Source organism: Stenella coeruleoalba, assembly GCF_951394435.1.
Source record: "Stenella coeruleoalba genome assembly, chromosome: 3".
Lineage (NCBI taxonomy): Eukaryota > Metazoa > Chordata > Mammalia > Artiodactyla > Delphinidae > Stenella > Stenella coeruleoalba.
In genome coordinates, this window is record NC_137148.1 from 147,660,237 (window position 1) to 147,731,446 (window position 71,210).

Here is a 71,210-nt window from a genome sequence, read left to right on the forward strand (position 1 = left end):
TCTTTCCACCTGTCTATTCATACAGGGGTCTTCACACTGGGGCCTCACATAGCCCCTAAAAGAATTTTGAAAACTACCTACAGCACACAAACAGTTTTAGTTGGCACCTAAATGTTTTCATCATAGAAGCAAATAATTGCAAAGGATGTAACTTCCAGCATGCTGTATACCCAATAAGTGCTTTAAATAAAATCTCATCACAACTTTGGAGCTGTAGATTCCACTCCTACATTTTCCAAAAAACTTCACCTCGCAAACTGAACAGCTGACCATCTCTGCCAAACAGTGCAGCCAGGTCTGCCTGACTTTCAGTCAGAAAACTATATGCATTTATTTTCCAGTGTGTAAACATGCTAATGCACATCTCTGCATTGGCCCTCTCTCTCTTGAATTCTGTTTCTAATTCTAAGATGGGTAAGGCATTTGATGCCTAGATAAAATAAGGCTTCGATGTCTTCTGTGTTTCTTACTGACAGTATCTTGATCTACTGCCCGAGGGATGCTCCCTCAGGAGCCGGACTCTTTCAAATTGCCTTCCCTCTGGTGCCCTGGAAGTTTTTTTTTCTTTTAAACTTTTTGTTGTGAAATATAACATGCACAGAGAAGCCACATTGTGTGGGGCTAAAGCTTGCATCAAAACTAAAATGTGCAGCTCAATAATTTATCAAAAGGCAAACATCCAGGTCAAGAAATAGGACATTTCTCGCTCCCCAGAGGCCCCTCCTTTGGGCTGCTCCAAACGGTACCCCTCCCTCCTGTTCAAAGTTGACCACTACTCTGAATTTTATGATAGTCACGTCTTGCTTTTCTCTACACTTTTATAACCTACACATACCTGTTTTTCAACATCACATAAATAAAGTCATGTCGTATGTTCTCTCTGGTGCCTGGCTTCTTTCACAGGACATTATGTTGCTGAGTCATCCAGGTTGGTATGTGGACTGTACTTCACTCTCATTACTGAATTATATTCCATTGTATGAGTATATCCCAATTTATTGACCATTCTACTGTTGATGGACACGTGGGTTGTTCTTAGTTTGGGGCTATTTGAATAAAACTGCTAGGAACATTCATGAACAGGTCTCTGTTGGGTCTGTATCTAGGAGGATTTTGCTGGATCACGGGGGTACATGTATGTTTAACTCTAACAGATACCACCAAATAATTTTCCAAAGTGATTGTATGGCTTTACACTCCCATCAACAGTGTATGAGGGTTCCTGTTGCTCCACATCCTTGCCAGTTCTTGGTATTGTCAAAAGATTAATTTAGCCAATCCGGCTGGGGTGCCATGGTTATCTCATTGTGAATTTGATTTTTCATTTCCCTGATTATCGATGAGATTCAGTACTGTTTTATATATTTATTGGCCATTGGAATGTTCTTATTTTGAAATGCCTGTTTTTTCCCCCATTTTTATACAGGCATATCTCGGAGATATTGAGGATTTGGTTCCAGAACATCTCAATAAAGAGAATATTGCAATAAAGCAAGTCACATGAAGTTTTTGGTTTCCCAGTGCATACAATTTTATATTTACACTATACTGTAGTCTGTTAAGTGTGCAATAGGATTATGTCTAAAAATGGTAAACCTTAATTTAAAAAATACTTGATTGCTAAAAAATGCTAAGCATCATCTGAGCCTTCAGGGAGTAGTAATCCTTTTGCTGGTGGAGGGTCTCGCTTCCATGTTGATGGCTGCTGACTGATCAGCATGGTGGTTGCTGAAGGTTGGGATAGTTGTGGAACTTTCTTCAAATAAGACAACAGTGCAGTTTGCCACATCAATTGACTCTTCCTTTCACGAATGACTTCTCTGTAGCATGCAACGCTGTTTGATAACATTTTACCCACTGTAGGACTCCTTTCAAAATTGGAATCAATCCTCTCAAGCCCTGCCACTGCTTTATCAACTAAGTTTATGTCATATTCTAAATCTTTTGCTGTCATTTCAACAATCTTCACAGCATCTTCACCAGGAGTAAAGTCCATGTCAGGAAACCACTTTCTTTCTTCATCCAGAAGAAGCAACTCCTCATCCGTTCAAATTTTAGCATGAGATTGCAACAATCTTCAGGCTCCACTTCTAATTCTAGTTCTCTTGCTATTTCCACCACACCTGCAGTTATTTCCCCCACTGTAATCTTGAACCCCTCAAAGTCAGCCGTGAGGGTTGGAATCAACTTCTTCCAAACTCATATTAATGATGACATTTTGACCTCTTCCCATGAATCATGACTGTTCTTAATGGTATCTAGAATGGTGAACACTTTCCAGAATGTTTTCAACTGACCTTGCCCAGATGCATCAAAAGTATCACTATCTATGGCAACTATAGCCTTATGAAATGTATTTCTTAAATGAGAAGACCTGAATATCGAAATTACTCCTTGATTCACGGTCTGCAGAATGGATATTGTGTTAGCAGGCATGAAAACAACATTAATCTCGTTGTTCATCTCCATCAGAGATCTTGGGTGACCAGGTGTATTGTCAATGAGCAGTAATATTTTTAAACAAATCTTTTTTCTGAGCAGCAGATCTCAGCAGTGGGCTTAAAATATTCAGTAAACCATGTTGTAAACAGATGTGCTGTCATCCAGGTTTTGTTGTTACATTCATAGAGCACAGGCAGAGTAGACTGAACATAGTTCTTAAGGGCCATAGGATTTTCAGAATAGTAAATTAGCATTGGCTTCAACTTAAAGTCACAAGCTGCATTATTTCCCTAAGAAGAAAGTCAGCCTGTCCTTTGAAGCTTCAAAGCCAGGTATTGACTTCTCCTCTGTAGCTATGAAAGTCTTAGATGGAATCTTCTTCCAATATAAGGCTGTTTTGTCCACATGAAAATCTGTTGTTTGGTGTATCCACCTTCATGAATTCTCTTAGCTAGATCTTCTGGATAACTTGCTGCAGCTTCTACATCAGCACTTGTTGCTTCACCTTGCACTTTCATGTTATAGAGACAGTTTCTTTCCTTAAATTTAATGAACCAAACTCTGCTAGCTTCAAACATTTTTCTGCAGCTTCCTCACCTCTCTCAGCTTTCATAGAATTGAATAGAGTTCGGGTCTTGCTCTGGGTTAGGCTTTGCCTTAAGGGAATGTTGTGGCTGGTCTGATCTTCTATCTAGACCTCTAAAATTTTCTCCATATTGGCAAGAAGGCTCTTCCGCTTTCTAATCATTCATGTGTTCACTGGAGTAGCACTTTTTTTTTTTTTTTTTTTTTTGCGGTACGCAGGCCTCTCACTGCTCACTGTTGTGGCCTCTCCCATTGCGGAGCACAGGCTCCGGACGCGCAGGCTCAGCGGCCATGGCTCACGGGCCCAGCTGCTCCGCGGCACGTGGGATCTTCCCGGACCGGGGCACGAACCCATGTCCCCTGCATCGGCAGGCGGACTCTCAACCACTGTGCCACCAGGGAATCCCTGAAGTAGCACTTTTAATTTCCTTCAAGAACTTTTCCTTTGCACTCACAGCTTGGCTGACTGTTTGGCACAAGAGGCTTAGCTTTCAGTCTGTCTTAGTTTTTGACATGCCTTCCTCACTAATCTTAATCATTTCAAGCTTTTGATTTAAAGTGAGACATGTATGACTCTTCCTTTCACTTGAACACTCAGAGGCCATTGTAGGGTCATTAATTGGCCTAATTTCAATATTATTGTGTCTCAGGGAATAGGGAGGTCCGAGGAGAGGGAGAGAGACAGGGGACCAGCTGGTCAGTGGAAGAGTAAGAACACACATGACATTTATCAATTAAGTTCTCTGTCTTATAATGTTAGCAGTTCATGGCACTCCCAAACAATTATAAGAGTAACAAGAAAGACTCTTGATCACAGATCACCATAACACATATAATAATAATGAAAAGTTTGAAATATTGCAAGAATTACCAAAATATGACACAGAGACACAAAGTGAGAAAAAGCGCTGTTGGAAAAATGGTGCCGATAGACTTGCTCAACACAGCGTTGCCACAAAACTTCAAATTGTAAAACATTCAGTATCTGTCAAGCACAGTAAACAAAACTGAATAAAGTGAAGTATTCCTGTATTGAGTTGTTAGTCTTTTTCATATCAATTTGTAGTTGTATTTATTCTGGAAACAAGTCCTTTGTTGGTTATATGTGTATGATATATTTTTCCCACTCTGTAACTTGCCTTTTAATTTCTCATTAATATCTTTTGACAAAAAGAATGTTAACTTTTATTGTAGTCAATTTTATCAATCCATTTTTATGATCAGTACTTTCTGTGTCTTGTTAAAGAATTTTTCTATCACTTTGAGGTCATTGAGACATTCTCTTACATTATTGTCTAGAAGTTTTACTGTTTTGCCTTTAACATGTAGATCTATAATTCCCCTGAAATTGATGTTGTGAGTGGTGTGAGGTAGGGATCAAGTTTCTTTTTTTCCTATATAGGTATCCAATTGGCACAGCACTAGTCATTGAAAAGATGTTCCTTTTCCCCCACTACTTGGTAATGTCACATTTGTCAAAAAACATATGAGTCCATGTATGTCTGGCATCTGTCTCTCTTCCGTTGGTCTATTTGTCTATCCTGTACCCATACCACACTATCTTAGTTACTTAGCTATATAATAGGTATTGGCATCCAGTAGAGCAAATCCTTCTACTTTGTTCCTTTTTATCAAAAAATGTCTTTTTCAAAAAATGGCTATCCTTCACCCTTTGTGTTTCCACACAGGCTTTACAAACTTGTTTTCCAAGTTATAATACATACTACATACACACACACACACGCACGCACACACCTGTTAGGATTTTGATTAGGGTTGTATGCACTGAATCTATAAATTGGTTTGCAGTGCATTGATTTCTTTAAAATACGAGATCTTCAATTCATGAATGTGATATATCATTCCATTTGGTTTTTGGATTCCTCTCAATAATGTTTTACAGTTTTCTGAGTATTTTTTAGGTGAACCAATTTTTTTTAAACTCTGAAGTGAGTGATAGTACAGGCAACATCTGGATATGGCAAAATCATGAAGACAGCAATGTTCCCAGAATATTTTTTGGTACCTCCTGCCAGCTTGGTATCAAGGGGACTTCAAGCTGTGCCTAGGCCCTCCCCCAAGGCCCACTTCCCTTGCACACTTTGCACACTCTGAAGCTGACCCAGGGCTGGGACTTAGTAAATATGCATGAACTAAGCACTACCTGTCACACTCCCATCCCACAGCGTTCAACTCATTGCTTGAAAACTGACAACCCAATCCACACCAAAATGCTAAGGACCGGTCAGGCAGTGGTTCAGCCACTAGATAAAACTCTACCTTTGAAAAGTAGTCTGTTTAGTCCTTTACCATTAGAAAAGTTTTGTACATGCTCATTACAGAACATTTAAAAATTACCCACAGAGGGCTTCCCTGGTGGTGCAGTGGTTGGGAGTCCGCCGGCCGATGCAGGGGACACGGGTTCGTGCCCAGGTCCGGGAAGTCCCACATGCCGCAGAGCGGCTGGGCCCATGAGCCACGGCCGCTGGGCCTGCGCGTCCGGAGCCTGTGCTCCACAACGGGAGAGGTCACAACAGTGAGAGGCCCGCGTACAGAAAAAAAAAAAAATTACCCACAGATAGAAGGGGAAAAAAACACCCATATTCCTTATTACTCAGAGAAAATGACTTGTCATGTTTTGACGCATTTCCTTTCACCTTGTTTTTATACACATTGTTCAGCCTTTCTCACTTAACATTATGACGTAAGCTTTCTCTCCCGTGACTCCAGACTCTTCAGAAGCATCATGGCCAGGAGCTCTGTAAGGTTCTGTGAGCAACAGCTGTTTACTGAACATTACCTGTGGTAGGAGGTGTTTGTGAATTCATACTGGAGTACGCAATGTGTACTGAAGAACTCTGGGCATTTCTTAGCTTAGTCCCTATCCGTCTGGGATTACATCCTCAGGATAGATGCTTAGAAGTGTATTTCAGACTCAAAGAATGCAAACAGAATCTTATGAGGCATTTCAAAGCAGGAGTTAGAACCTGTAACCGTGGCTGCCCGTGGGGCATGTGTTTCTTGAGAACTCACTATTGCCAGACACCCCTGTAAATGCTTCAGGCCTATCAGCTCATTCCTTCCTCACACACCTCTCAGGGAGTTCCTATCATTTGCCTCATTTCACAGAAATAGAACCTGAGGCACAGAGAGTTGGAGTGGCTAGCCCAAGGTCACAGGCAGTGCGTACCCAGGCTGGGATTCGAACCCAGACACTCTGCCCCCAGGTCTCCCACCCTTAACCACCCCTGGGAGGATGGAGGATAATGTGGACTCTTCTCCACGTGCTTGCCTCCTCTCATGGTCTCCTTCCTCTTGGTCTAAGGAGCCTCTTCCCTCTGCAGGTGAGGGGTCAGTGAGAGTGAGGACCCGACTGTAGGGGTCCCACCACAAGCACGAGTCCCCTGAGTCCAGCTGTGTGACACGGGCAAATCCTTCCCCTCTCTGAGCTTCAGTTTCTTCATCAGTGAAAAGGGCGAAAAGGCCACGAAGCGAAATGGCTCGGTGAACTGGACAGCGCTCCTGGGTGCTGGGCTTCCACGGCCAGTGCCTCGGCACCAGCTCTCAGGGCCACCTCCCAGTCACCCACCTCTGCTGGCTCGGGTCCCATCTCCTCCCATCCCACCTGTACTGCCTGATTCTCTCCAGCCAGCGAGGGCGCGACCCTAGGCCTGGCGCAGAACGGGTGCTCCTGCAATGGTTGTGGGACTGAGTTTTAAAGAGCCCTCATGAGATTTCACCCAGTTATGGGACAAGTGGGGGCAGAGCAAGCAGGGACCAGAAATTGTTGGGGGAAGGAGTGGGAGATAAAAGAGGGTATTTATCTTTCTATATCTATCCCTCTGATAGAATTAATGGTCCTTGTTTCACGAGAGTTTAGCCTGTCACTGAGTCCCCATCGCTCTGAGACATAAGGGCAAGTCACAGGGCAAGTAAGAAGGCGAATCACTATTTGAACCCTGGTCTATGGGACCAAATCCTGGACTGCCAACCTGGTCCTGTGCTTCCGACTGCAGTGTTGCAATACACACAGCCTGAATATCACAGTCCAAGACGAATCCCATCTGATCCCCAGTAAACCCAGAAACTGATTTTTCCTGGCCATTTTACAGATGAGGACACTGAGGCCTGCCTGAGGCCCCAGTTGGGTAAGTGCTGCAGCCTCGAGTTGATCCTGGGCTTTCCAAGTCCCAATCGGTACCAGAGCTCCCCCAGCCACACGGCACAGACACCTTCCCTCAGGCTGGGCAGACGATGATGAAGAAACCTCTGAGCGTGAACCAGACCGTGGTGAGAAGCCTCCAGCACGGGCTGGGGTGGCTTTGATGGATTCCCTACATAAACAAGGAATAGCGTCCCTCAGCACAGAGAGCAGACAGAGGCCCCAGCCTTTCTCTTCCTGAGGCAGTAACAGTGGTTGCTGAGATGAAGAACCTGGTCTGAGCCAGTCTCCATGCCAGGCTCTGGGACAACGGAAGGGCCACTGGCCTCATTTACTCTTCCCAGTAGTCAGAGAAACAGACCCTGTCCCCCGTCCTCATTTTTCAGGGGGAGAAACTGAGGCTTAGTGAAGGAAGTTGCTTGTCAGAGGCCACGTGGCCAAGAAAGGGCAAGCCAGGGGTTTTGAAAAAGTCAGCCTGGCCGCAGGGTCCAAACCGTACCCTGCTGCACCTGCTGTGGCCCCTGGTGGCATCCTTCCACCACCTCACCCCCAACCTGTCCCACCAAGGTCTGCCTCTGTTCTCTGGCCTTTACCAGCCTCGTCGGGCTCCTGGCAACGCCTCAAGAAATGCAGCCCAATCGCGTTTTACACTACAGATGTGTTTTGGAGAAAAAGTGTGCTCCACACTGGATCTTATTCCAAACTCGCGGTAATTCTAACCTCAGGCCATTTGGACTGAGCCTCCACTCTGCGCCGATCCCTTCCCAGGCTGCTTCTCATTTCATTCCCACACTGGGAACAACTGTCCTCATTCTACAGATAAGGAACTTGAGGCTCAGAGCAGGCACGTGACCTGCTCAAAGACCCTCAGCTAGGCAGTAGTGGGCTGGGTGTGCACCCAAGCCAGGGGCCCGGGGCTGGACTCTTTCCCTCTGCACCATCTCCCATCAGAGCTGGAGGAGGACCTGGGTCTGCCCCCCAATCCTGGAGCCCACCGAACCCACTGGTGGTGCAAGTGGCCTGGCCTCCTGGACCAACAAGGCCCTGCACATTAAGATACACACATCCCAGCTGTCCCAGATCCTAGTCTGCCTCAAATCCCTGACAACCTGGGATCCTCCACTCAGGTTCCTGCTGCAGCCCACATGGCCCCAGAGCCTCCGTGATTCCCCTGATGCTCTCTAGCCAGTGCAGGGCCAGCTGAGGGAGGTGAAGATTGCCTGAAAGACCCCAGGGTCACAGGAAGCCAAACGTCCCAGGCCTGCCAGGCATAACCCACGCTTCACATGGCCTGCAGTGGCACCACTGGGCCCCAGGCTGGCGTAACCCCTCTGGTCCCCTGCTCAGGCTCCTCAGACCTGGCAGCTCCTGACCCAGCTCTGAGGAGCTGCCCCAGGACATGAGACACCACAGTGTTCAAGGCCAAGAGAAGCAGCTTCTTCTACTGTCCCACCCCATGTCCGCACTCTGTTCCCTTCCTCTAGAAGAAACGTCCTCTTCCCCAAGCAACTGACCCCAGGAATAACAAGAGTTACTAATTAATAATAATGGTGGCTTAGTTTTATTGTGCATTTACCATGTGCCAGGCACTGTTCTAAGCACTTGACGTGTATTATCTCATTTAATCCTCAAAACAATCCCATGAGGCTAGTACCCTTATTAGCCCATTTTACACGAGGGGAGTGAGGCACAGAGAATTTGAGTAACATGCTCAGGGTCACACATCTAGATAGGAGGGAAGCCAGACTATGAAGCCAGGTAGTCTGGTTCCAGAGACTGAGCCCTTAGCCAGCACATCATCTGTGGATGAGATCCAACCCCTGTCCCTGGGGTTTATCTATTGACTCATCAATTCGTTCATTTATTAAACACTTACTGACCACCTATTCTGTGTCAAGCACTTTGCAATCATAATCTCGTTGAAAGTTTATAGCGCCTATCAGGTAGGCGTTATTATCATCCTCATTTTACAAATGAGGCAACTGATGTCCAGAGAGGTTAAATAACTATGCAGAGACACACAGCCAACAAGATTCAAGGTAATCAAGTAAGTAGCCTAGCTAGGATTTGGCCCTTTCCACATTCATTATTCCCGTTTTTCTTTAAAAGTCCATGTCCCCCTGGTGGGTTCTCCACAGCTCTAGGAAGGCAGCAGGGAAGAGTGGGCTCTCCCAGGGCCAGGACAAGCTGTGTGCTGGACCCTGGGATGGATCAGCACAGGCCTGCCCTCAAGTTGCTCTAGGTAGGATGGGCTGGGCTCTTTGCAAACTCTCAGCCACCTGAGGGGCCGACAGGAGGAAGGCACAGACCCTGGGGTCAGAACAGGCTGGGCTCCTGTTCGGGTCCTGCCCTCTTGGCTGCGTAGATTTGGGCAAGTTGCTGTACCTCTCTGAGCCTCCCAGCATGTCATATAGGAGGGAGATGATAATGGCCCCTACCTCTGCTGGAGGGGATGAAGATTTTAAAAGGCAACAAATACAAGCAACTCCTTAACAACCCTTCACTCCTTTTCTCACTCATAGGGTTTTTATGAAGATTAAATAAATCAGAACCTAACATGTTCAGTCATACTGCTCTCTGCCTATGTGACCGGGGCCTTGCTACCTACACTCTCTGGGCTTTGGTTTCCCCATCTGTAAAATGGGCATATTAATAATACTAGGGTTGTTGTTAGCTTAATACATCTAAAGGACTCAAAACAGCATCCAACACTCAATAAATGTTAGCTATTACTGTGTTGTAATTATCATTGTAACTGCACAGTAAGTGCAAGTTATTGGGATCATAAATTGATTCAATTCACCCCCCGCCTCAGGCTTCCATCCCATGGCCATCATGACCATGTGTCTCAGAGCATCTAAGCTCTGTCCTTGTGTTATGAGAAAGCTGAGTCCAGGACACCCATGACCCCAGCCTGTGGCAGAGAGGCCTCCACTGGATTTCAGGAAAATGCCAGTGCTTGGCGTTTTCGGATGGCCACCATGGGACCCATCCATCTGAATGCTGTTGATGTGTCTCTGGGTAGACTCTAGAGGAAGATTCTGTCCATTCAGCCTTCCTGTGCACCAGTGATGAGCTCCCCTTTGGAACTGATGCCAGCACCAAGTATGTATCTGCAAGGGAACAGGACAAGGAAAGCCATGTGCCAGGGCTTCTTTCCCTTTTTGCCTTGGCTGCCAGGTAAACTGTGGCCAGATTTAGTACCACACAAACGTGATTTGCTCATTGTGGGCGGCCCTGCATGAACATAGGTATGGGAGCCAGAAAAACTCAAGACACCTGTCTCCTCTGTTCACGACTGTGCCACACTGGATGAGTGGCTTTGTGGTTCTGAGCCTGTTTCCTCTTCTGTAAAAAGAGAGAGAGAGCTAGAAGTCTCTGAGTTCTGCTTCCTCCTGGATGTGTGAACTTGGCAGTTCCCTCTTCGCCCTTCACTTCCGTTTCCTCTCCTGTCAAACAGGAATTATGTTAATGACCACGCTACTAGGCTGTGAGGAGGATCGCTCAAAGGGCACAGCCTGGTGCCCACTGCATGATTGGCACTTTGTAACCAGGAACTGAAAATATATTGCTTTTGTGGGTGAAGAGCGCTGGGTTTGGAAATCGAGGTTTGATGGGCAGAGTTTGCTGAAAAGTAGAGGCCTCCCGTAGCAATTTTAAAACCAAGCTTTGTGGTTTGACTGTAGCCTGGATTCTCAGTTCTTGAGTTGCAAGGACAAGTCTGTGCAAAGACCCTTGGATTCCCTGGAGGAAGGGGTCTTCTACCCAGGAGTCTGCAGTGGCCATAACCCCCACCAGCTCAGTGCGTGCCCTTTTTACGAGGTGCACTTGACGGCCTGCCATGCATGGGGCAGGATCTGCTAGGGCATGCCCAGAGGGAGCAATGCCAGGGAGCAGAGCCTGGGCCCTCCCTCTACCCACTGCCATGGGAGACTGTGCCAACACTGCACAGTCAAGAGAGGCAGCCCCACCCAGGGGCCCCTGCAACCCAAGCACGGGTCCTGGTGCCAAGGGAGGGTAGCATTGTCTCCACGGTTTTGGATGTGGCTAAGGGTGGGGGGCAGTGTAGAAGACAAAGCCAGGAGAGGTTATGACTAGAGGCTGCTGTCCTGGCCCAAGGATGCCCCGCATCCTCTGCTTCTGTTTGCACACCTCCTGTGACTGGGAGCTCCCTCTCTCCCAAAGCCACCTGCAGCTTTGCCTTCCTTCTCAAGTGTGGTGCCCAGAACCAAAGCAACTTCTCCCAGAATGGTCTAATCATGCACTGGAGCGGCAAGCTCCTCCTTTGCTCTACAGACCATACTTCTGTTAATGCGTCCCTATTTTATTTGTTTCTCCCCACACATATCACTATTGATGACACCCAAGTCCAGGGCTGCTATCAACGAAAACTCATTCCTTCACAACTCTTTTTTACCCCTTCCTTCTTCCATCCCTCCCTCCCTCCCTTCTTCCATCCTTCTTTCCTTTCTTCTCCCGTTTTAGAGCAATGCCCCTCTGCAGTCAGTTTTTTCAAATGTGTATTGAGCATTTGGGCATGCTACTCCTACTCTGGGCACTGGGGATTCATAAGTGAATATGTCCTGGGTCCTGCCCACAGGAGGCTTCCCATCTGCCAATGGAGAGGACAGAGGGGTAACAGCTAAAGCACCTGCCCTGAGGGTATAATTGACAGAAAAGACAAAGTGCAGAGGGACCTCAGAGGGGTGAGCAACTACCATATATGCCCAAATATTAGGTCACCCAAGTAAAGGTTAAGGGCAATCCCTATTCTCCCAATGAGAAGATGCACAGTAAAGTTGAATCATATAAACTTTAAGGTGTGGAGACGAAATAGTCAAACGGCTATTGTAATATTTATTTCTTTACTGAGAGAGATATATTTTAAATCACTTTTATATAGTTAAATTTTTAATATTTCATTTATTTAATAAAATATTAATTTGGAAAGACTGCTTTTGTCCAATCTAAAATTTCAAGAAACTACTTGGTTCAAACTCTTTACACGTGGCTTTGACACTAGTGTCACCATCAGCTGGTGGGAGGGTGGGGGGAAAGAAGTTTTGGTTTCCCAGAGCACATCTTAATCACAGGGACCAAGATGCTAAAACACAGCCCTTTTGGATCCAAGTGTCAGGTGACCACTGGACACTGTGTCCCCTCTGCAGGTACCATCTGCATTGCATTAGGACAGCTGGGGCTTCATTTGCAGGTGTGCATTTGTGATCTGCACAACGCTGCCACTTATTTGGGTGCTCTGAAAGTGACCTTTAAAAGGCCTGTTTACGACAACCTCCCTTGCCGTCACCCTTTGTGACCCTACCTTTGTGACACTTGCAGTTACAAAATCCTATTTGCACTGCACTGCTTTATATGAGTAAAATTTCCTAGACTCCTTTTATAATAATACTGACCTCTATACGCATCCCAAACTCACGTGGATTGAGGGTATATGGAACTACTGCACCTTTCCCGAACAGGACTTTGTGTTTAAAAAATAAGTGACTGAGAGAGTACCCGTAATATGAGAAATTGTGACTCAAACACAAGCCAACCTTATGTTCAGACGTATATGATAAATCAGGGTGTGGTGGGGAATAGAGAAGGCTGCCCAGAGGTGGAGGCTTTGAGCTGACCTTGAAGGACGAGAACCCTTTTGGGATGGGTCAGGCACTCGAGGCAGAAGGCACCAGAGAAACTGAGCTGGGAGGCTGGGGGCGGGCGGGGGCTTGTTCTCCCGGATACCCATCTTTCAATCACATATCTCCAGGCCAGCTTTGCCCCTTACTGGGAAATTTGGAGCACCTGTTTTCCACTCTCTGCGCCTCAATCTGCCTATCTGTGAAGTGGGGGTAATAACACATTTCATAAGGTCATAAAGGTTACAAGAGCATGGAAAGTAAAGCCGGAAAAAAAAAAAACTGGTTTGGAATTGGGTCTTCTTGGGCAAATCATTTCACCTCCTAAGCCTCAGTGTTCTGATCTGAAAAATGGAGCCCAATGAAGGCAGGGGTTAGCAGGCTTCATGCCCCACTGAGTGTGGTCTGGGTTCCTGCACAGGAGAGGTACCGAGATCTGTGGGGTGAATGAATGAATAAGGAATGCCTGTTACTCCCTCTGCCAGAGACACTGTCTCCAGCTCTTCCCCTGCCGATTCTTTGCTGTGCATCGGATGGAGCTGACACGCCCCCAGGTTCTCCCTGAGCCCCGCAGAGTTACCCCATCAGTCTTGTTTTATTTTCCTCCTGGCTTTGATCATTATATTATGTGATCTTAATTGCTTGCTATTTCTGTCTTCACCACTAGACTAGCATGGCTTGTCTGTATCTACAGTGCCCGGCACAGCCTGTGGCACAGAGGATGTGCTCAATAAATATTTTAATGAATGAGCGAGTGAGTGAATTGATGAATGTATGTTCCCTCCTCCCAACCTTTGGACACTGTCTAGGTTTCTCCTACTTGTAGGCACGAGATCCCACCCCAACCCATCACCCTGGTTGAACTGTTTTCAAGCCCTTTACACTGTCCGAGTTGACCTTGTGCTTGTGTTTCCGTCCCGGACCTCCTCATCCCCCACCCCTACCCCCGCACCTTCAACATCCCGCATAGAAGCTCCGCAGGGCGAGGGCTTGGCCCCCCTGTGGCCCAGCGCCTGGCACACGTAGGCCTTCTTACAGTGTTGCAATTAATGACAGAAAGGCCAGCAGGCTAACGAGTCTGGCATCCTGAGGGCACCTAGCTGCCCAGCGCGCCTTCCTGCTCCGGGCGCGGGAGCCGCGAGGGCGGGAGGCTCGGCCGTTCCCCTCCCGCCTCCCGGTGCAAACTTTCAAAAGATGCTGCGGCCGCGGCCCCGCCCCTCTCCGCGTGGTTGGAGGCAGCGGGAGGCGGGGGCGGAGCCGGCAGGCCCCGGCCGGTGGCTCCGCCTCCTCCTCCCGCCGCTGCTTTCCTCACCGCACCCTCCCCAGCTGCAGCCCGCCGGCTCGCCAGTGCAGCCGCGATGCCCCGGAGCCCGAGCCCGACCCCGGCCCGGGTTCCCGGCCCACCGCGTATTTAGCCTCCGTGCGTCCCGAGCGCGCCACCGCCAACGCCGCGCCCCGACGCAGCTATGGGCAACACTGTGCACAGGACCCTGCCAGGTACGCCGGGGAGCCCCTCCCGGGAGTCGGGCGCTGGGGTTCTTCTCTCCTCGGGGGACCCTCTGGGTGACTTCCGGAGAGCCACCCCACCTACCCTTGGAGCCCTCGGCGGGCGCGGCGGGCTGGAATCTCTGGTGCTTCCCGACTCCCGGCTCAGCGCGCGCGGAGCGGCTGAGCTTTGCGCTCTGGGAGGGCGGGTACCGCGTCCTGGTTACCTTGGGGACCCCGGTGCTCTTTCTCCCGGCTTCGGCCAGATGCGCGAAGGGGCCGTTGGGACGATGCTGCGCGACCCCTTGCCTTTGTTCCAGCCCAAGGGCGCTGATGAAGGAGCCCGGGGCGCTCCAGGGGGGTGAATGGAACCAGGCTCCACAGGGCTTCCGACGGCCAAAAGCCGCCCGATGTGCCGAGACTGCAGCGGCTGAGAGTTGGGGGGGGGTGCTCGCAGGGGTACCTCAGTTACCAGCCGCTCAGCGCCCCCGCGGTACATGCTGCCTTGGTTTGGCCACGTTCCCACGCGCACCCTGGCTGCGCCCCCCTCTGGTGTCTGCTCAGCTGGGAGCTCTCTAGCCCCTTGCAGTCGCCGCTGTCGAGCGCATCGCCCCCTAGTTAACACCGCCCCAGAATTTCCGGAGCCAGAGTAAGGGGATCCAGAGCTGGAAGGAGGTGGGGGTGTGAAGACAGAGAGGCCTTGATAGAAAATACCTGATAATTGTGGGAATAGATCAGCGCTGCTCAAAGGCTTGGAGGCTCAGTGTCTGGCACTTTGCCTACCCCAGCGCGATATGCAAAGAAGCTTCACAGTAAAGGTGTGTATTCCAATTTTATAATGAAGAAATTGAGTTTCAGTGGAGGCGAAATGACACACCCAAGGCCATGTTGCTAGTGGGGAGGGGGTCTGGATTGGGACCTATGTCTGTCTGCCCACCCTCCTCCCTGCCAAGTCTTTAGAATAAATCTTTATTTTGCCTTAAGGCTGGGCATTTGTAGCAGCCTTTAGGCAGAAGGTGAGAGACACATATGTGAGGTTTTAGGAGGAGAGGGAGGTATCACCTCCTCTATGCTCTAACAGTCCCATATAGCTCTCTCCTTCATAATTATATATCAAAAAAATAATTATTTCTTCCTCTGGAAGGGATTAAAATGGACGGAGCTGAGCCCCACATTCCCAAGGCCTGCTTATGGGAGAGGAGCCCCTCCTTCTGCTTTATAAGCCCCTGGGCAGCTTTCAGGCCACTGCACACAGAATTTACCAAATCCTCTGAGAGGTGAAGTCACCAGCAGAGCGTCACCAGTTAATCAGTGGCAGAGATGGGATTCGAATCCAGGTCCTCTTACCTGAGAGTGGCCACGCCTCCTATGGCCAGGGCTATTGACGGCATGGGGATGGGAATGGGTTGGGGAGAACCCGCCACCCAGTCTGGAGGTGTCCAGGAATATTGGTAAATAGAGCAGCAGATGTCCTCCCAGCCACAAAGACATGAGCCCCTTTGTGGGATTTCTTAATTAAGAAATGTTTATGCTGTTCTAGTAGAAAAGCCATTCTGCCACCTGTGGGTCAGCCTTGGGGTAGATGAAGGGACAGAGGCACGCCAGGCGGGCTAAATATAGCTGGATATTTATGTAGTCTCCATCCCACTCGGCCCTCTCTCTGTGGACAGGGCCACCCCGCGCTGGGAGCCTGGGGTTAAGGTCGGTTACTCACGGCAGTAGCTGATCATGGAAAATTCAAGCTCCACTGGTGCTGAAGCTTGCATTGAGTTTGAGGAAGGAGATGGAACTGGCATTCCTGTGCCACATCAGGCTGTAGGTGCCAAAAACATGAAGAAACATTTATTGTTTTCTGACCTGCCCGTAATTAGTTTCTCACACACATTGTGCTGTTTTTTGCACCTCTGTGCTCAGTACGTGATGCTCCCCACACCTGGAATATCCTTTCAGTGTCTAGTCCATCTCTCAAAACCCAGCTCAGTTGTCACCTCCTCCAGGAAGCTTTCCCTGACCACCCACACCTTTGCTCTGCCACCTAAATACCTTCTTGTCTCTGCTTGTTCATCAGACCACTTTGCATTGTCATCACCCGTCTCTACTACTCGCCTTGGGGCTGCCTGAGGACAGAGCCCACGTCTTGATCATCTTGTATCCCTGATTGCCCAGCTCAGAGCCTGGTGCCTGGCGGGAGCCCAAAAATTGGCGGTGGAGCTCACATGTTGCCTGCATCTTAGGCTGAAAGAACACTTGGCTCAGTGTTGCCCTGTAGAAATCCTTGTGCTTTCATTCTCAGGAAAAGGACACATGCGTGGGGTTCCTTCTACGGGACTTGAAATAGAGAGCTGGCATTTGCCGAGCACCTGGATTCCATGCCAGGCTTCCTGCATATGTGGCTTCATTTATATGCCAAGCATGCTTCTCCTTAAGGCTTCCGCACTTGCCAATCCCTCTGCCTGGAACATCCTTACCCCAGATCTCCACATGGTTTCCCCCTGCTTCTTTCACGCGACTCCTGCCATTGCCCCTGCCCCCATCGTCTCCCACTCCCTCTCCCCTGCTTTGTGTTTTTTCTTAGCATGGCTCACCATGTGCCATGCTGTACATGTAGTTAGCTGTTTATCGTCTGTCTCCCCAGGGAGGATTTTGCCTGTTTTATTCACTGGGGTATATTCAGCATCTGGAGCAGTGGCTGGGACATAGGAGATGTTCAGTAAATATTTGCTGAATGAATGAATTTAGTTCTTGCAACAGCTCTGCAAGGTAGGGATTATCATCTCCATTTTACAGATAAGGAAACCAAGTCTCAGAGAGGTAAAATGACGCATCCCATTTCACATGGGCCAACCAGTTGGCACAACCAGGATTGAATCCAGGTTTATTTAGCTCCAAAGTCCTGCAGTCTTCCCCTGACATCCATGGTTCAGATACCATTTATTGGGTGCCCCAGAGCACACCTGGCATGCTATTGTATACAGTAAGGAAATGCCCCCAGAAAAGAATGTCTTTTGTGATCGGTTGAGGGAAAGCCCCTTGGTGGCCCTCACAAAGGGCATCAGCAATTCAGATCAATGGCCCATAAACAAGTGTGCAGGGTTCAGCATGGGAATTTGCACTTGCTATGCTCTTACTGTGTGCATTACCCATTCCCTTTCTAGTTGCAGTTCAGACCTGCAAAATAAGGTGCCATTCTCCTCCATTTTACAGATGAGGAGACTGAGGCACAGAGAGGTTGAGACACCTGCCCCAACTCACACAGTAAGGCAGTGGTAAAGCTGGGCTTAGCAGACCCAGGTCTGTCTTGTTTGTGATACACTACATGGTCCTTTTTTCTGCACTCCTTTAGCCCTAATCTGGGTTTTGCAAAGCAAAGAAAGAAAAGTGTAAACATGCGTGGGGTTGGGGGGAGAGGAGGGCACAATTCCAGCAGGGAGGGGGATGGGAGGAGGAACTCTCCCCCTTCTCCCACCAGCACGTTTCAATCCCTTCCCTCCACACGCCTCTGGGGCTCACCCGTAGTTCTGGTTGGAGAAGAGTCTGAATTCAAACTGTCGGTTGGGTTTAATCATTAAGTCAGTCTATGCTTGACCAAGTCAACGGCCCTTTCTAGTGTTAGTTCAGTGAGTGGTATCCTGGAGCTCTGGAGTGAGGGAAGCGTGTTGACCCTGCTCTGTGCCAAGCCCTGAGTCAAGGGCTTTACCCACATTACCTGTTTCAGATCCTCATAACAACGCTTTAGAGGGGCTATATTTATCCCCATCTTACAGGGAGGCAGATGGAAGCTTGGAGAGGTAAAGGACAAAGGCTCACCGGTATAAGGGGGAGAACCAATCTTCCTAACCTAGATGGTCAGTCTGCAAATGCTACGTCCAGACCGGAAGCATCTGCTCCTACTGGGCCACTCAGGTGCCCTCCCTGTAGAGCCTCTTTCTTTATTTGACCTGAATACGGAACCGTGTGGCTACTGGGCCTACATGGGTCAGATCTGCTGCCCTCTGGCAGTGGGCGGTGATGCTCTGAGGGCCTGGCAGCCACTCTTTTCCCTGGATCTGGACCGTCTCAGCTCTAGGGAGGACAGCAGCCTTTGTCACTCTCACAGCCATCACGGCGGCTGCACGGATGACCCAACCAGGGACGTTCCCCTCTCTCTGCACGGCTCTTCCTCCTTTACCCAGTCACAATGTAAAGTTAGGTTGGGCTTGCCCGTCTCATCTGGCCCCATCTGCCTCTCTCCCACTGGGTCATGAAGAATCACTTTTCTAGCCTCCCAGTTGAGCTAGAGGCCTGAGCCTGAGCCTCTCAAAGTGATAGTGGTTCGTCCAACAGCCCTGAAACCTACCAGGCTGTCAACACATGGTCAGGGGCCCTGACTAGTCAAGGTTCCTTGGTGAGGGCCTGCGAGGATGCTGGGGGCTGGCGTGGGCGTTGGGGGAAAGGATGGAGCAGTCTTATCCATCAGTGGAAGTGAGGAAGAGGAATGGGTCTGTCCAATGTATAGGAAACATGGAGAAGTTGCCTGTGGAGAATCTGGAGCCAGAAGGAACTGGGGCCTCCCTCTGTTTTTACCCTCTTATCCCACCTCTTCTCCCTTCCTTCTCTCTCTCCCCAGGCAGGAAAGGGGGGTAGGGAAGGCTTCCTGGGGGAGGCGACATCTGAAGGAAAGTCCAACTGAATGTCTGCCTCCCCCATTCGAATGTCATCTTTTTCTGCCTCTTCTGTAGCTCAGTTGCACCAAAGCCATCCTGATCTCCGCTTAAGTGCCACGTGCCCAGGCTGGGTGACCCTGGGGTGTGCCCTGCTCTGCGTTTTCCTGACTGTGCACCTTCGTTCACTTATCTGACACCTGTTGGGCATGTGTCGTGTGCCAGCCCTGGGGTTCCGCCCTGAATGGGATGGACAGCCACAGGCAGGCCCCGTGGAGCCGGCCACTGGTGGGAGAGGGACAGAATGCGCTAGTAGAGCAGGTCACGTGACTGGTTATATCACTGCAGAGCGTAAGGTGCTGCTACCCTGTGCCTCAAAGAAGGAGGGGCCGATGTCCGACACCCCGAACAAGGCCTGGCCTTGTTGTCTGTCTACTGTGGGTCGTGCACGACCACCTTTAAAAAAAAAATCCTAATGACATAGAATAGGATAAAAAATAAAATATCGAGTGCCTTCGCGTAGGAAGAGTATTTTGGCCTCAGAAACTTTGGCTTCAGTTGTGCACGTGTGCGTGCACCTGTGCGTGTTGCATGTCACAATGTCAAATGCATTTCTCTCCGTGGGTCACAGTGGTTAAGGGCTATGGTGAGCCCACTCACTGGTCTACAGCAGGAGGAGGTCTGGTGTCCGGGTCTAGACATGCATCTTGGAGTCAGGCTACTTGGGTTCAAATCTCAGCGCGGCCATTTCCCAGTGGAGTGATGTTGGGCAAGGACTCCCCTCTCTGTGCCTCGGTTTCCTCCCTGCAAGTGGGGAGGATTCGTAGCTCCCCGCAGTGGGTGGGAGTGAACATTGAACGGAACAGAGTGGGCGAAGGCTTTGGCACAACGTCCAGGGCAGTCACTGTCATGGTTATTGTTGCCACCATGGACAGGAGAGGCCTCAGGCCTGCCCCTGGGGTCCCTAGGTGGGGCTGGCTGACAAGCGCCCTTCACTTCCTGCCTTGAAAGCTCTGCCCCAGGTGACCACGAGCCCCGAGCTGAGGGCCTGGATTGGGAGTCATCCCTTTTATAGCACTGACAGCAGTTCCCAAGGGTTCCTTGAGCCCTGTCCAAGACACCTCATTTCTGAGGAGAAGAATCTGCCTGGCAGGTTGCATTTGCAGTTTGCATCGGCTCACCAAACTTCCAAATCTAGTGGGAGAGACTAACGAGGACAGGGCACTTTGGTAAGTGGGGGAGGGGAAGCCCAGGGGGCTGTGAGAGCCTAGAGGAGGATGCAGGGAAGGCTTCCTGGAGGAGGTCCTGTCCAGCTGAGACCGGAAAGCAGAGAAGTTAGCCACAAGGGAATGGGAAAGGCTGTTCAAGGCAGAGGGTTAGATGTGCAAAGGCCTGAGGGGAGGGAGAACGGGGCATGTGAAGGGGGAGCTGCAGAGTTCGGGGGTCCCAGTGCAAGTGGTGGTAGCAATATGAGGTCAAAGCGGTGGGTAGAGGTCAGGTCAGAGGAAGAGTGGTTTCTTGCAGGCCGGCCTGCAGTCAGAAGACTTAGCTTTCTCAGATGCCACACTCCCCGCCAGGATGATGTGCTGTGTTTGCTGGGCTGGGCCGCAAAGGCTGCTCAGAACAGGCTGTTTAATCTTCCCCATGGACAAGAAGAGTCAGCTCTGTCCTCTTTTGGACCAAAGGGCTTTCTGTACTTGGTGGTGCTCTATAAGGGCTTAAAATAGAAGCCCAGAAGCCAGGTGTGTGGTGAGAGCTTAAAGCAGAGAGGGAAGAGGAAGGGGCCCAGCGTGCGGTAGGTTGTGAGCGCCCACCTGGGGGGTGTAGCCCAGTGGTCAGAGCTGCAGCACGCCCGCCCCATGCCAGGCCCTTTTTCTGTTTCATCCCCTTTAAACCATCAGGACGAGCCTTCCAGAAGTAGTCTCCCACTTCACAGATGAGGAAACTGAGCTCAGAAGGGTCATGAGACCTGCCTTGGGTCAGGCAGCTAGGAAGTGGCAGAACAGAATTTGATCCCAAGCCTGCCTGACCCCAGAGCCCCTTCCCCCATCACTATGGGGCGCTGCCCCCTGGGGCTTCTTGGGGCTGCTGCCCCTTGGCCTCATCCTGAGCTCCTGAGTCCCCCCTCCCCACAAGCTGTCCTTCCTGCAGGCACACCTTCTTACCTTCTTTGTCCTGGAAAGGTGAATCGCCTCTGTCTCCAGCAGCCAGGATGATGCTGCCCATAGAAAAGGTCCATCCACCAGCCCTGCTCACCTCGCCCCAGGCCTGGAGACTCTAACTAAAAAGGTGGAATCCTGCCCTGGAGGAGAAGGGGTGAACTGGAGCTCTGCACCCCTTCCTCCTGCCTGACTAGGGCTCAGGCTCCTGACGTGTCCGCCTGGTAAAAGCTGGCCCGTGCTCGGCCATCCCCACCCCCCACTGGCAGGTGTCACCATGCACCCACATCCTTTCCCCTGAGCCCGGCTGCTACCCAGAGCTCCAGGCAGCCCCTACCAGTCGGTCAGCAAGGGCCTGGGGCCAGGGTGAGCGCCCCTTGTCACCCTGCACCCAGGCTTTCCTGCAGGCCAGGAGCATCCTGTCCCCCTGGTGTGCTGTCATTGTTAACAGAGTTGGTAATGGCACAGGCTGGGGGCCTCCATCCCTGGGTCTGAGTCTTAGCTCTGCCCCTTATGATCCAGACGAACGACTTGACCTCTCTAAGCTTTGATTCCCTTTTTTGCAGAAAGGAGATAGTGATGTTACGTCTCAGGCCTGCAAAGCCTCTGACAGATAGTGAGTGCTCACAGGGGGCACCTGTTATGATTATGTATTCACTAGACAAACAAGCCCCTGCTCGCTGCTGGGCCTGGTGCTCCCAAGGGAGACAGACACAAAAGAATAATAATAACCACTAGCTTGTATCACTCAGCCAGGCTGTGCCAGACACTGTTCTCAGCAGGTACCTGCATTTAGCCCTCAGGACAAGCCCTGTGAGAGAGCTACTATTTTTAGTCCCATATAACGATTGAGAGAACAGAGAGGGAAAGTAGCTTGCCTAAGGGCACACAGCTTGGATAGTCCAACATGATTCCCACTAGAAGGAAGCAATGTTGATGTGGGATGGATGACTGCCAGGTCAAGACAGGGGGTCAGGTGGGGGGCATTTCACATTTGCCCTGGAAGCCTTCATAGTATTGAGCAGAAACCTGTGAGCATTTAGATCTGTCTGGCAAATTTCTTTTCAGTTGTTCACCTACTTCTGAGGTGGTTTATCTCACATCCCACCTTTAGGCATGGTGGGGTAGGGCCACTCTCCCGGTGGCTTATGGGGACTCCAGCTGACATTCCCAAAGTCTGATGTGTAGATCTCCTTTCAACCCCCTTTCAAGGCAGGCCAGGGGACGACTGATGTCCTGAGAGTTTTCTGGAGAGCAAAGCAAGGGCCACGTCAGCCCCAGAGGAGCAAAGGATCCCCAGCAGCATAGCCTGGGGACCCTTGGGACCTGAGAGCTGCCTGCAGATCCATGAGGCAGGGGAGCAGACTTGATAGGGAAGGGTGCTGTGGACCGAACACAGACATGACCAGACGTGTATGGACATCACATGAGATTTCAGCTCAAAGGAAGAACCTTCTAACTGTGGAAGCTATCTGGAAGTGGAATGAGGGCAGTGGGGGAGAAAGTACCCTTTGCCAGAGTGGCACTGGTGTTTAGCCCAATTGGGACTTGACGTGGACATTGTAGAGGCAACTAGAGCATCAGATCGATCCGGGATGAATTGTCCATTAAGGTGCCTTTTGATCCCGGGGTCTTAATAAGAAGTGCTAGCCAGTGCTCATCTGCTGAACGCGTGGAGGGCCCTTCATAATCTCTCACTTTTCTAATCCCCCTGCCAGTTCTGCATGTTGGGAGGCTTTAGCCCCATTTTACAGATCAGGAAACTGAGGCACAGAAAGATGAAGCCACCTGCCCCCTTCTGGGTCTGTTCCCTCCCCTGTGACCTCCCAGCCTCAGCAATTTTCCACACTTAGCAGCAGGTACTTCTGAGCAGCAGCCATTCTTGGATATCAGTGCCAGCTCGCTCTCCTCCCTTCCCTTTCATTCTCCTTATTACCAGGACTCAGGGCAGCTCAGAGCTGGCCTCTTGTATCACCTCTGGGCAGAGGGGAGAGAGTTCTTTAATGAGTAAACCATCTGGGGATACGGGTGGGGGGGTGGTGTCCGGGGCAGTACTGGCAGTCGGCACAAGGCCCACAGCTATTAACAAGTGTGTTCTGTTTACATCCTCAACATTACCCATTGTTTACATCATAATTATATCCCTCAGGCGCGTGTTTTCTTTCCTTTTCCCCAAGGAGATGCCCACCCCTCTCATAAATTCCGAGAATGCTCAGAATCACCACGTCCCACCTCCCAGTTGGCAGATCAGGACTCTGAGGACAAGAGCCTTGCGAAGGGTCACCCAGAGATTACAGGTGGGGTCTTTGGCTGGAATCCCAGGAGAGATGGTGGAAAGAGCACTGGTTTTGGAGGTAGTCTCATGTTCAAACCTCAGTTCTCCTCTATGTAAGCTAAGTGACCCTGGGCAAGTCACTTCCCCTCTCTGAACCTTCATTTCCCATCTCTAGGATGGGGAGAATGACGGCGACCCCCCTCATGGGGTTGTGATGAGGAATAAATCGGAGACTCCATGAGAAGTCTGAGCCAGCATGAGATGGGGACTCTTTAAATGGGCATGTCTCACCCTCTTTGCCAGAGGTGATGTTGGATTCCTTGAAGGCAAGGAATCTGTGCTCTTGAAATTGATGAAAAGGAGAGGAGCAATAGGACCAAATGGTCCTGCTGGGTCTCACCTCTCAAATCCCTGCAATAGATCCCTGAAGTACTCGCTGGCTGGCTAGGGAAGCAATTCCACATAATGGTTAAGTGTGTGCATGGCTTTGGATTCAGGTCTGAGTGAAATCCTGACCCAGCTGTTTGCCTGCACCATGACCTTGGGCCCTCCCCTCCTCCTCTGGGCCTAATGTCCTCATCTGGGGAATGGGTTCGTGAGGATGTAGAGAGGCCCCAGTGAGCCAACAACTCTCAGATCATCAGAGCTTAGGACGTATGATGTGGAGATTCTTATCAGGACTCCTGAGTTTGCATTTCCAACATTCATCCTTTACTTCTTGGGTCAGGGGCAGAAGCCCATGCAGACTTCCTGCAGGCATCCTCAGTCTATACTCACTGGCTTTTGGGAGCCCTCAGACATTTGGAGAAAGGCCAGTCTGACAGATGAGGGGGAGAGGAAAAAGAAAGCTGGATCTTTGGAGAAGGAAGGCGAGTGGGAGGGGCACCCTTGAGTCACTTCTCTGTGGGCCTCAAAGCCAGACATGGCAGGGAAGGAATCTACTTTAGTTGAGGACCTACTGTGTTCCTTCCCTTTAGGGATAACTTCTACACTTTGCCCAAAGCACCCATAGCATCTTCTTCCTAGCCTTGGGAGCCAGGCTGGTATGGTTCTAATGCTAACTCCGCCACTTCCTGGCTGTGTGGCCTTGGGCAGCTCTCCCAGCCTATCTGAGCCTCCCTTCCTCACCAGCAGTGGGTCTGGTAGCAGTCACCTCCTTCGGCACTGTCAGGAGGATCCCAGGAAGTCTGGTGGGTGGAGGGCCAGCCCCAGGCTCCGGATGGCCCCCTGGGAGGTCTGCCTCTCTGATCATGCCCCACCTCCAATCCCCTTTTAAACCTTGGGGACATTAGGCTCTGGGGTTCCATCCCCCTGCTATAATCTGCCACTGCGTTCCTTTTTTTAGATGTTGCTTGTTGTTCATCCCAAGTTCTGCCAACCTGTGGCCTTTGAGTTGCTCAAAACAGGCTGATGGATGACATCCACCACCACACCTGCCCCTCTCTGAGACCAAGCCAGGGCCTCGCTCCACCTCTGTCCCAGAAGGTGGCTTATGCCTCTTGTACATAGCCTACTTTTTTCTTGTAGGTCAGGGGGTAAGCGAGAGACCTTGGGAGGAATGAGGCATGAAACAGGAAGGATGCAACCTTCAGTGTCAGACGGGACCAGATTCAAAAACAGGCACTAGCCTCACAGGCTGGGTGGTCTCTGGCCAGGACGTCCGCCTCTCTGGGCCTCAGTTTCTTCACTTGGAAGCCACCTGGCAGGGTGCGGCCATGAGTGAATGGGCCGTGTGGTGAGCCCCCGGCACACACGGGGAGTGCCACAGAGGTGGGCTCCCACCCCTCGGGGCCAGCAAACACCACCCAGCCATGGGGTTTGTGAAGAGCATTTCCTCAGCTCCAGAGGTGAGAACAGTTGGTGTTCTAGGAGAGTTTCCAGCTGCTTTCGAGCCTGAAAAGCAGGGCCAGTGGACCTATTGTTTCAAAATGGGGACAGGGGCCCTGAAGGTGCCCATCTAGGGCTGAGGAGAGTGAACAGCCAGGCTTCTGGGCACCACCCAGGCTGGGGGAGTGGCTGCTATCAGGGCAAAGAGAAGGAGAACGCTGGCCCGTCAGCTGGCTCAGCAGGCAGCTGCCAGCAGCTACCTGGAGAAGAGGCGGGTGCCAAGGGACAGGACTGTGCCAGCGGTGAGAAGCCGCGTTTGAAACCTGGACTGGTTTTCCCGCTCCAGCTGTGCCGGATCATTTTGATAGGCAGGGAAGAAAGGAACGGGCAGTTTCTGTGGGAAGACCCAGGACTTGAATCTCATTTTTCAGAGAGACGGATCCTCAGAGGCTCTTTCCCTTCTCCAAACCCTTCGGTGGCCCCCAGAGCCTTCTTGAGGACCTTAACCTCCTCTGCTAGGCCTTTAAGACCCTTTGTGTTGTAGCTCCTGACTCCCTCTCCACCCTCCCCTTTCCCTCCTACGCTCTATTCCCTGCAGTTCCCCAAGCGCGCTCGGCTTGTTCTCACCTCCAGGCCTTTGCCTGTGCTGTTCCCTCTGCCTGAAACACGGTTCCCCATCCTTTATCATGCCCCACCCCCAGCCATTTCTTCCTCAGACTGCAGAGTGGCCCCTCTGAGAAGCATCCCCATGGCCCCAGCCCTCCGTGCTGACCACCCTGTGCAGTCATGGTGTCTTGTGTCCATGCCCCCTGCTGGTCTCGCAGCTCTGGGGTCAGGGACTGTGTGTGGCTCGTCAGTGCGTGCGTCCCTGCAGCCAGTGCGGCCCTGGCATGGAGCAGACGCTCCTTAAATGTCAGATGAAGGAGGAAGTGATGTACTTGAAAAAGAATGAGGGCACGTTCCCCCCCACCCTCTGCAGCAGTGGGGTCCTAACCCTGGGAGCCGGCGCTTCTGAAGTTGGAGCTTCCTGGGTCCCTTTATCAAGAAGAGACCTCGACCGAGGGGCCCAGCAGAGGGTCGGAGCCGGCTTGGGAATCCCAACTCTGCTGAACACGCTTGGAAGGGGCGTTGGGATGACCTCACTCCCTGGGAACTCAGTGCATCTGAGCCCACTTGAGCCAAGAGGGCTGCCACTTAGACCTGGAAGGAGAGGGCTTTTCTCCCAACGAGCGGTGTCGCGTGACCTCCGGCCTCCCCCCTGGGCCTCCTTGCAGCTGCTGACAGGAGTGTTGTGCCTTTCCGGCTGCACTGTGCTGACCGGGTTCTGTTTGCAGAGAATAGGAGCGGGGAGGAGCCTGGTGGCGGTTTCCAAGTGTGGGCTGGCTCCTTTCCACCCTGGGTGCTGGCCGACCAGGCCTCTGAAACAGAGAACAAAGTCCTGTTAGGCTGGAGTCCGTCTGCTGGGTGCATGTCACTGCCCTTTTTGGCAGAGGTGAAGGAGGCTTGGTTATTTTTTTCTAATCCACTTTCAAACCCACCAATAGAAAAGTTACTTTCTGTTGCCAAAGGAGACTGATATCCCCGCCCTGCTTTGGGTGACGGGAAGCCTTGCCAAACGCCAGCCTTGCCTTTTCCTCTCTAAAGCCCGCGTGCGCGAGCACACACACGCACCCTGTTGCTTCCTACCTCTGTCACTTGAAACAGAGACTTGTTACTGAAGGTCCACAGTCTGAGGTTGGATGTTGTGCGGTTCAGAAAGCCCCTGAAGTTGTACATCAGATTGTGTGAGTGGCGTGTGGGTGTGTTTCGGTGGGAGAGGGGCCGGTACAGCTGTCATGGTGCTTAGCAAGGCACACGACCCCCGCCCCCAAAGGCCACAGGCGGCCGCCTTGGAGAGGGGACAGGGATGGGAGGAAGGGCCCGAGCCTGGCCCTCTCCTGCCACTGCCCAGCTTTGCTGCCTTGGTTTCCTCCTCTGGAAAATGAAGGTGGTCAAACCTACCCTGCAGGGTTGGAAGAATGTAAACTCAATCCACAAAGGCCTGTGCCGGCACATAACGAAGGCTCAGTAAAAGGCTAGTTAAATCCTCTAGTGAGAGGGAGGGGCTAGAATAGACTGTCCTCGCAGTTGGCAATTCCCTTTGCCGGTGGAGCGGAATCTGATGAAAATTTCAGCCAGGATGCCATCTGCTGAACGCCAGCAAGCTGGAGGCCGTCATCTCGGCAGCCAGAGAAGCTGGAGCTGTTGCTTCCTGCCATCCTCCTGGCAGTAAATGCCATTTCCTTGGGCTCTTTTTAGATCAAAGGAAAGGCTGGGTTGGGGCGATGAGCGGGTATCATTCAGGGGTGGCACAGTGCACATTTGGGACGCTGCTGGGATGGCTTAAAAATAGGTCTCTGTCCTTGGATACCCAGGGAAAGTGGCCCTGGGGTTTTCAAGAGGCCTTTCCTGGCCAAGGTTACCAACCCTCCATGGGAGAAACATTGCAGGATATAATCCCCTGACCCTACAAGTAGCCATCTTCGACCCAGGAGTAAACCTTTTCTCGGCAAAGAAACTAAATAAGGTAACTAAAGGGGGTGGGGGTGGGGTGGGGGACCCAGTGTTAAGTGAACACCTACTACGTGCCACACACCGAGTCTGACCAGCTGGCCTCATTCATCCTCAGAGCAATCGTGCAGGGTGGAGATGACTCTTACCAGTTTTCTAGGTCTGGTTAGGGGACGGAGCAGAGAAGTTAAGCATGTACCTCAAGATCACACAGCTACGAAACAACAAAACCAGAATTTAAACCCCCATCTGCCTGACTCCAAGCCTGTGCTCTTTTTAACCACCTCTCACATTGAGATTTAGAAAATAAAAGTGTGGGAGAGATGGAGTGAGGGGCTTACCCAGGGGTTGGACCTGATGTTCCCTGCAGGGGAAGGAATGAACGTCTAGTGCGCATCCATCGTGTGCTGGGACTCCTGCTGGGAGCTTTCTGTGCTCTCATCGCCCCTCCCAGCAGCCTGAGATGAGGCTCTGCATTCACACACTATTCACAGATGGTGACTTGTCCAAAGGCCCCTCAGACAAATTAGCAGCAAAGCATGGGTTCGAACCCAGAGCCCGTGAGGGCCGTTCTAAAGCACTGATGTGAGTAGATCACAGAGCAGCAGCCCGCGGAGCAGTTCTGATGTCCCCCTGCTTTCCCGAAGGACTAGCCCAAGGCTGGCGGGGGCAACATTTGTTTAGCCAGAACAGAGCTCCCTCCTCCCTGAATACCAACAGCCACTCATCACCCACCCCCCAAAATCTGTACTCGTACGTTTTCGAGTGGGGCATTGCTTCCTTGACTAAACGCTGGAAAGACCCTTCCCTCTGGTCTTGGAGGGGCTGCAGCAGCCTTTGGTTAACCATGAGGGGTGGGCCAGGACTGTCCCCTCCTTCCTACACACAGGAAGAGACTACAGAGTCTCCCCTCGGTTCCCACCGCATAGAAACTCCTTCCCCCTGCCTTGTTCTTAGAGTCTCTAGACCCAGTTCCTGGCCAGAGAGAGGGAGGCACACCCGCACGAGGCCAGTGGAGACTCTGCCTCGCATGGGAGGAAAGGGTCTGGTCCCTGGTGTGGGCTGGGGGCCCCTCCCTGGCAGAAGGTGACACCTCACCAGTGACAGGGTGTCCATTTAAATCTGGTCCTGGCACCAGCAGCCAGGAACCTCTGTGCCCATGGACTCAGCCATTTGCGGGAACAGCTGAAGTCATCTCCAGGAGGGGAACGGCAGGGGACATTTTGGCTCTCAGTGGAATATTCTGCAGTGGTGAAACAGAACAGTGAACGCTTGGGAGCCATGTGGGAAAAGATGCTTTTTATATAATGTTGAGTTAGGAAAGAAAAGGCAGGAGTCAAAATTAAATGTGTGCTCTGGTGGCAAGGAAGTTAGAAAAGGTACTCAGTACTACTTAGTGCTTAGTCCTTCTGTGCTACTTTTGGAGGAAAGTCAGGACAGGAGGAAAGAGGGCTGGTTTGGGGTCAGACAGAGCTGGGTTCATATCTCCTTGTAGCCGCAGGAAGTTTTTTTTTCCTGGAAAATAGACAGTAATCCTGTGGGTGAGGATTTGTATTAAGAATTAACTGCAACCTTGTATCACTTGTATCAAAAACATACGGCCCAGGACATGGCGCCTAGTGAGGGCACAGCCAGTGGTTCTTCCGTGGATAAGGGCCAGGCAGGATAAAGGCCAACATGAAAAATGCAACGTGAGTTAAGGTATGAATGTGGGGGGAAGAGGGGAAATTTTCTCCTTCTTCCCAAACTTTCTCTAATATGGCTGTAGTGTTTATTGCTGTAATTTAAATGACAAAGTTCAGGTTTTCCATTGACGTCCCTGAACTAGGATGTTCTCCGAGGCCCGTGGGGTCCGTGGCCACAGTTTTCTGTTTCATGTAGAGGCTGCTTTCCCTGAGCTGAGCTAAAAGCAGACGCTGGCGTACAATTTGCAGATTGCTTTTTGTTCTTTCATTTTGAGCATTTTCAATTTGTGTAAATAACACATCCTCTTAGAGACTTTTTCACTCTGGTTTTCTTTATCTCACATCAGGACTCTGGCCTCAGAGGAGGGAAAAGTAGTGTTTATCCCTCATTCCCTGAAGGAAGTTGGATCGTATAATCAAAATTAAACAAATATGTAAACTTCGCTGGTTACTTGGCTGCCTTTTATCCTAACATATAGCTGGTTGAGCAGGAAACATCCCCTTGTAGTAACAAAGCAGTATCTCGCCACACCCCAGCATCCATTGAAATCGCCAGGCCACTCTGAAGGAGCAGCTCTTAGGATTCCCAAGCCCGTTTTGTAAAGAAAGCCTCTGATTGAGAGGTAAGGTTGGAAAAACAACAGTGATGGGAGCTGAGATAAAAATCATCAGATAACGGTGGTTTGTGGTCTTTGGTGCTTTTGATCTCTAGTCCTATTCAATGTTTCCTGGAGAGGTTGCCAGCGGCGGGGACCTTGGAGAGAATCCGGCCTGTTAGACACAGGAGGAGACTGCCGCCCAGGGTTGGGTGGCTGGTACAAGGCCACAGCGTGCGTGGAGAACGCAGGCTCTGCTGTCCTGGGCGGCCTTTCCGGATGGTTTACACCCGGGCAGTATTTCCCCCACACGTCTGATTTTTGTCCTGCCGGAATTGCTGTCCAGTGGTCCCTTACTCTTACCTTTGTGGTTCCGGAGATGGCCCACAGCCTGGCTCTGTATCCACCCTCCTCTCTGCCTTAGGGGCCCTCCCTAACAGGCAGTGCCGGCCCGCTCCACTGGAGGCCCCTAGTGGCTCCCTCTCCCCGTGGTGTGCACTCTGAGCCTCCCAGGCTGGCGTTCAGGGCCTTCCTGGCTGGTCCCTATGATGCGATGGCACCCTCACCCCTCACCCCTGCAAAGCAGTGGCCGCCCAACCTGTCACACCTACCGTAGTACTTACCCTCCCCTCCAAGTCCAGCTTCCCCCACCTCTGCCCCTAGTGTTCCCTCTGCCTGGAATGTAGACTCCCTTAAGACCTGGCTCTGTGGACATAACCCCCTGCCTTCCGGCCCCTGGCTGAGTCTGGGGTCTCCTCTGGACCTAATAGCCCCCCAATGCCAATGCCTAATGGGGTCTCTATTGTTATTATCGGTCCCTAATGTTCATGTCTATTCACCTGTGTGTCTTCTCTTCCACGGAGAGACTCAGATCTCCACAAGGGCAGGATTGTATCATCACCTGTGCTCCCTCAGTGCTTCACACCAGCAGATGCATCTGCAGAAAAGATGGATGGATGGGTGCATGCATGGATGGATGGTTGGATGGATGGATAGGTAGTTAGAAGGATGTATGGATAGATGGATGGATGGGTGGGTGGATGGATGGATGGATGGATGGATGGTTGGATAGATGGATAGGTAGATAGAAGGATGTATGGATAGATGGGTGGATGGGTGGGTGGATGGATGGATGGATGGATGGATGGATGGATGGATGGATGGGTAGATGGATGGATGGATGGATGGATGGATGGATGGATGGATGGATGGATGGACGGGTGGGTGGATGGATGGATGGATGGATGGATGGGTGGATGGATGGATGGGTAGATGGATGGATGGATGGATGGATGGAAGGATGGATGGATGGATGAATAATGGAGTGGCCATTTTGCCTGCAGCCCTCCTCCACCAGTTCAATGCCTAGCAGGCCTGCCTAGGGGTACAAGGAATCAACAGGTGGCCTCTGCATCCCTCTCCTACGTCAGGGGTCTATAGCCCAGACCTTCTATCCATCCTGTGTTGATTCCTAAACAGCAGAGAGAATAAGGTAAAAAGGCAGGACGGAGGTCACACAAACATGGCTTCAATTGAAGCTCTGCCTTTAGTGAAGCCAGCTGTGTGACTTCAGGCAAATAAATCAACCTCTCTGAAACACCATGTCTTCATCTGCATGAAGGGGATAATGGTAGTCCTTCCCTCATACGGTTATTATAAGGATTAAATGAGGAAATGCATAGTAAGTAACCAGGGATGGAGGAGGAAAGGTGGGAAGGATGATGCCCCCACCTCCAGATAGGGCCACCTGGGTTTGTGGCCAGTGTCCAGATCCTTTGAAAGGAGACTATCCCAAGATTCTCCAGGTCCTTTGGGGCAAAATTCCCCTAGAAATGAATTATGAAAGGTGTATGTTCTAGAAAAGCGAGCCTTGCTTATAAAGAATGCCCTCCTCTTCTGTGGGTAAAGGGGAAGGGAAATCAGAATCCTGGCTTGGGTGTCCTTTGGACCCTCAGTATTATAATCATGTTATTAGTTGCTTATTAACCACATGCTCTGTGCCAGGCAGTATTCTAGGAACTCCATCCACATGTTCATTTAGCAGCTGTGTGAGTTAAGCAATGTCCCCATTTTACAGGCAGGGAAACAGGCTAGAGAAGTGGTAGGATCTCCTGCATATCCACAGCCAGGAGGTGCCAGAGAGCTGAGATTCCAGGATGCACTGGGGATCCCAAGTGCGCCCAAATTGCCTTGCTTTTTAATAAAAATTACACAGAGAAAAGCGACCAAAGACTCCCCACTACTCCCCAAGAATCCAAGGCCGCTGTTCCCTTTAGAGGGACTTTGCAGCCCACAAGCGGCTTTTGGAGGAAGCCTCTAGATGTGGAGGGATTTGATGGGGATGGAGAAGTCAGTTGACCCCAGCCTGGCTCTTGTGACCAGCTCATTGGTGTTGGCCTGTCTGGGAGTGAAACAGCTCTGAACAGTTTCAGAGGGGCCTAACAGTTTGCGAGGGCGCCTAACCCTCCTGCCTGTCTCTTCCCGCAGACTCGAGCCCGCCCGCGCGCCTCCTGGCCACCCGGCCTTGCTGCGGCCCTGGCCCGGAGCGGCGCCCAGTCCTGGGCGAAGCGCCGCGTTTCCATGCACAGGCCAAGGGCAAGAACGTGCGGCTGGACGGCCACTCGCGCCGGGCCACGCGGCGCAACAGCTTCTGCAACGGAGTCACGTTCACGCAGCGGCCCATCCGGCTATACGAGCAGGTGCGGCTGCGCCTGGTGGCCGTGCGCCCGGGCTGGAGCGGGGCGCTGCGCTTCGGCTTCACGGCGCACGACCCGTCGCTCATGAGCGCCCAGGACATCCCCAAGTATGCCTGTCCTGACCTGGTCACGCGGCCCGGTTACTGGGCCAAGGCGCTGCCCGAGAACCTGGCGCTGCGCGACACTGTGCTGGCCTACTGGGCGGACCGCCACGGCCGTGTCTTCTACAGCGTCAACGACGGCGAGCCCGTGCTCTTCCACTGCGGTGTGGCCGTGAGCGGCCCCCTCTGGGCGCTCATCGACGTCTACGGCATCACCGACGAGGTGCAGCTCCTCGGTAGGTCGCGGCTCCCGCTGGCAGGGGGATAGGGCGGCGCCGCCTGGACCAGGCAGCGGGTCCCCGCGCGCATGAATGTGTATTTCTGTAACATTCACGAATACCGAGGGCTCACTTTGCCAGGCGTCTTCTAAGCAGTTGACACATTTCAACTCATTTCTTTCTGGCGAAAACCTACCACCCCCGTTTTACTGATGAGAGAACTGAGGCACGCAGTGGTTAAGTGACTTGCATTGCAAAGCCAGGATTGGAACCCACACGGGTGTGGTTCAGAGTCCATGGTCAGGCCCAGGTTCGTTCACCTGCTCCTTCCTTCAGTTCCGTGCTCGTTCACTCATTCTTTCATTCATTCCTGTGCTCATTCCTTCACTCCCTTGTTCACTTGCTCGCACACTCATTCATGCAAGTATTTGTTCTTTTGCTTGCTCATTCATTCACTCATTCATATATTCACTCACTCACACGTGTTTATTCATTTGCTCATTCATTCACTTACAATCCATCTACTGGTACAGCAGTCAAACATATGACCTAGTCTTCTAGTATTTACAGTGCCCAGGCAGTCGGCAATATGTATCGAATCAAGGCCCACGGTTAAGGAGCTCAAGGTCCACTGGGGAAGCAGGCAGGCAAGTGTGGCTCTGGCTGTAACAGAGGAGGTGGTGAGAACTCATGGGGCTACAAGTCTGCTGCTCTTAAGACCTTATTTCTCTCTCTCTCTCTTTAAACTTTTTTAAAAATTAGGTAAAAGTCACATGACAGGGTTTCCCTGGTGACGCAGTGGTTGAGAGTCCGCCTGCCGATGCAGGGGACGCAGGTTCGTGCCCCGGTCCGGGAGGATCCCACGTGCCGCGGAGCGGCTGGGCCTGTGAGCCATGGTCGCTGAGCCTACGCGTCCGGAGCCTGTGCTCCGCAACGGGAGAGGCCACAGCACTGAGAGGCCCGCGTACCGCTTAAAAAAAAAAAAAAAAAAAAAGTCACATGACAAAAAAGTACCATTTTAAAGTGTACAGTTCGGTGGCATTCAGTTGGCAACCATCACCTGTATTTAGTTCCAAGACATTTTCATCACTTCAAAGGGAAATCCATACCCATTGGGCTGCCACTCCCCATCCTCCCCTCCCCCCAGTGCCTGGCAACCATGGACCTGCTTTCTGTTTGCGACCTTAGCTCTTGAAGTCACAGGTGGCACCTGAGCCAACCCAGCCTCCATTTCTGGGGGAGCAAAAGGAGAGCAAGTTTCTCAGGGGACACAGCCCTATATATCATTTACCTGCAGTGAATGCACAGATCTAAAGTTTGAGTTTTGACAGATTTATACACCTGTCCATAAGCCAAGAAGGTTCCTGCCTGCCCCTTCTGAGGCAGCCCCCTCTCTCCCGGGGCAGCCGCTCTTCCGATTTTTCACTATAGATTATTGTGCCTCTTCCTGAACGTTACGTGAATGGAATCATACAGTATATGCTTTTGTTTCTGGCTTCTTAATCTCAGCACAAGGTCTTGGAGATTCATCCCTGTTGATGGTGTATCAGAAGTTTGTTCCTTTTTTATTGTCCAGTAGTATTCCGTGATACGGATGCACCACAGTTTGTATATCTGAATGTCTGGGCTGTTTCTGGTCTTTCAGCCCTGCATCTGGAGGGAAAACTCTGGCCCCGGGCTCCTTGCCTACCACCACCCACACCACCATTGGGCAGGGAGGGGAGATGTATACGTTCAGGCTCCCCAACTCTCCAGGAGAAGGAAGGCAGCAGAATTTCTGAGCAGTTAGGAGCAGAGGGTTGGGAGTCACACGGATCTCTACTCCACACCTGGCTCTCCACTTGCCAGCTGTGTGGGCTTAGCCAGGGGACCGAACCCTCTCTGTGCCTCAGTTTCTTCATCTGTAAATTGAGTTCGCGATAGCACCCACCTCGTGGGATTGTTGGGCAGGGGAACATGAGACGGTGTATGAAAGGGATGCAGCACAGCACCTGGCACATAGAAGGCGCTCAAGAAATAACAGCTAAGAAGCAAGAATCTCTGCCCGTTTGCATGGGAGCTGAAGCACATGTCTGAAATCCAGGCTTAGGCAGACCAGATTATGAAGAGCTACCCACCCTCCAAGCTGGGGCCTTACTTGGGCATTTTAACTGTGTTGCCCCACACTCTTTTCCATGGAAGATTTTGGTATTTCACCTGCAGGAAATGTAGGTTTCTAAAATCTCCTCTAGATCTCCTGTCACTCTTTTTTGGAGCTGTTTATTCCTATAGAGCAGGAAAACAATCAGGCCTCATTCACCTGTCCCCTCAGATAGCCCATGTCTCAGGGTAACAGCCGAGAAATCACAGCATCTCCATAATCAGTGCAAGTAGATTAGGATTTAAAAAAAATACAAATCGGAAGCAGCCTCTGATGACTTCATGAGACTGAACAAGCCTGTGAGGAGTCACGGACTCTTGCCCCTGTTCATTTGTTCATTTAACAAGCCTTTATTGAGCCCCTGCAGCATCCCACGCCCCTTGGAGGGAAGGAGAGGGCCCACTGGAACATCAGTGGCAGGTGGCAGGCACGAGCCTCAGTTTCCTTATCTGCCAGTAGTGCCTGCAGTGAGCTGGTTGACAGGGAGCAGCTAGCACAGGTGCCACGGGGCAATGTTCACAATTACAGGCAGATGGGGAAATGAGATTAGAAGGAATGCTATCTCTCCGTGATGGGATCATAGGTGAATTCCACTTCTTTCTTTATTACCTCTATGAGTTATCTTTTTTAATATATATGTAAAAAACCTTTTATAATCAGAAAGGGCAATAAAGTTCTTTTTCTTTCTAAAGGTTATATGAGATAATGGAGAGGTTACTGACATGTGATCAAGACTCAATAAATGTTTCCTTCCCAGGGAAAGAGGAAATTGACATTGATTGCATCGGGGTAAAGGGGATATGGGTGTTTTTCTTCTTCTTTTTTTTCCCCCAAGTTATCAACAATGATTTATAATCAGAAAAAAAAAGTTATAATAAAAATAAGAAGAAAGCGAAACGGTCATGATTTTGTACGGTTTGAGCCTGGGTAATAGATACTCTGCTGTTGCCGGCACAACATGAGAACCAAAGAAATCCCACCATAAAGGGGGTCCCTCCCTCCCAGTTGCTGGAAGAACTGGGCTTCTGAGGGTGGTGTCCACAGTACCAAGTGGATAAATAAAAAGCAACTGATGTTAGTGTCATGCAAATTCCTCTGGCTTCCTTTTCCTCAGTAGGAACAAGGGGGTAACATAGTTCCCTCAGAGGGTCTCAGCTGTGAAACTTCAGAATAGGGACCCCTCATCCCTCCCTCCCCTCTCTCAGACCACACTGGATAGACCCTCAACACCAAGCTAAAGCAGCATCTGGGGAAGGTTGTCAAGTTTAGGATGCCCGGTTACATTTGAATTTCAGAAAAATGATGAATAATCTCTTTAGTACAAGTATACCCCATGCAATAGTTGTGACATCGTTATAAAAGAATTTGTTTTCTTTTTTTAATTTTGATTTTTTATTGGAGTATAGTTGATTTACAATGTTGTGTTAGTTTCAGGCATAAGGCAAAGTGATTCATTTATACATATATCCATTCTTTTTCAGATTCTTTTCCCATATAGGTTATTACAGAATCTTGGGTAGAGAAGAATTTGTTGTTTATCTGAAATTCAAATGTAACATGGCATCCTATATTTTATCTGGCAACCCTCATCTGGGAAGTGTCCTCCCCATCTGGTGGGACAGGGGTGCACTGTATTTGCCCTGGAACTTCAGCCAAAATTAAGTCTCAGAAACAAAAAGAGCTTCGTAGGCCTTGCCTATTTCTCTTACCTGATGAAACTGTGCTTTCAGCCCAGCATTCCTCCTGCAGGGGGGTCCAGCTGCAGCAGAGAGCGCTGCTTCTCTGTGGCCAGACCCTCAGGTGCCCCCTCTTGTGACATTCAGTCTTTCCTCAAGATAGGACGACTTAGCCCCTTTTAGATAAAGAATCCAGGGCTTGGAGAAGGGAAGTGACTTGCTTGTGAGTGGCAGAGCCAGGATTAGAACCTTTAGTTCAGTGGTTCTCAGCCTTGGCTGTACATTGAGGTCACCTGGGGGGCTCTGAAAACCCCACTTCCCGGGTTGCACCCAGACCGATTAGATCAGAACCTCAGGGAGGTGGTGGTGGGGGGGGTTGTGGCTCCCAGGCATTCAGATTTCTTAAAGGCTCCTCGGGTGATCCCAGGGTGCAGCCCGGATTGTGATCACAATGATCCTCTTTGCATGGGTGCCTGTCCCTCCTCCCTGCCTGGTACCAGGCTGAGCTCTTCAGACCTCTCAGTTCAGGGCATGGTATCATCACACAAGCCCCTTCTCTTGTTTTGACTCTTCTGCTTCATCTCCGATCCCCGCTCCCATTCGCGCCTTTCCCTGCCCAGATAAGCGTCACTCTGATGTTTGGCAGCCCTTGGGTGTGTGTATCTTTTAAAAATATGTAGAGGGCTTCCCTGGTGGCGCAGTGGTTGAGAGTCCGCCTGCCGATGCAGGGGACGTGGGTGCGTGCCCCGGTCCGGGAAGATCCCACATGCCACGGAGCGGCTGGGCCCGTGAGCCATGGCCGCTGAGCCTGCACGTCCGGAGCCTGTGCTCCGCAACGGGAGAGGCCACAACAGTGAGAGGCCCGCGTACCACAAAAAAAAAAAAAAAAAAAAAAAATGTAGAGCTGTTTTGTATGCATAGGTAGATGGTATTGTGCTAAGGATCTTATTCTAGTTTTCTTTTTTCACTTGCCCCATTTTAAGATTTATCCGTATCTGTCTCTCTGCTTCCTTGTTCTCTAATGGCTTCCTGCTTTGATGGACACCTGGGTTGCCCCCATGCAAACTGCATTGCTTGATACATTCTCCCACAGGGCTGCCCTGTGGCTGCTAGTTTACTGTTCTCAGGGGCATCGACCAGGATGGGCTTACTGGGGCCTGGAGTGGTCCATCCTGAGAGCCTTGATTTCTCTGGATGCTCCAAGTTACTTTCTGCTGATTTTAGTAGTTCTTGGACCCAGGAGAAGAAGGTTCAGCTGGGTCATGCACACCTCTCCTGGCTCCTTTTTCTCCAAGGAAGCCCTTTCCCAGAGCTCTGGAATGCAGGCCCCATGCTGTCCTGAGGCAGCCCTGTCCCTCTTCCAGGCAGCTCACTAGTGGTCAGTGTCGTGGCCTCATTATCCTTCCTCTGTCGAGCAGTAGAAGGCTGGTCAGATTGAACATGGAATGCCAGCCCAAGGCCATGGCATTGCAGGCTATGCTGTCAGAAACCTTTGGTTGCAAGTGACAGAAACCAGTTCAATCTCACTCAAGCAAAAAAAAAAAAAAAGGGTGGGGGGTACGTGGGAATTAATGTCTTCTGTGACTGAAAATTCCAGGGAACAGCTCCCTGTTAGACTGGCTTGATGCAGAGGCCCAAGAAATAGCACCCAGAATATTGGCCGGCCTTTATTTCTTGCTCAGCTGTAGTCTTTGTTGGTGTCATCCTCCACCAGGCTGTCCCTCTGGGTTGGGGGCAAGGCCACCAGCAGCTCCAGTCCCATGTCCCACGAACTAGCAGGAGAGCTGCTTTCCCACAAGGTCTAGCTAAAATCTCAAGATCTAACCTCGTTGATCTCCATGGCTAGAGGGATGGGATAGAGTGACTGGCCAAGTTAAGACTCCCTCCTCAAGGCAATGAGTGGAAATGGGGCAGGGGGAGTTCCCTCGAAAGAATAGCTGGGTGCTGAGACCAGAAGAAGCAGGGATTGGGTGCCTGATAGCCAGCAACAGTGGCTCTCCAAAGGCCTCATAAGGGAGTCATTAACCCCCCTTGAAAGCCTTGAGCCCTTTCGTTAATTTATTGGACCTACTCTGTGTCAGACACCACGCTGAGGGCTGTACCTGGGTGATGTCTTCTGGTCCTCACAAGAACCCTGTCATCCCCATCGGCAGATCCAGCATGGATGGATAACTTGGCCAGGGTCACCTAACAGCTGGTGGTTCTAGAGTCAGTATCTGTTCACCAGTGTTATGAACAAACTGCTTGATAAAGACTTGAAGTTGTAGATCGAAAGCAGAGCCTGCAGGTCTGAGTGCATCTCTCCATGCTGCAGATAAGGAAACAGAGGCCCAGAGAGGGGCAGGGATTTGCCTGAGGTCACCCAGCTGATCAGTGGCTGTGGTGGGCAAGGGGCTTTGGTCCAGGACCCGAGAGGTGCCTTGGCCTGGGACCTGTGAGCGCCCACATCAGGCAGGGAGGAGCAGCTTCAGCTGGCTTCATCCGGAGCCCCACTGGGGAGCAGCAGAGGGTAATCGGCTTTTGCAGTTAATGTTTTCTTTACAAACAGCCCAGATCAGCGCCCAGCTCCCAGCCCCACAGTAAGGCATTTGCCTGGTAGGGTACCCCGAAGGCTTATCCTTTCCCAGTCAGGAGTGAGAGCTCCAGTCTGTGGCCACGTCCTACTAGGGGCCCCTAAAGGCCCACTCTGTGCCGGGCATGACACCAGGCCCGTGGTTATTCCTTCCACAGCGCTGCCATTCGTCCTCCCCATGGGCCTGTGAGGCAGGTGTGAAACTCCCCAAATTGCAGAAGGAAGCTGAGGTCACAAACCGCACTGGCCAGGGACCAGCTGAGGTCTGTCTGCCCTGGTCCAGTCTTCTCTGATTGGCAGCAGGGAGGCATCTGGAAAAGCCCGGGCTCAGTGCCCAACATCCTCACCTTCTCTTCTCAATCCCAACACCCCTGCCTTTCTGCCTGCCCTCTTGTGGCCATGGTAGAAGGAGCTCTGCTCCTGTCCCCTCTGCCTGTTCAGGGGCATTCTCCTGTCATTTGTCCCTTTCTCCAGCCTGTCTTTCCCTCTCCACAGAATCATCCCCATGAGCACACACAAGTGTTCTGGTAGCTCCCATCTTTAAAAGAAACTGCCCTTGACAATCTCTTCCACAGGCTACTACCATTTCTCTGCTCTCCTTCAGAGAGAAACTTTCTCAAAAGTGATGTCTATACCACCCCCTCCCATTTCCCTCTTCAGCTCAACCCAGTGAACTTTTTTTTAAATATTTTTTAAATTATTTTTTAAAAAAATTATTTATTTTATTTATTTATTTTTGGCTGTGTTGGGTCTTCGTTGCTGCGCACCAGCTTTCTCTAGTTGCGGCGAGCGGGGGCTACTCTTTGTTGCGGTGCGCGGGCTTCTCATTGGGTGGCTTCTCTTGCGGCAGAGCACGGGCTCTAGGAACGCAGGCTTCAGTAGTTGTGGCACGTGGGCTCAGTAGTTGTGGCTCACGGGCTCTAGAGCACAGGCTCAGTAGTTGTGGCACACGGGCTTCGTTGCTCCGGGGCATGTGGGATCTTCCCAGACCAGGGCTCGAATCCATGTTCCCTGCATTGGCAGGTGGATTCTTAACCACTGCGCCACCAGGGAAGCCCTCCTTCTTACTTTTAAATCATATACTACAACATGCACGTAGAAAAGTGCCTAAACAACTGTAGAATTTAACAAGCAAATGAGGCAAGGCCATTTCTCTCATCTACTCTTTCTCCAGATGATATGAGCCTGTCGCTGGGCCTTGAGTCCCATCTCTAAGCTGTTGGCTCCCGAATCCATATTCCCAGCCCTGACACCTCCCCTGAACTCCAGAGTTCCCTCCGCCTACTCACATCTCCTTCTGGCGTCCGAGAGGCTTCCCACGTGGAGCACGTTCACACAGTCATCCCTGTTGTCTGTGGATGGTACCACCCACGTGGTGCCTCAGCCGGAACCTCCGGGGTCATGCTGGACTCCTCTTTTCCTCCCCCGGCAATCATTCCGTCAGCGTGTCCTGTCACTTCTGCCTCCAGGACACGGCCCAAAGCAGTCCTTCTGAGACACCGAAGTGACTGATGGAGGGTCCCCTCTGTCTCCAGTTCTTCCAGTCTTCATTGTCATCTTCACACACAGATGGTTTCTCTTGGGGCATAAATTCTGCTTTACCTCCAGGCCCAGACATAGTGGACCTGAGAGAGCCAGGGAAGAGAAAGAAAGGGAAGAACTGAGCTCCATCCCAGGCCAGAGGCAGGCCCTGGAGGTGGCCCAGGGAGAGTGGGAGGTCAGGGCACCCATCCCAGCCATTCCAGCCTCCGCGCGCCTGGCCTCGGACTGCTGCTGCATGATGGTGCTTGGTGGGTGATCGTGGGGGGGTGGAGGGGGGTACTTGTTGGACCCTTCCTCTCAGAGATATTAGGTCCCTGGGGACCACAACTCCGCTTGGCCTGAGGCTGGGTCCTCATGCTGGGCAGCTGTAAGAGTTGAACAAGGACAGCTGGATTTTGGAGGCAGCGTTGCTTGTCATAAGGAGCCCGGCTTTGGAGCTGCGTAGCCTGAGATGGAATCCCATTTCCGTCACCGCTGGCTGTGTGACCTTGAATAACTCACTTCATCTCTCAACGCTTCGGTGTTTTCCCACTGTGAAATGTGCCCATTTTGCAGAGCCGCGTGGCATAGTGGTCAGGATTGATAAAGGTAATGAGTGCACGGAGGTGCTTCTGGTAGGCGCGCAAGTAAATGGTTGTGTATACTTTCATCAGGTCCAGGGAGTGCATTTGGAGACGGGTCGCAGGTGAGAGCCAGGAAGTTCTGATAAGCTTCCTTGATGGCCTCTTGATGTGGCTGGATTTCTGCCTGTAGCCAGCTGGCTGATTCTCCATAGAGAAGCTTTGAGAGGTAGATTCTGAAGGGTCGGGCCTAGGCCAGCACTCTGCTATCTTGGGCCTGTCTCAATCAGGGACAATGCCTGATAGGGACGAAGCTCCTTATATAAAGGAAGGAGACCCAAGCTTTTCCAAGGGGCTGCTGTGTGCCAGGTCCCAGGTTAAGTGCTGTCACATACTCTGTAACACCAGCCTCAAAAACATACCAAGCTTTCACCGCCTCAGAGACTTCACACATGCTGTTCCCTCTGCCTGAAATGCTTACTCTCCACCTCCCAGCCACCACTCCCTCAGCCTTCGTGTCATAGCTCCGTGATCAGAGACTGGGCTGTTCTGACCCACTCTCAGGCCCCACTTCTGACCAAGTCCCCCTTTGACACACACAGAGAATCCCAGTTCTATCACTTCCTGGCTGTGTGACTTGGAGTAACTCACCTTGCCTCTCAGAGTCTGAGTTCCCCACTGGAATGTGCCCGTCTTTCAGAGCATCGTGAGACGGCAGCTCTTGGTGGCAGTCATCACAGTCTGGAAGAAGAGTTAGTTTTCTGTCAGTTGCTTCATTAAAATCTGTCTCTCCCACGGCAATGAGAGCTCCATGGACCCAGAGGCCATGCCTGCTTGTTCTCCTCTTCAGCCAGTGCCCAGCACAGTGCTTGGCACATGGCAAGTGCTCTATACATTTTGTTAATAGATGTTTAAGGAATAACGATAATTACCATGTTTTGAGCACTTTGTGCCATGCTCTGTGCTAGACCACCGGTCCCCAACCTTTTTGACACCAGGGACTGGTTTCGTGGAAGACAATTTTTCCACGGACCGGGTGGGGGGGGGATGGTTTCCGGATGATTCAAGTGCATTGATTGATTATGGTCTCTGTGCAGTCAAACCTCTCTGCTAATGATAATGTGTATTTGCAGCCGCTCCCCAGCACTTGCATCACCGCCTTGGCTCCACCTCAGATCATCAGGCATTAGATTCTCACAAGGAGTGTGCAACCTAAATCCCTCGCGTGTGCAGTTCAGAGTAGGGTTCGCGCTCCTATGAGAATCTAATGCCGCCGCTGATCTGACGGGAGGCAGAGCTCAGGCGGTAATGTGAGCGATGGGGAGCGGCTGTAAATACAGAGGAAGCTTCGCTCGCTTGCCCTCTGCTCACCTCCTGCTGTGCGGCCTGGTTCCTAACAGGCCATGGGGACTGATAGCGGGTCCGTGGCCCGGGGGTTGAGACCCCTGTGCTAGACTCTTTATAAAAGCATCTAATTTAATCTCTATAACAACATGGGTGGGAGTGTGGGGGGCAGGTATCATCATGATTCCATTTTCTTAAAAAATTTTATTTTATTTTTTTATACAGCAGGTTATTAGTTATCTATTTTATACATATTAGTGTATACATGTCAATCCCAATCTCCCAATTCATCACACCACCACCACCGCCCCCGCCCCCACCCCTTCCCCCTCTTGGTGTCCATACGTTTGTTCTCTACAGCTGTGTCTCAATTTCTGCCCTGCAAACCGGTTCATCTGTACCATTTTTCTAGGTTCCACATATATGCGTTAATATATGATATTTAAGCTGAGGAAGCTGAGACTTCAAGAGGTAAAGTGACTTACCTAAAGTCACATAGCCAAGAAGGGCTGAGGCCAAGACTCGAACCTAAGTGTACCCATCTCCAAGCCATGCTCTCAATTAGGATGCTATACTGAAGGACAGGCTCTTACGTGGAGCTGTTAGGGGCCAGGAGGAAGAGCTTTGGGGGTGGGGGACAGAAGCAGAGTATGTTGGCAAGAGCAGAGGCCCACAGCAAGCCATGGCTAATGCCTTTAGGCTTGGCCTCACAGGATGACTGTGGTAGGGCAGCGAGCCCTGGGAAAATGCATTACGCCAAGAGGCTCCCAGAAACACCCACTTGTCTAAAATGCCTTTTCAAAAAAAGCGCTTGTTTTAGTCTACTTTTATTCATGTTTTTTTTCTGATTACAAAATCAGTGCATGTTCATTAGCGAAAAATGAGAAAATCTGAAAACCATAAAGAAGGAAATTTCCACCCAGAGATAACCGCCCTCAAATTTCTATGTATTTCCTTCCTATATCTTTCCTCTGTATCCCATGCATACATTTCCCACATAATTCGAATCAAATCATATATTCGGTTTTGTATCCTCAGCTGTTCATTTAATATTATATCACGGGCATTTTCCCCCCATTGTTACATATTAATTGAAAACTTGATTTTTCAAAATATTGGGGTTTTTGATGATAAAACTTTGCAGTGTCTATGTTTACTGTAGAAAAGTTGGAAAATACAGAAAAATCTGAAGAAAATCCCTCATAACCTCACCCACCTGAGAGATAATGACCATTAACATTTTGTTGTATGTCTCTCTAGAACTTGATTTCCTATGCACATATAGTATTATAGACAGATACATACAGACACATGCACACATACATACTTTTTAAAAGGACCAAACTGAAATCCTGCTTCTTCCCTCAGGTTATGGGGAAGCATCCACTAACGCAAGACAAACTCAAATGTCCACAGATCCCAAGCAAGTAGTTGAGATGGGTGAAGGGGCCAGCTCAGGGCCATGGGGAAGGAGAGCAAACCACCTCAGCAAAAGGGCAAGCTGTAACCCATCGATGACAGGCGAGAATTCAGGTCCTGTGTCACTAGACCTGATTTTCCAAGAGAGGCTATAAATCCAGTGTAAAGTGAATCTCCTGACTCTTAAATACTGGCCACTAGTTCAAAAAATATTTTGAAAGACCAAGGGGTGATTTATTCAACAAACCCCTGGAAGGGGAAAAAAGAAGAGGCAACCATAGCTTAAAAGAGGCCAGTGACAATGAGTGGGCTTTATTTGGACCTTCATTCAAAGAAACTGGGAACAAAGCATATTCTCACACACAATAAAGAAGTCTTTAAATTTTAGAGAGACATACTGAAATTTTTTGAGATAAAATGGCATGTCTAGGATTTGCTTCAAAATAATATAGGAGGGAGAACTGATGGGGGCATCAGTGAAACAAGATTGGCCATGAATGGTAATTGTTGAATCTGGGTAAACAGCATTCATTATACTATTTGTATGTTTGGTTTTTTTTAAATAAAAAGTTAAAAAAGAGAAAAAAAAAAACCAAACACCAGTAGGCCAACCAGACAGGTCTGTGAGCCAGCATCAGAACTTGGATGGCCAGTTTGCAAACTGCCCTGTGTGGAGCAGGGGTGGGGAGTAACATATGAGGCTCTCACCAGGGGTTAGGGCATGTTTTTTGCAAAACCATGTTTGTTATTATGATTTAATTTTATATTTGGAAAACTAAAGAGGAAGAAATATTTTTTTCCCCATGACATAAATTACAGAATGGTAACAAAATCTTAGCTAGAGTGGTTTGGTTTAAAAAGTCTGAGTAACACTTTTTCTTGCTTCCTTTGCTTGCTTTGGTTAACAAGAAAATTTTGATCACAAAAACAACTTCAAAATACTTTCTTTCCCTGATATCTTTGTTATTCAGAGAGGCAGTCAGTCTCTGCTAGAGACCTCATTCATTTATTCATCCAGTAAGCTACATAATAATGAAGGCTATCTGCCAGGCACTCTGCTAAGCCCTGAAACTTGGTGGTGAACAGACTGTCACAGACACGGCCCTCCAGGGACTCACATTCTAGATAGGGACAGTCAACAAGTAATCTGTTGATACCAAAGTATGAAGAGCTGGACGACAAACACTATTTTTATTTGCTTTTTTACTTAATATAGATCAAGAGCATTTTTTCATGTTACTAAAAATTGTTCAAAAATATTTTCATGACTGTGACTTTTAAAACACGCCCCCTTAGTTTCCTGTCCTATACAATGAGGCCATTTCTTGCAGAAACCTTACACATTCAAAGGTGGGGTAGCACCCAGGCACTGTGCTCCCTGCTGCAGACACAGCAGTGAGAACAGGCCCATGCCCCGCCTTCTTTCAGAAGCAGCATGGAACCAGACAGCCCCGGGTTCGAGTCCTGACTTTGCCACTTAATTGCTGTGCAACCTTGGTCGTGCTCCCTAGCCCCTTTGTGCCTCAGCTCCCTTCTTTACCAAATGGTGGGTGATAACAGTACACACCTCACAGGTTGTATGAGGACTAAATGAGAACCTGTGAAAAGGAGCTTAAAATAACCTGTCACACAGTAAGGCCACAAACCCAAGGGTTTGCTCTTTCCCTTGAAGCTTATGTTCTGGTTGGGGAAGCAGACAATAATGATTTTTAAATGCCCTTTAAATATGTGTATGTGTAGCTGATTCACTTCATTATGAAGCAGAAACTAACACCAATTAAAAGAAAAAAAAATCTTCAAAAGTATGAAAACCTCTGAGGGGGGTGGGAGGAAGGAAGAAGGGGGAAAGAAAAAAAGGGAGACGAGAAGACAGAAAAGAGGGAAAGGAAAGGATGGAGGGATGGGAGTACGAGAAGGAGGGAGGAAAAAGGGAGGAAGGGCCTCATCTGCCCGTCCCAAAGATAAGAATAGTCAAGTGCACTCGGGATGATGCTTAATCCAATTCTGTGCACCTGAGGATCTTAAATAACCTCACGAAGGAATCAGAAAAAGAAAGGGAGGGCTCAGGTGGGGGTGGAGGCGTGGGGAGGGCAAGGCGGGGGCTCCTGGCCGGCTGCGCCCTCACTGCCCTTCTTCTGCCCTCCCCGCGCAGAGAGCGGGTTCGCCGACACGCTGACGCCCGCGCGCCTCGGCCAGGCCCGCTTCAGCGCCTGCCTGCCGCCCAGCAGCCACGACGCGGCTAACTTCGACAACAACGAGCTGGAGAACAACCAGGTGGTGGCCAAGCTGGGCCACCTGGCGCTGGGCCGCGCCCCGGGCCCGCCGCTCGCCGACCACGCGGCCGCCGCCATCCCGTGCGGGCCCCGCGAACGCCCGCGGCCCTCGTCGTCGCCGGCGCTGCTAGAAGCCGACCTGCGCTTCCACGCGACGCGCGGGCCCGACGTGAGCCTGTCGCTCGACCGCAAGGTGGCCTGCGCGCCGCGGCCCGACGGCGGTCGCACGCTTGTCTTCTCCGAGCGCCCGCTGCGGCCCGGCGAGAGCCTCTTCGTGGAGGTGGGCCGCCCGGGGCTGGCGGCGCCCGGTGCGCTGGCCTTCGGCATCACGTCATGCGACCCGGGCGGGCTCCGGGCCGCCGAGCTGCCCACCGACCCCTACGCGCTGCTCGACCGCAAAGAGTACTGGGTGGTGGCGCGCGCCGGGCCCGTACCAAGCGGAGGCGACGCGCTCAGCTTCACTCTGCGGCCCGGCGGCGACGTGCTCCTGGGCGTCAATGGGCGCCCGCGCGACCGCCTGCTGTGCGTCGACACCACGCAGGCGCTCTGGGCCTTCTTCGCCGTGAGCGGCGGCGCCGCAGGCCAGCTGCGCCTCCTCGGTGAGTCCCCCGACCGCGCTTTTGCGGGGCTCACCTCGGGAATCCTGGCACCACTGGATAGGTAGCCGGAGCCACTGCTGAAGCCCAGCCGGTGGTCCCCTAAACTTGAGCACGCATCAGAACCACCTGGCCTCCACCTAGAGTTTCCCATTCAGTGGAGGTGGGTCCTGAGAAAATGCATTTCTAACCAGTGCCCCGGGGATGCCTTTGTCGCAGCTCCCTGGACTACACTTTGTCCACACCAACCCAAGTACCCGCTGGTGTCAGAGCCTGACAGGGAAATTGTCGGTGCAATTTTTATTTCCATTATTATGATTTATTATAAATATTTTTACATATGTAATGTATATTAAGTGTAGGAGAAAAAGAAAATACAACTACATTTAAAAGAGGAAAATGAGAATAACACCGTCCACAGAAAGTGGAACGCAGGCTTGAACCATCCCGTTTTGAGATTGAGTCTTGCCTTCATTCATGCCACAAATAGACACGCAGCACCCTCCTCCAGCTGTGGGCCAGGCCCTGAGCTCGTGGGATGGGGCACGGCAGAGGAGAGGACACAGACCACGGAGCGCCCTCACGTCCTCACAGACACCCAAATGGAGATTTGCACGGTGTGGTGTTTGCTACAGCAGAGGGGCTTCTCTTCTTGCCAGCTTGGTGGAGCGGGGCCGGTGATCAGGGATGGTTCCCAGAGAGCACAGCTCCATTTTCGTGTTTCAAGAAGTAAAGTCCAAACGATAACAGAAACGATGAACATTTCATATGTCACCTCATTCAGTTTTATCCTCCTGAAAATTGAAGCACAGGGAGATTAAATAACTCCCAGTCACGTGGCTGGTCAGCCATGAAGATGCTGGGCAAATCAGAGAATCCCTGAGCCTCAGTTCCCTTCAGTGTAGAAAGGGAGTGATGACGTGCATCGTGGGGTTGTTGCGAGGATGAAATGATGAGGTGCCTATAATGCTTTTAAGCAGGTGCCTGCCACATGCAGCATGTTTAATAAGTAGCAATAGTAACGACAGTGACTGTTGCTGTTTGACTGAGGACAGAGGAGGAACAGGGTAGTGGTGGTTGTAATTTGGTTGGTTTGGGTTGTTTTTTTTTTTAAGGGACCGTCAGACAATAGTCATCATTTCAGCCTGAGATGAGTTGCCCAAGTTCCCACTGGGACTTTGCAAGAACTAAGCCTAGAGTCATTCTCTCCCCCTCCCCAGCACCTCCAGAAGAACCACGATGAGCCTTTGAGTGGTCAGGAAGAGAAGGCAGGAGAAGCTAGAAAGGAAGTGACTGCTTTTAGAGGCCAGGGACTTGCCCTCCTGATCCCCATCTGACAGCAACCCTGGTTCTGTAATCTGTCCATCCATCCTCAAGCAGGGTAAGGGAAGGGGCATGTCTCTTCACATCAGAGATAACCCATCATTATCTGAACCAACAGTGAGTTCAGGGAAGAAGACCCATCCATGTTGAACACTAGTTGGGAGTCTTGTAGTTGCAAGTAACGAAACCCCACTCACAGTGCCCTAAGCAAAAAAGGAATTTGGGGGGTACACACATGCCTCAGAAGTCTGAGAGTATATTGGATGGATTCAGGAACAGCTGGATCTAGGTGTTGAAAGGATGTCATCAGGATTCCACCTGAAAGCTGTACTTTCCTCTGTGTTGGCTTGACTCTCAGGCAGGCCCTACAGCACCAGGCTCATGTCCCCATGGAACGGGCCCCTTCTTTCCTAGGAGTTCTAGTAAAAGTCACAGAATCTGGCCTTGCAGGCCTTGCTTGAACCACCACTGAGACCAAGGGTGGAAGTTCTTATTGGCCTGGCCTAGATCGTGTGTGTGAGGGTGAAGTAGTGCCTCAAACAAAATTCCAGTGCTGTTTCTGAAATAAACAAGAATGGAGGCTAGGCGGCAGAGACCAGATGTCTATCACACATGAACGATTCCATCCGTTCTTAGCAGAACCCTGTGAGGTAGCTCTTGTCCTCCCATTAGATACATGAGGAAGTGAAGGTGCAAAGCAGTGGAGAGCCAGGGACTAGCAGAGCAGAGCCCACCTCCCACTGCCCCTGATGGAGTCTCTTTGGTCTCAGGCACCCTGCAGTCCAGCCCAGCAACCACGTCCCCGTCAGGATCCCTCAGCGGCTCCCAGGACGATAGCGATTCCGACATGGCCTTCAGTGTCAACCAGTCCTCCTCGGCATCTGAATCATCCCTGGGTAAGGAAGGGCACACCTTCAGGGAGGGGGAGTGGAGGGTGCAGGGAGACAGGGGCTCGCCCTGGTGGCTGTACCAGCCCTTCCTGGGGCTAAACAAGGTGGCTGCCTTTCCCCCGCATCCTTTCCTTCTTCGGCTATAGGGAGGAGAAACATCTGGATGTGGCATCCCAGAGGCTGATAATGGTGCTTGATGCTTGGGGGTAGGAGCGTAGGAAAGGGGGCAAAACCCAGGAGAATAACCAAAACTGGTGTCTCCCCAAGTTGTCCCCCCATGGATTCTGCCATAGAAGCCCTGCCTTCTTGGGATTGCCCCAGCAGAGCCCACCTGAGAACCACGGATTAAGGTCTGCCTGTTCTCCCTTTCTGCAGTGACGGCCCCCAGCTCCCCACTGAGCCCACCAGTGTCCCCCGTGTTCTCCCCACCGGAGCTGGTGGGCAGCAAGAACAGCGAGTGCGCGGTGTGCTTCGATGGCGAGGTGGACACAGTCATCTACACGTGTGGACACATGTGCCTGTGCCACGGCTGCGGCCTGCGGCTCAAGAGGCAGGCCCGGGCCTGCTGCCCCATCTGCCGGCGGCCCATCAAGGACGTCATTAAGATCTACAGGCCGTAGCCTGGCCCGGCCGACGGCCTTGACCAGAGCAAGGTCACCTTTCTGAAGCCCACCCCCACCCCGGGCCGGGCAACCACCATGGCCGCCGGGGAGTCCAAGGGCAGCAGCTATCTTGCCTGCCACTCTCCAGGGGTGGGCAAGGCGTGACAGTCGTGGACACGAGGCCCCCGGGGGTCTCAGTCCAAGTGAGGGTTGCTTCTGGCTCGAAAGTGCTTTGCCCCCAAAAGGCCGTCCCAAGAGCGAGCTCAGGAACTGCCTGGCAGACTGCCCTGTCCCCCGGTGACCTCTCAGCTGAGAAATGGCGTCCTCTGTGCAATGCCTTTTGCTGGCGTTGGGTTGAGTGTGTGTGTGAGAGAGGGGGAGGGGAGGGAGACAGTCCAGAGAGGGCGAGTGTGTGAGAATGACCTAGAGAGAACGTGTAGGTATTTATCCAGGGGTCCTGGCTCTAGGAGGTTATTTAACACTAAGGAATGTGCAATCCGGAGCCCAGACGGTAGCGTGACTAGAAGTTGTTCACTTTCCAGGGCTGTGACGTCAGCTGGTTTTGAATGTACCAAGCCTGCACCTAAACAGAACTCCCTCAGGTGGTATAGAAAAGGGACACTCAGATTTTCTAAGGCGAGGAAAAAATAGCTCCTTGTTTACAGCTCCGAAGCGGCAACTCCTCGGGGAGTAGTTGGGCGGAGAACATAAGAGAACAATTTGCTTTTTCAGTTTCTAACTCAGTCTTGGAGAGGAGTTTTGACTGGGTGCTGGGGCCAGAGCTCTGGGCAGTGTCTTCTCCAGAAGCCTTGTCACCCTTCAGCCCCAGACAGCCTGATTACAAGCACACCACCCCTGACTCCATCCCTACCTGCTTTTAGTCTATAGCATCCTCACCGTCTCCAAGGAGAAGACAAGCAACAGGTTCCCTTTTCCTGGGGGGGGCGGGGGGAAGAATCCTAGATGCCGGTGAGCCACCTGGGGTTGGAAAGGGTCACTCCGAAGCTCTCCACATTTCCTGCTGAAATACGGGGCCTGGCATTTGCCAACGGCTGTGGGCATCACCAGGATGACCTGCTGGCCAAGTAGGGGAAGGAAGCAGGGCTTTGCAACCGGAAGATGTTAACTGATCATTAGGATGTTAACTAGGAACTGAGACACTCGCTGAAAATGCTGACACTGGGACTATCCCCCTCCCCAGGGTTATTTGCTGGGCATTTCCTGGGACCCTGGCCCTGCCCCAACCCCCTCCCCCTCCCCCCTCCCCCCTCCCCCCTGCCTGGGCCCATCTCTGCAGACTCCCGGACCACACCTGAGCTGATGGGCTGGGAGGCCTGCAATTCCCTTCTGGGCCCCACCTCTGCCCTGTCTTGTGCTGTACCTTTAGGGAGGTCCCTGGGCCTCTCTGTTTCTCAGTTCCCGATCTGTCCAAGAGGAAGCCTGGTACCTGCCCACTCCAGAGCTATTGGCAGGACTGGCACGTTTTAAAAGGCCCAAGACACCTTGCAAAGAGCAGGTATTGTTTTTAGTCCAATTCCTAATCTGTTCCTCTGTTGAGGGAAGCGGGGAAGGGAGGACATTCAGAGTTTTTGCCTTCATGTAACAAGTGTTGGTTGCGTGTCTGGGGTCCCCCTCGTCAGATCAAGGCCCATAAGGCCAGTCAGTCCGTGCCCTTGTGATGCTCCAGGTCTTAGACCATCTGCTTCTCCTCTGCCTGGTATTCCGACCTGATCTCAACTTCAGAAGCCCTACTCTTGCCCCTTCAAGGATCCCTGATTCGTTCTTTTTCCCTTATGAACTTGGGAAACATGCCCAGGTTTTAATTTTGCAGCAGAATCTTTAGGGGAGTGACTGGCACCCCAGCATTTGCCAAGATAAGAGTTTGCAAACCTAGGCGGCGCGCGGCACCCAGCTGAAGTTGGTCCGCTGGAGCCTTCTGTTTCCCCCGCGTGCTGGGTGTGGGCAAGGCCACGCACAGGCCCCCTGTGAGAGGGCTAGTCACCCACAGGACCGTGGTTCTCCAGGCAGCAGCTCCACTGACTGGATTGAGCCATAGTCGCAAGCCCCGGTGGTCTCGGCGGCCTGGGGGAGCCAGCTCCTCTCTCTCGTCCCCTCGGGTTCCAGCCAGGGTCAGTGCAACCACTGCCAGGAATCCAGGGATCGAGGGCCTGGACCCAGGGTGGACCAGGCCATGTGCCTGGTGACCTATTACCTGGGAAGAAGGGAGCTGGTGGCCTGTTTAACATGCTCTGCAGCTGCTATAAATAGCCTCCCTGTTTCCAAGAGGAATTAAGGGTGTGTTTATCTTCTAAAAACCAGACATTTCCTGATGCTCGAAACTGATTTCTTCAGCGCTGCAGAGGAGCTGCCCACACCGCCCTCTAGGTTCTGTCTGGAGAGGGGGCAGGAGGAAGAGGGAAGGGAACCCCTCTCCTTTATTTGGCATCACTGTGTGCCCGGCACTGGGCTGGAGAGGTGCATCCCCATGTCAGTCCTGTGAGGGAGGTCTTAGTACCATATTGAGTCGTATCAAAGACACCACTGATGACAGAACACACCATTCTATGTACCACTAAGGGAAAAACACTGCCGATTTCAACTGTAAGATGCCACAGCTATTCGATTCATTTTACTCCGACATAAGTGGAGAAGCTGTGCTCCTAGAATCAGTGAAATACGATATTATCCCCAGTTGGCAGGTAAGAGAACTAAGGTGCTGGAAGTGAAGCAGGAGGTGACAGGACTGGGCTTCAAACCCAGGAGCGCGTGATGCCAAAACCCACGCTCTCCGCTGCTTGGCCCTGAGCCCAGAAAGCTCGAGACTGCTTGAGTTTTCTTCCTTGAAGCTCACCTGGGCAGCGCCTGGAGAGAGCTGGGCACCCGCCCCTGTGTGAGGGTTCCAGCCCCAGACTGCGGCCCCTGTGCCGCCTGGAACCCTGGGAGCACAAGTGTCCTTCCTTTCAGGCTTATCTGCCTACTGTCCACCTTCTCCCGGCAGAGCTGAGCCACGTGTGAGCTTGGGTCCAACCCAAGGGCCTCCTCCTGTTACGTGGGGGTGCCCATCAGGGGCAACTTCGGGGAGACACTTGTCCCACCACCTTCCTGGGCCTCATGACCACCACCCCCCTAAGTAGGGCCCCCAGCGCAAGGACAGGAAGACCAGAGGATACCCCCTTTGTCGTGGTCTGGTGCCTGTTCATTCTGAACCGCCAGAGAAATTGAGCTGTTTCCAAGTCAAGACAAGCTCCTTTTTCTAGCCCATTCTCAGAACTGGGAGTCTTCTGGGATTTAGCTACCCAGGGCAGCTGCTCCCCTAAGTACAGCAATGCTTTTTCAGTCATCCGACAACCACTGGTCAGCGTGGCCTGTGTTCTGGACAAAGGGATGGGAACCGGGTCTAAAGACAAGGCCTGCAGGGAGCTCGCAGTCCAGAGCAGGAGGTGGGCAGATTTGTAAACTTGTATTTGACCCATCTAGTGCTGGGTCCTGTGGTAGCACTTAGTAGGTACTCATTAAAGATTTACTGAGTAAATCAGAAATCAGGTTATGAGTCTTCAGGGTTTGGTAAAACACCACGTATACATGCACGCAAAGTCATTCAACAGACATTTGCTGAGTGCCCACCAGGCGTGGGGTGCTGGGAGGACGGAGCTGAGAGGATAGGACCCCAGCTCTGATGTCAGAGGGAGTGACATTATGAGACATTTGGGGCAGAGTCCATAGGCTTTCCTGGCCATTCTGTTGCCTCGGGGGTCTATCAGTGAGTACACAACTGCTTTCCAGACCCAGAGCCCCCTGCACACTTCAGAAAGCCTTCTCTGAATTAGGAATGCCGGGCATCTCGTAGTCACTGAGTTGCTGCCGAAATGGCCTTGGGCAGAACCCTCAAGAGCCCCACCGACCGATAATCGCCTTCAGGTCTTGCCAGGGAGACACAGGGAGGTAGCTACCTGCTACTTTCAGGCCTTGGGACTGGTGGCTGGCAATCAATCCCCAAGTCGACAGAGAACCCCCAGTCAGTTCCAGAATAGGGTTGTGCAAACTCTTGGCGAATGAGAGGCGGTCACCTTCCGCTGCTCAATCCCGTCTCTGACCCGGTTCTGGCAGAAGGACTCCGGCTCAGGAACACGTGTCCTCCCGGCATCTCTCGGTATTTAATTTTCTCACCGTCTTTCTCAAGTCCCTAGTGAGATGACTTGTACAACAATTTGTCTGTGCCTTATGAAAGTGTCTGTGCACTTTTAATCCTTTTTGAAAGCAACTTTAAAAAGTGGGCCGGGGACTAGCATACGTGGTAGTGTTCTAGAAATCTGTGCTCATCACTGAAACCCTTCTGCATTGTGTATTTGATGTTGGAGTGAAGAAGTGTACGTCCCCCGCCCCACCCCACTACCTGTGTACAGACCTTTTTAAAAATGTCTCTTTTTCTGATTCAATACTGTGACCTCTCCAATACAGTCTAATCTTTGGAGATCTGTAATAAAGGTTTCAAAACCTGGGGGGAATGGGTGGGGAAGGGTTTGCACTGGTCCTGTGTGTTGTGCTCTTGCGTGTTGTGTGTTTTGATTTTTGTCTGTTTTTATCCGTTTTATATTAACATAATTTTCCTGTTTAAAAAAACAAATACAACTTTGGCTTGTTAAGAAAGTCTCTTCAGGACTCAGTTTTAAAAATCACAGTTGCCTACACAGTTGGGGAGTGGAGGTGAGGGATACAAATCATTGCCAGCCTTGAGGAGACAATTTGCAAAATGTCTATAGAACCCTGAGAATATTCAAACCTTTTGCCAAGTAACTCCTGAGAAAATATCCCCAGGAAATAATTCTTGTTGAGGATAAGCTCTATATATAAAGATGTTCATTGCAGCATTATTTATAATGATGAAAAACTAGAAGCAAGCCTGATGACCAACAACCAGGGTTTATAGTTGTCCCCCACCATTCTGTCATCAGGGGATTGGCTCCAGGACCACCCTGCCTTGGAGTATCCACGGATGCCCAAATCCCTTATATAAGATGGTGTCGTATTTGCATATAACATACGCACATCCTCCCATATACTTTAAATCATCTCTAGAATACTTAGAATACCTAATGCAAGGCAAATGTTATGTAAATAGTTGCCAGCCCAGCAAATTCAAGTTTTGTTTTTTGGAACTTTCTGGAATTTTTTTTCAAATATTTTCCATCTGAGTCTGGTTGAATCCACAGATGCAGAACCTGCGGATATGGAGGGCCAACTGTACTTGCCAAGAGCTCTTGGTTACAAGTGACAGAAACCCAACTGAACGGGCTTTGGAGAATTAAAAGGCTCAGGTAACTGAGAAGTCCAGTATCAAAACCTAAGAACTCACTTCGGGTGCATTTCGATCCGGAATCTGAAAAGCTGCAAGAGGATGTGGTCTTTCCCCCTCTGCCTCTGCCTTCTTTTGTCCCCACTTCCCACACAAGTTCTCAAGACAGCTGGCAGCAGGTCCAGGTTATATCCTGCCTTTGAGCAATCCCTGCGTGGACCAAACTGGATCACGTGCCCCTTCCTTAGCCAATCATGGAAGCTGGGGAGATCCGGGGCTCTGATTGGTCAGACCCAGGACATGCGCTCACCTCCACCCAATAGCCTCACCTGTTGAATTATGGGTTGGGGGGTGGGAATCAGAGACCCCATGGGAAAATTGAAGCGATGTTGAAGGAAAGCTGGGCAGGGAGGAACAACAGGTGTCTAAGAAAGGTTGAATAAAACATGATACAGATATATCCCTGGGAAATAGTATGGGCTGTGAAACCAGACAGCCTGGTGCTCACCTCCACATTGGGCCAGACACTTAAAGTCTTTGTGCCTCAGTTTCCTCATCTGCAAAGCAAGAATAATACGAGCTCCTGGTTTTAGGATGGATGTGAGCATTATTGAGACCATGCGGGTGATGTGCTAGGCACAGCATCTGGCACTCAGCAAAGAGTTTATAACACAGGAACATGTTTACATTAAAATATACTGTGAAAATCAAGATATAAAACTGCACATACAAAAAACAAATAACCCAATCAAAAAATGGGGGAAGATCTAAATAGACATTTCTACAAAGAAGACATACAGGTGGCCAAAAAGCACATGAAAAGATACTCAACATCAGTAATTATTAGAGAAATGCAAATCAAAACTACAATAAGATATCACCTCACACCGGTCAGAATGGCCATCATCAAAAAATCTAAAAGCAATAAATGCTGGAGAGGGTATTGAGAAAAGGGAACCCTCCCACACTGTTGGTGGGAATGTAAATTGGTGCAGCCACTAAGGAGAACAATATGGAGGTTCCTTAAAAAATTAAAAATAGAACTACCATGTGACCCAGCAATCCCACTACTGGGCACATACCCAGAGAAAACCGTAATTCAAAAAGTACATGCACCCCAATGTTCATTGCAGCACTATTTATAATAGCCAGGACATGGAAGCAACCTAAAAGTCCATCAACAGAGAATTGGATAAAGAAGATGTGGTACATATATACAATGAAATATTACTCAGCAATAAAAAAGAGCAAAATAATGCCATTTGCAGCAACATGGATGGACCTGGAGATTGTCATACTGAATGAAGTAAGTCAGACACAGAAAGACAAATATCATATGATAGCACTTACATGTGGAGTCTAAAAAACGGGGCTACAAATGAACTTATTTACAAAACAGAAGTAGAGTCACAGATGTAGAAAACAAGCCTATGGTTACCAAGGGATGAGGGAGCGGGGGGAGGGATAAACTGGGAGATTGGGACTGACATATATACACACTACTATATATAAAATAGATAACTAATAATAACCTGCTGTATAGCACAAGGAACTCTACTCAGTACTCTGTAATGGCCTACACAGGAAAAGAATCTTAGAAAAAAAAAGTAGATATATGTATATGTATAACTGACTCACTTTCCTGTATACCTGAAACTAACACAACATTGTAAATCAACTATACCCCAATAAAAATTTAAAAAGCAACAACAACAACTCAAAAACAACCCTGCACATACACTTTGATTGGATGGATGTAAAACAAACAAACAAACAAAACAAACCACCACCAACAACCAATAGCCTTAAAACCTGACCATGCATTGGAATGACCAACAGAATAGAAGCAAAATGTCCATGGGGGTTGTGTCTGGGTGATGGCATTATTGGTAACTTTTTTTCTGCCATGTTTTCCAATTTTTCTATAATGACCAGTTATTGCTTTTAATTTAAACTTCTTATTTGGAAAAATGATCTCCCTGCTCTGCAAAACCCGACAGGCACAGCTGGCCCTTGCTAGAATTCAGCAGGAATTCCCAGGCTGACTGTCTGCGTTTGAGATCCAAATTTAGTCACGGTGGAGATAAGGGCTTGCTAGTTTCTAGTGGAGACCAGGCCAGGCTAACCAGTTTGGTTGGGCTTCCTCCAGGCCAGGCTTTAGAGCCCAGATTTCTGGGCTCTACCACTTGCAGTGGTATCAGGAGTGGGGGGAAGGAAGAAGAGAAGTTCCTGCCCAGGGCTGTTCCTCCTGGCTTGTTAGAACAGCCCAGCTAGGTGACATTGAATTTTGGAAACAGTAGGGTAAGAGAAATGAACCAGCATTTATCGAGCGGAAGAAACCGTGATTTTCACACATTCTCTCAATGAATCTTCACCACAATATTTGTCTCCTCATTTTACAGGGAGGAAACCAGGCTCCCTCCAAGGTAGAAGGAGTGTTAGACCCCAGGTGTGCCTGTTCCAGAGTAAAGAGGCAAAATCTTTCAGAGGCACATTTTCACCCTTTCCCTTAGGTCTCAGAGGCAGAGTCTGCCCAGAACTTAATCTAAAAGCTTAATCCCTGAATCCATCTCCGTCACACACCCACACCTGATACAAGATCAGGTATGACATGGCCTTTACCCTCAAGAATCAACCAATCTGGAACGGGAAGGCAGACCCCAAAACAGACATGTTCAGGCTAGTGTAGTTCTGAGGCTGCTGGGACAGATCAAATCCAAGGCATAAAAGCTCTTGATCATTTAGTGATGTAATTTAAGCATCCTTCTTTCTCCTGGATGTTCAGGCTTTTACCAATGCCTGGGCCATACTCCCAGGCACATCATATTCTTGTCTAAAGCTTCAGTGTACAAAGCCCACGCCCTGACCCTCAGCATCCCTGAGGCAGCTAGCCTCAGAGGAGTTTTGCCAAAATATATATATAAAGACTTCTCTTTCCCTCATTTCCTGGCTTCCCGCAGGACAAACAATCCTTAATAGTAATAATAATAATAAACAAATCATTTAATGACCACTTACTATGTGCTAAGGACATCCATTGAATCCTCATGACAGCTCTTTGAGGTAGATCCCATCATTACTCCCATTTATGGAGAGAAAACCAAGACTCAGAGAAATTAAGTAACTTTATCCCACTGTGCGTGGCCTCTCAAAGACAAAAGGATTTCTTCTCTTTCTTTTTGTAATTATTTCCCAGAATCTAAACCCAGTGATTTTTCAAGGGCAAATGGGCCTGGAACATATTCACTTGTGTTTTCATTGATCCTACAAACAGCCATTCAGGTAGGTATTATTGTCCCATTTTACAGGTAAGGGAAGAGAGGCTCAGAGAAGGCAATGACCTGCCTGAATCACACAGCTCGTGAGCTGTGGAGCCCAGGTTGTGAACCACGTCTGGCTCCTTCCACAGCATCATGGCTTCTCTGTGAGTAAACTGTAGGGAGGGGGAGGGGGAGGGGGAGGAAAAGGAAAGAGAAGAAAGAAAAGGAAGGGTGGGAGAGGAGGGAAGGGGAGAGAAGCGGAAGGGAGAGAACCAGACTCAGCACCTAGAAGGGCAAGGAGAGAAAAGCTGTCAAGCCAGGTCCTCAACTTACATAACGTCTATTAGCCCAATTCCAGGGACAGAGAATCTTTGCTTCTCCCTTCAGGCTCAAGTCTCCTGGCTCTTGGAAGCTGGTTTTGGCTCCCACACAGGGATGTGGAAAATGAACTTTCCAGGCATCCAGCTATGGGAACAGAGCCCCAACCTTGGCTGTTAAATGTACCCAGGGGAAGCTTCCAGAAGTCCCTGGGGCAGCTGCATCAGAGTGCTTTGGGCAGGCTGGTCCCCTTCCCTCAGCCCCCTCCCCTCCTGGCTATGACCTGCCCAGGTCTAAACCTTCCTCTCGCAATTCAGAGCCTCAGACTCCCCGCCTGCCTCTCCCCGATGCCAGGGAAAGGCTTCAGCCATCCTTTGAGGACTCTGGAGGAACTGCTCAGGAGTCAGCCGGACAGACCAGAGTTCACATCCACACTCAGACCCCAACAAACTGGGGCACTTGGTCTGCCCAAGGTGCCTTCTTGGGGTGCTGTTCATCTCGAAGTCTGTGTGGCTGCGATGGGGAGGCTCCCTCTCTGCACCTCACTTCCCTGCCTCTAGGTGGGGCTGTGACCTGGCCACTCACTCCCCAGGTCCAGAGGAGGCTGCATTCCGGCTTGTCAGTTCCCAGCAGGGTATCCACTCTGATGGAGTCTAGCATAGGGGGATGAGAGCGCGGGCTCAGGAGACAGACAAGCCTGAGGTCCAGGCCTGCCTCTGCTGTGGGGCAAGTTACTGACCCTCTCTGAGTCTCAGTTCCTGCATCTTTGAGGCGAGAGGGTGTCAGCCCCGTGGTGGACTGCTGAGGACGCTCCGTGTCAGGAAGTGGCTGGCACTTAGGAAGTGCTCAGTAGGTGGTTAGCGTTTTTACCAGTACTGCAGGCCTGCTACACCACCTCCCCCATTCATCCCACTCCTCCCTGTCCCAGCTGGGCCAGGGGTCACCTCTGTCACCCCACAGTCCCCTGGGCCTCCCTCCAGGCCCCGTACTACCTCAAGGAGTGGGCCTGTGACACGGCTAGCAGCATCTACAGGTGATCAGCACAGGTCTCCCAAATAGTAGAACCTTGATTTCAACATCTCCCTCCCCCAAGTGTGGAATATCTAGCATTAGCACACCTCCTACCCACAAGGAATGAAAGCGAGGGACGATCAGATGGCAGGGGCTCCCAGGCCTCGGAGCTGGCCCCGGCCCCTCGCCCCTTGCTTGTTTTGGCTCCCTGTCAAGAATGCTGGCCCGGGCCTGGGAGGCTGACTGACCTCAGACTCCGGAGGGGAAGTCACACTTTCGATCAACTCCCCGGAGCAGCCCTGCATTCCAGGAGGGGCGTGGGAAGGGCCAGGCTTCCCCCGGCTGAGCTGAGCGGAGAGCTGCCTACAGCCTGGTCATCCCCGCAGCAGCCTCGGCACTGGCCCACGCCAACCTTGGCGTCCCCTAGGGGAACCTGCCAGGGAGGCATGGGGATGGGGGTCTGGGGACGGGGGTCTGGGAGAAGATGCCCAAAGCCACCACAGGAAAGAAATGCAGGGAGGTGCCCAGGGAGATGTCTCTGGCTTTTCCCATCCACGTCCAAGCTTCCAGTGCTAGCTGATTTGCCTTTTCCAGTGTTATCCCCATCCCCACAAAAACAGGAATCTTCTCCATTATTCTGAGCAATTCAGGTCTCCCTCAAGCCCCTGTTCCCCAACAGGTGGTTCCAAGGCTGTCTGGAGCTGTCCCTCCCAGCCCAGCCTTGCTGTCTAGACCCCTCCCCGCCCCCGGGGTTGTTTCAGCCGGGGTTGTTCTCAGGGGCGCTAGTCCTGGGGAAGGCTTCCCTGGGGAGGTCACCCAAGACCTGGGCTTCGGAGCATGGACAGCAGTTGGCCGGCAGAGAGGATCAGCCCAAGCATGGTCTACAGCAGAGTGCAGCGTGAGCACAGAGGCTGTGGACAGCATGATGGGTGGGGCAAAGATCCCCAGAGACATCTTCCTTCTGCTACAACCAGCCTCTCTTCCTCCAGAGGTTCCCACGACTCCCCTGGCTGGCGGCTCCTGGTCAGGCTTCCTCCCACAGGCCAGTCTCCAGAAGGGACAGAAGAATGGGCCAAGGGCAGTGGAGTAGCCTGGGCAGGGGGTCAGGAGAGAGGATAGCCATGTGATGCTGGGTGAGGGCTCCATCCCCTTGGGACCATGTTTTCCCCATACCCACCATGAGGCAGTGACCCTAGAAGTCCTGAGGTTCAGAGAAGGGAGCCTTCTGGGCTCCTCCTTTGGGGAGATTGGCTGATTCTTTCTAGAAGATGGAGCACTGTCGTCCTCTAGTGGCTTTGGTGAGAGGCAGCAAAAACCAAAGCAGAAAGAAACTACTGGACAGGTAGTCATGGTCCAAGTGCTGACGGATCTACTGCCCCACCACACCCCACCCTCAGCAGATCCTCAGATGTCACCAGATGACCTGGGAAGCCAGGCTCCTGTGAATGGCATTGCGGATCTGGGTAAGCTTGAGGAGGGCATGTTAGGGTGACAGGCTGTGCTGAGGTTACATCTGAGTCTGGGGTTGGGCTGGCACTGAGATGGGGGACACGGTGAGGGTGAACTGGGGCTGGGCCCAGGACAGATTCCTTCCCAAGACCCCACAATGCTGGGAGGAAGGTACGTGGTTCCTAACTCTGGTTCCCACCTCAGGCCACTGATCTGACTGGCTCTGTTTAACCCACACATGAAACCCTATGTCAGGCACATTAAAATAAAACAAGGAGCCCATCAGTAAACTTGCTCAAGGCCTCTTAGATAGCCTCATCCACCAGAGGGCAGACAGCAGAAGCAAGAAGAACTACAGTCCTGCAGCCTGTGGAACAAAAACCACATTCACAGAAAGATAGACAAGATGAAAAGGCAGAGGGCTATGTACTAGATGAAGGAACAAGATAAAACCCCAGAAAAACAACTAAATGAAGTGGAGATAGGCAACCTTCCAGAAAAAGAATTCAGAATAATGATAGTGAAGATGATCCAGGACCTTGGGAAAAGAATGGAGGCAAAGATCAAGAAGATGCAAGAAATGTTTAACAAAGACCTAGAAGAATTAAAGAACAAACAAACGGAGATGAACAATACAATAACTGAAATGAAAAATACACTAGAAGGAATCAATAGCAGAATAACTGAGGCAGAAAAATGGATAAGTGACCTAGAAGACAGAATGGTGGAATTTACTGCTGTGGAACAGAATAAAGAAAAAAGAATGAAAAGAAATGAGAACAGCCTAAGAGACTTCTGGGACAACATTAAACTCAACAACATTTGCATTATAGGGGTTCCAGAAGGAGAAGAGAGAGAGAAAGGACCCTAGAAAATATTTAAAGAGATTATAGTCAAAAACTTCCCTAACATGGGAAAGGAAATAGCCACTCAAGTCCAGTAAGCACAGAGAGTCCCAGGCAGGGTAAACCCAAGGAGAAACACACCAAGACACATGGTAATCAAACTGGCAAAAATTAAAGACAAAGAAAAATTATTGAAAGCAGCAAGGTAAAAATGACAAATAACATACAAGGGAACTCCCATAAAGTTAACAGCTGATTTCTCAGCAGAAACTCTACAAGCCAGAAGGGAGTGGCATGACATATTTAAAGTGATGAAAGGGAAGAACCTACAACCAAGCTTACTCTACCCGGCAAGGATCTCATTCAGATTCGATGGAGAAATCAAAAGCTTTACAGACAAGCAAAAGCTAAGAGAATTCAGCACCACCAAACCAGCTCTACAACAAATGCTAAAGGAACTTCTCTAAATGGGAAACACAAGAGAAGAAAAGGACCTACAAAAACGAACCCAAAACAACTAAGAAAATGGTAACAGGAACATACATATCGATAATTACCTTAAACATAAATGGATTAAACGCTCCAACCAAAAGACACAGGCTCGCTGAATGGATACAAAAACAAGACCCATATATATGCTGCCTGCAAGAGACCCACTTCAGACCTAGGGACACATACAGACTGAAAGTGAGGGGATGCAAAAAGATATTCCATGTAAAAGGAAATCAAAAGAAAGCTGGAGTAGCAATACTCATATCAGATAAAATAGACTTTAAAATAAAGAATGTTACAAGAGACAAGGAAAGACACTACATAATGATCAAGGGATCAATCCAAGAAGAAGCTATAACAATTATAAATATATATACTCCCAACATAGGAGCACCTCAATACATAAGGCAACTGCTAACAGCTATAAATGAGGAAATCGACAGTAACACAATAATACTGGGGGACTTTTAACACCTCACTTACACCAACGGAAAGATCATCCAAACAGAAAATTACTAAGGAAACACAAGCTTTAAATGACACAATAGACCAGATAGATTTAATTGATTTTTATAGGACATTCCATCCAAAAACAGCAGATTACACTTTCTCCTCAAGTGCGCACACAGAACATTCTCCAGGATAGATCACATCTTGGGTCACAAATCAAGCCTCAGTAAATTTAAGAAAATTGAAATCATATCAAGCATCTTTTCTGACAACAATGTCATGAGACTAGAAATGAATTACAGGGAAAAAACCACAAAAAACACAAACACATGGAGGCTAAACAATACATTACTAAATAACCAAGAGATCACTTGAGGAAGAAATCAAAGAGGAAATCAAAAAATACCTAGAGGCAAATGACAATGAAAACACGATGATCCTTGGGGCTTCCCTGGTGGCGCAGTGGTTGAGAGTCCGCCTGCTGATGCAGGGAACACGGGTTCGCGCCCCGGTCCGGGAAGATCCCACATGCCGCGGAGTGGCTGGGCCCGTGAGCCATGGCCGCTGAGCCTGCGCGTCCAGAGCCTGTGCTCCGCAACGGGAGAGGCCACAGCAGTGAGAGGCCCGCGTACAGGAAAAAAAAAACAAAAACAAAAACACGATGATCCAAAACCGATGGGATGCAGCAAAAGCAGTTCTAAGAGAGAAGTTTATAGCAATACAATCCTACCTCAAGAAACAAGAAAAATCTCAAATAAACAATCTAACCTTACACCTAAAGGAACTAGAGAAAGAAGAACAAACAAAACCCAAAGTTAGCAGAAGGAAAGAAATCATAAAGAACAGAGCAGAAATAAATGAAATAGAAACAAAGAAATAATAGCAAAGATCAATAAAACTAAAAGCAGGTTCTTTGAGAAGATAAACAAAATTGATAAACCATTAGCCAGACTCATCAAGAAAAAGAGGGAGAGGACTCAAATCAATAGAATTAGAAATGAAAAAGGAGAAGTTACAACAGACACCGCAGAAATACAAAGCATCCTAAGAGACTACTACAAGCAACTCTATGCCAATAAAATGGACAACCTGGAAGAAATGGGCAAATTCTTAGAAAGGTATAACCTTCCAAGACTGAACCACGAAGAAATAGAAAATATGAACAGACCAATTACAAGCAATGAAATTGAAACTGTGATTAAAAAATCTTCCAACAAACAAAAGTCCAGGACCAGATGGCTTCACAGGTGAATTCTATCAAACACTTAGAGAAGAGCTAACACCCATCCTTCTCAAATGTTTCCAAAAACTTGCAGAGGAAGGAACACTCCCAAATTCATTCTATGAGGCCACCATCACCCTGATACCAAAACCAGACAAAGATACTACAAAAAAAGAAAATTACAGACCAATATCACTGATGAATACAGATGCAAAAATCCTCAACAAAATACTAGCAAACAGAATCCAACAACACATAAAAGGATCATACACCATGAGCAAGTGGGATTTATCCCAGGGATGCAAGGATTCTTCAATATATGCAAATCAATCAATGTGATACACTATATTAACAAACTGAAGAAGAAAAACCATACGATCATCTCAATAGATGCAGAAAAAGCTTTTGACAAAATTCAACACCAATTTATGATAAAAACTCTCCAGAAAGTGGGCATAGAGGGAACCTACCTCAACATAATAAAGGCCATATTTGACAAACCCACAGGAAACATCATTCTCAATGGTGAAAAACTGAAAGCATTTCCTCTAAGATCAGAAACAAGACAAGGATGTCCACTCTCACCATTATTATTCAGCATAGTTGTGGAAGTCCTAGCCATGGCAATTAGAGAAGAAAAAGAAATAAAAGGGATACAAATTGGAAAAGAAGAAGTAAAACTGTCACTATTTTTGTATAAAAAATTAATAGAAATAAATTAATTAATTAAATTAAATTAAACAAGGAAAATGCAATCAAGAGAAACCCTCGAGTCATTATGCTAAGTGAAAAAAGCCAGTCAGGAAGTCTGGTCTGGGTTTGTGACAAGCTCTGAAGACAGTAAACTCAACCATGTTTTTGGTAGAAGGGGCAGAATCCCAGCACGAGTAGCCGGCATCATGGAAGCATTGGATGGTTCTGATGGCCGGGTGTGGAGTGGAACGCCCGTGGGTGAGGCTGGATGGGGTGTGTCAATGACAGCGCCATAGCTCTATCCCTTTCTCTGCACATGGCAGCCCTGACCGCCCAGAAACACATCCTCTCAGCTTCTGGTCAGAGCTCCTCTTTCCATCTTCACAGCTCAAGACCTGCCATTCCATCTCACTGGAACACATTTAACATGAGAATATTGCTAAATTATAAAGGGAAAAAAAAGAGCTACAGACCCTATCTATAAACAACTTGATAACCTTAAAATATACATGAATAATTGACATAGAAAAAAAGCTGGAAGGAATACGCCAAAATGTGAACAGTGGTTTTCTTGATGGAGAGATGATGGTGGTGAGTGGTTTTATTTTCTTTGGCTTCTCTGCATGTAAAATAAAAAATTTCTATCAGGAACGTATACTGTAGTATATGTATATTGTAGTTGTCTAATACAAGAAGGGTCTGGACAGTGTGCATAAAAAGAGAGCTGGCAAGACAAGACGATCTTCTAAAGAGAGTGAGCAAAGTGGAGTCCAGTGAGTAAGCCGATTTCTCTAACGCAACGCAGTCTCTGCCCTCACCAGTCTCATGGTCAGGGAGCAGGGACAGACATGGAAGCAAATGGTACAAGAGTGACCAGCACTATGACTGGCGTAAGCTCAGGAGAATGTGGGAGCTCTGATCAAGGCTGAGAAGGTGGGGGAGGCTTCCAGGAGGAGGGAACGCTTGAGGAGCATCTTGAAGGGGGAACAGATGGTCTCCAGGTGCAGAAGAGGAAGAACGGTTTGCCAAGCAGAAGGAACAGTACGTGCAAAGGCCCTGAGGCAGCTTCATTCCAGCCTGGGTGGCTCATCAGGCCAATACAAACAAATAAAACCAGGAGTTTCCTGGTGGTCTGCTGGTTAGGATTCGGCACTTTCTCTGCTGTGGCCTGGGTTCACTCCCTGCTCGGGGAACTCCCGCAAGCCGTGCAGTGCGGCCAAAAAACAAACAAGCAAAACCACCAAAGGTGTAAGAAGGAGGCGGTTTGGAGAGGATGGTATACTCCACCTTGAGGATAGCTTTTGAATATATTTTTAAACAGTCCCTTTTATTTTCCCTTCCTTCTTCACATAGAATAGAAAACACTTAAGCTCTGATTCACCTGTTAAACCACTTCCCAGAGCTGTGGTTTCCCTGAGAACTTGCAAATTGCCCAGCGAATGCTAAGAAGTTTGACCAGAAGCGGGGGCGTCTCCAGGGCTGTATATCATTCCCCACTTGTCTGCCAGAGAAGAAGTCATGCCCTGGGTTGGGGGTGACATGTGGGCTCTGTTGGCTCCGTGACCCCAGCAGAGTCGTTGGCGCTTGTTACCCTCAGTTTCTCCAGTAACCAAATAGATACATGATGGCCCCAAACAGCCTAGAAGACCTCTCACTGCATGACCTGGGTAGAGTGAAATTGTGAGACCCCAGGTGGCCTTAAAAAGCCTACCCACCTCTGCTGGAGAGAGCAGTGACATGTGTCAGGCTCAGGCTACCCCCTTCTTCATGGATGAAGGACAGAGGATGTGTGGGGTCCACCCTGACCATGCCCCACTCTGGCTCCTCCACTCCTATGACCCCTGCCACCTCACTTTGTTCTGCGTTAGCCAGAGTAAACTGCCTTACAAATGTGGAAGGCTTGTACGTTTTAAATATTAACTGAGTCTCCCTGACCCCCGGCACCTCCCTCCCTTACCTGGGACCTCTCCCTCCCTCCATACTCAAAGGAAAGATGGCACAGGGCAGAAAGCAACCAGGGTGCAAGGACCCAGTGCACAGTAGACGCTCTAAGACCAATCTAGGGCTACCACGTGGAAAGATGGGATTGAGAATTGGCTCTGTGTTGTACACCTACTCCCATCAACATCTTGGCATGACACAAACCCCTGGAACTTGGCCATGACCTTGGTGGAAAGGTAGAGAACCCCGGTGGAATGGGGTCTCAAAATAGAAATGAAGTTGTGGGGAAAGTCAGCTCATTTCACACATGCCTGGGTTAATGGAATGGGTCGTGTATGCATGCTTCTCTCTCTGTCTGGAATGTTGCCCCACCATACTCCAAGGGCATACACTCACACACACTTTGCCTGGATCGTACCTACTTACCTGCTCTCCATTCAAACCTCACAGTTTCCATATGACTCCTCCAGAAAGCCTTCCCTGGAAGATCCCACCCCTTACCCCGACACCGCCAGACTGCGTTAATCTGTGATAATTTGCTTACTTCTCTATCACCTTCAGTAAACCATTAGCTTCTCAAGGGTCTAGTTCATCTTTTATTCCGCATGCTAAGAACAGTGTCCAGCTCTTAGTAGGCGTCCCACAGATACTTCTCCACTTAAACAAATGACTACATGGTGGGGGAGGAAGACAAGCATGGGGAAGGTTGGGCCATGCCCAGGGACCATGACCCCTCTGTGACTGTGTTCTGAACCTTTCTTGCCTCCTACCTGCTGACTCTGTCCCACTTCCCTCCTGTCCACTTTTTGGGAAGATTCTCAGAAGAAACGCAGAGTAGAGGGAAGCACAAGAGGCATGCAGGAGGAATTTGGAAGAGAGGGTCGGAGAACCTATGGGTGGAAGAGGAAGGTAGGAAATTAGTCCTTTTGATGGTGACTGAGAGATACAAGTGGAAGAATTGTGCTATGTTGACACTGCGTTTTTTGTTTGCTGGACTCTGGTCTTGATCCCACAGCAATTTTCTCAGACTGGACCACATGGACCACAGCTCAGTAAGCATTACATCCTTGAGAAACCCCAACAGAGAGTTCTTGCCTCTTCTTTCACTCTTCTCCCAAATCAGCAGGAGGGAAGAGAGATTTCTCTTTCCTGGCCTGCACAGCCCTTCATATCTTAGACCTATGTTAGCTCTTCATTCAGTAAAGTTTTCTTGAGCCCCCATATATCCCAGGTGTAGAATGCCCTTTACTTTCTTATGCTCTTCATCTGCAGAATAATCCCTCTGATAACACTCCACCTGCGTCCCTGAAGTGGGCAGCTATTACATTTTTTCCTGCCCAGCCTTCTTCCCCTTATTTTTTTAAATTAAAAAAAAATTATTTATTTTTTGGCTGCGTTGTTGCACGTGGGCTTTCTCTAGTTGTGGCGAGCGGGGGCTACTCTTCGTTGTGGAGCATGGGCTCTAGGCATGCAGGCTTCAGTAGCTGTGGTTTGTGGGCTCAGTAGTTGTGGCTCGCGGGCTCTAGAGCGTAGGCTGGGTAGTTGTGGCACACAGGCTTAGTTGCTCCGCGGCATGTGGGATCTTCCAGGACCAGGGCTTGAACTCGTGTCCCCTGCATTGGCAGGCGGATTCTTAACCACTGCGCCACCAGGGAAGTCCGTTTCCCCTTATTTTGGAAGCAGCACCTCAGGGGAGCCACCCTACCCCACCCCATCCATGTGGATCGTGCTGGCTGATCTCCTTGCTTTGTCTGAGAGCTGTGCACACGGCCTGGCCAATCAGTGCTTTCCACCTCCTCTGACCTCACCCGACCCTGATCCATTGTCCACGGAGCAGCTGGAGGGATTTTCTTAAGACTTAAACCAGATTATATAACTCCTCTGTTTAAAATCCTTCAAAGATTTTCGTATGAAGCCCAAAGCTCCTTACAGGGGGCCCACAAGGCTTTGCCACCTCAAAGTTTCAGCTTGAATGTCATTTACTCAGAATACTCTTCATGACCATGCTATGCGGAGTTTTGTTTATTTTCTCCATAGCATTTATCACGTTCTGTCGGTTTACTCTCTCTCCCTCACCCTATCAGAGATGAGTGGAAGCAGAGACAGTTTATCTCATTCACTTTTTATCCCCAGCACCCGGCACATGGTAGGTGTTCAGTCAGTCTTTGAAGAGGGCTCCGGAAAATGACCTGAGGTGGGGGAGAGCCGAGCGGACAGACGTGCTGGGCTACTGCAGTGGTCCAGGGCAGAAAGGCAGGCGGTCTGCACTCAGGGGGTACGGGGCCAGTAGACACAAAGGGACAGAGGGAGGATGTGTTTTGGGGGCAGAGATAACAGAATAAGCTGATAAATTGGGAGAGAGAAAAGGAGGAATCAAGGATGACCCCTAAGTTTCCAGCTGCTGCAGCTGTGTGGTTGGTGGTACCAGTAGACTTGGGATGAGAGGGCAAGTTTTAGGAGAGAGCCTACACTTTATGTTTGGGATATATTTGTGCTGAGCTGTCTGTGAAACACTCAAGAGGAGGAATTGCCTAGGCAGCTGGACATATGAATCCAGAGCTGGGGGAACAGTCTAGATTCGAAATAGAAATAGAAATCGAGATTTTATGAGCTCAGCTGGAGAGACGATGTAAGTGGAGAGAAGGAGGGAGCTCAGGACCACTGAGGATCCCCGAGACCTGCGAGCAGGAGAGGAAGAGCAGCCAGTAGAGAAGCAGGCCGGCGTGGTGCCCTGAGCTGAGGGGAGCTTCTCAAAGAGAGAAGTGAACTGCGAAGATACGGCTGGAACGTTCTTATGATGAGAACAGGGACGGGCCATTAGCAGTGGGGAGCCCTGGCGAGCTTGATAAGAGGGATTTCAACAGAACGGTGGACACAGACGTCTGATGAAAGTGTCCTGGAAAGAGACTGGGGAAAGGAAGCAGAAAATGTGCAGCCAATCTTTCTGCAAGTTTGGCCGTAAAGGTGAGTAGAGAAATAGGGTAGCTGGGAGTGTCTAGTATCATGAGATTTTTGTTTCAACAATTGATTGATGGATGGACTGATTTGTTTTAATGGTATTTGGCATTTGAGAGTTCTTTGTGACCCAGGACTACTCTGGGCATCACCAGATGTTTAACATCCCTGGCTCCTCCCAATACAGGCCAGCAGAGCCCCTCAAATAGAGTGACAACCAAAAACCACCCCCCACATTTCCCAAAGCCCCCTCATGTGCAGTACCAAAACACAGCCACAAACCAATGCTGTAGCACAGAGGTGGGCAAATTGATTCTGTAAAGGGCCAGACGGTAGCATTTCTCAGCATCACAGACCATCAGGTCTCTGTCACAACCTCTCAACTCTGCTGCTGTGGTGCAGGAGCGACCATAGACGTACCTGAACGGATGGGTCTGGCTGTGCCAATAAAACTTTATCTACAAACGCAGTTGGCAGGCCAGGATTGGCCCGAGGGCCAAGGTGTGTGGACCCCGGCGCTGGCATTTTGCATACTGGTGGGGACCAGTTAAAGAAGAAGGCGTTGGTGATGCTGAAGGGAGAGAAAACCAAATAAACAAGGCTCCTGAGGTAGCCAGAAGGGATCCAGAGCCCCAGAGGCATGGTGGCTGTAGTGGGGAGGACGTTTGCTTCTGTGGGGCAGATGCAGGAAGGTGGTAGGTGCGGTGGTGGCGATGCGAGTTTTGCCTCCGGAGACCTCCGTTACTCCGTGGAGTGAGCTGAGATCACCAGCTGAGAGTGTGGGAGAAGTCAGGGCTTTGAGGAAAGAGACCCAGGGGGAACGGGACAGGAAACCTTCTAGAGAGCCACAGTGGGTGGCATGGCAGCGAGGGGCCGTCTGACCTCTGGGATCATAAAACGGAATTGAAAGTGAGTTCCGTCAGCTGGGTAGTGGGATTTATCAGCTGCTCACGGACAGGCCCACAGAAGGCAAAGGGTTGGGTTCACCAGGGTTAGGGTTTTGCCAGGCAAAAAGCTGGAGAGGAGGAGGCCAAGCCGCAGAGGGTGTTGGTGGGGAAGAAAACGATGGGCCCTGAGATCTAAGCTGGGGAAGGAGGAGGGGCAGGGGGGAGGAGGAGGTGAGAACAGGCTGAGGCCATTGGGTTCATGGGGACAGTGAGCTTCTTGGCTGTGTGAGCTGGCAGGACGGGAAGCGCTGTCCAGGAGCTGGGCACTTGGACTTGTGAGGGGTCGATGGTGGTGCGGTTTCTGAGATGAGAGTCCAGGGCGTGCAGCAGGGTGGAC

General features: G+C 50.2%; 1 protein-coding gene across 1 annotated transcript; it reads left to right on the plus strand.

Moving 5' to 3' along the window:
* The first annotated feature begins 14,174 nt into the window (after positions 1–14,174).
* On the plus strand, positions 14,175–54,658 carry NEURL1B (neuralized E3 ubiquitin protein ligase 1B). Its single transcript, XM_079915355.1, has 5 exons — positions 14,175–14,325; positions 32,533–33,078; positions 46,466–47,185; positions 49,276–49,401; positions 49,771–54,658. The coding sequence occupies exons 1-5, from the start codon at positions 14,295–14,297 to the stop codon at positions 50,013–50,015; spliced, it is 1,668 nt and encodes a 555-aa protein (XP_079771481.1). The 5' UTR covers positions 14,175–14,294; the 3' UTR covers positions 50,016–54,658.
* The last annotated feature ends 16,552 nt before the right edge of the window (positions 54,659–71,210 follow it).

Bases quoted from the DNA above. Each gene is read 5' to 3' on its own strand.
- NEURL1B (XM_079915355.1), top strand. From the start codon at position 14,295: ATGGGCAACACTGTGCACAGGACCCTGCCAG. The intron at 14,326-32,532 runs GTACGCCGGGGA...CTCTTCCCGCAG, and splicing joins TGTGCACAGGACCCTGCCAG to ACTCGAGCCCGCCCGCGCGC. The intron at 47,186-49,275 runs GTGAGTCCCCCG...CTTTGGTCTCAG, and splicing joins AGGCCAGCTGCGCCTCCTCG to GCACCCTGCAGTCCAGCCCA.